Source organism: Nelumbo lutea, chromosome 4, assembly GCF_056320005.1.
Source record: "Nelumbo lutea isolate HS-2025 chromosome 4, American lotus-T2T, whole genome shotgun sequence".
Lineage (NCBI taxonomy): Eukaryota > Viridiplantae > Streptophyta > Magnoliopsida > Proteales > Nelumbonaceae > Nelumbo > Nelumbo lutea.
This window is the reverse complement of record NC_142687.1, coordinates 18,942,850-19,013,601: the sequence shown is the minus strand read 5'-3', so window position 1 is coordinate 19,013,601 and position 70,752 is coordinate 18,942,850. Positions and strand designations below refer to the sequence as shown.

General features: G+C 37.8%; 7 protein-coding genes across 13 annotated transcripts in view; 4 read left to right on the top strand and 3 right to left on the bottom strand.

Annotated features, from left to right (window-relative positions):
- The first annotated feature begins 10,844 nt into the window (after positions 1–10,844).
- On the top strand, positions 10,845–19,626 carry LOC148854360 (putative protein S-acyltransferase 22). Its single transcript, XM_088985711.1, has 9 exons — positions 10,845–11,488; positions 11,558–11,671; positions 14,308–14,718; positions 16,572–16,640; positions 16,724–16,795; positions 17,204–17,332; positions 17,550–17,630; positions 18,057–18,239; positions 18,370–19,626. Exons 1-9 carry the CDS (start codon positions 11,447–11,449, stop codon positions 19,156–19,158), a joined length of 1,890 nt encoding a protein of 629 aa, XP_088841837.1. The 5' UTR covers positions 10,845–11,446; the 3' UTR covers positions 19,159–19,626.
- Positions 19,590–21,403, bottom strand: LOC148854359 (uncharacterized). Its single transcript, XM_088985712.1, has one exon. The coding sequence runs from the start codon at positions 20,950–20,952 to the stop codon at positions 19,945–19,947; it is 1,008 nt and encodes a 335-aa protein (XP_088841838.1). The 5' UTR covers positions 20,953–21,403; the 3' UTR covers positions 19,590–19,944.
- A 13,953-nt stretch (positions 21,404–35,356) lies between these two features.
- On the bottom strand, positions 35,357–37,570 carry LOC148854358 (uncharacterized). Its single transcript, XM_088983788.1, has 2 exons — positions 37,232–37,570; positions 35,357–36,985 (listed from the first exon to the last, which is right to left on the bottom strand). The coding sequence occupies exon 2, from the start codon at positions 36,846–36,848 to the stop codon at positions 35,748–35,750; it is 1,101 nt and encodes a 366-aa protein (XP_088839914.1). The 5' UTR covers positions 36,849–36,985; positions 37,232–37,570; the 3' UTR covers positions 35,357–35,747.
- A 217-nt stretch (positions 37,571–37,787) lies between these two features.
- Positions 37,788–45,918, top strand: LOC148854357 (uncharacterized). 2 transcript variants are annotated; one of them, XR_016112782.1, is made up of 3 exons: positions 38,000–39,119; positions 45,415–45,465; positions 45,575–45,918. XR_016112782.1 is itself a non-coding variant. In XM_088983789.1 (2 exons), the coding sequence occupies exon 1, from the start codon at positions 38,141–38,143 to the stop codon at positions 39,095–39,097; it is 957 nt and encodes a 318-aa protein (XP_088839915.1). In that variant the 5' UTR covers positions 37,788–38,140; the 3' UTR covers positions 39,098–39,119; positions 45,575–45,918. The 2 variants fall into 2 exon arrangements, 1 of the variants encoding a protein (XP_088839915.1); XM_088983789.1 differs by lacking the exon at positions 45,415–45,465 and having other exon boundaries at positions 37,788–39,119.
- A 1,119-nt stretch (positions 45,919–47,037) lies between these two features.
- LOC148854356 (putative small nuclear ribonucleoprotein F) lies at positions 47,038–57,093 on the bottom strand. Its single transcript, XM_088983787.1, has 5 exons — positions 56,845–57,093; positions 51,180–51,267; positions 51,061–51,098; positions 47,799–47,863; positions 47,038–47,286 (listed from the first exon to the last, which is right to left on the bottom strand). Exons 1-5 carry the CDS (start codon positions 56,848–56,850, stop codon positions 47,217–47,219), a joined length of 267 nt encoding a protein of 88 aa, XP_088839913.1. The 5' UTR covers positions 56,851–57,093; the 3' UTR covers positions 47,038–47,216.
- A 208-nt stretch (positions 57,094–57,301) lies between these two features.
- Positions 57,302–63,266, top strand: LOC148854355 (transmembrane protein (DUF872)). 2 transcript variants are annotated; one of them, XM_088983785.1, is made up of 4 exons: positions 57,302–57,442; positions 58,054–58,163; positions 58,346–58,692; positions 62,935–63,266. In XM_088983785.1, exons 3-4 carry the CDS (start codon positions 58,422–58,424, stop codon positions 63,012–63,014), a joined length of 351 nt encoding a protein of 116 aa, XP_088839911.1. In that variant the 5' UTR covers positions 57,302–57,442; positions 58,054–58,163; positions 58,346–58,421; the 3' UTR covers positions 63,015–63,266. The 2 variants fall into 2 exon arrangements, with proteins under 2 accessions (XP_088839911.1, XP_088839912.1); XM_088983786.1 differs by having other exon boundaries at positions 57,303–57,442; positions 58,096–58,163.
- Positions 63,267–68,189: 4,923 nt separating this feature from the next.
- LOC148854354 (SNF1-related protein kinase catalytic subunit alpha KIN10-like) overlaps positions 68,190–70,752 on the top strand; it is a 14,077-nt gene continuing 11,514 nt past the window's right edge. For 3 of the 5 annotated variants that reach the window (XR_016112779.1, XR_016112780.1, XM_088983782.1), the window contains exons 1-2: positions 68,190–68,630; positions 68,850–69,007. The gene's annotated coding sequence lies outside the window, so the exon portion shown is untranslated. Of the gene's footprint in view, positions 68,690–68,849; positions 69,008–69,929; positions 69,962–70,752 lie in introns of all 5 variants that reach the window. The other 2 variants (XM_088983784.1, XM_088983783.1) reach the window with 2 other exon arrangements.

The following is a 70,752-nucleotide window of genomic DNA, read 5'->3' as shown; positions in this document are numbered from 1 at the left end:
TTCTCCAGCGCTTTTTCTAGCATTAATGGATGGCTCACATGGCGCAGGCCTAGTTTTCACAAGAGTACAAGCCGCAACTCTCTCCTTGATTTATTTATTTTTATTCTAGAACAAAGAGAAATGTAGGAAAGGGATTCTTTTATTTTGGAGATCCTCCATCAATGGAGGTTCTTCGGGGAAAACCTAACATGTCGTCATGTGGAGAATCTGCTTCGTTGGGAGAGTGAGAGTTCTTCTCTGAAAGGACCTGACAAGCAAATTGAGTTGTATCAGATTAGTATTTTCGATTGTCCAACCGTATATATCAGATTTGTCAGCTGCAGTCACTGGGTCCTGTTGAATTTTCGCTTATAATTTTTCAAATGTACAATGACTTGGTAGGATGGTTTTCGAACCGCCGTTGACCGAACGGTCGAACTGTTTGGCCCAGGAACCGTCTAGCTATCGGTTTAGTTTTATTTAAAATTCGGTCTTTGACCAAAAATCATTGAATTAGTTAATGATTGTTGATTTGGGTGGTCGAATCGTCGGTCCGTCAATCTGTTCAACGGTTTATGACAGTTTTTTTTTATATTTTTATCAAAATGGGCCATCTATTTGAATCAGACGGTCGAACTGTTGACCCAGAAACTGATGGCTAGAACAGTTATATTTCTAGGTCATTTTTTAAAACCATGCTTTATAGTTTAGATGGTTATTTGATATCCTTTCCATTGACGAGTTGTAGGACCAAATCTGCATAAACAATAAGCATGCTCTCCATTAAAACTGTGAATGGGTTGAATATGTTCCCGTTGTGAACCAATTATTAATTGATTTTATAGGATAAATATGCAAATCAAACCAATTATTAATCGGGATAATAATCAGATCTGACCTAATTATATTTGACATCTATAATTACCTTTATAATAAGGGAAATATTTTTATCAATACCCTGTACTTTGGCTCGAGTGACAATTTGGTCCCCAAACTTTAAAATGCGACAATCCAGTATCCAAACTTTCAAAATGTTACAATCTATTACCCAAACTTTCAAAATGTTACAATCCATTACTTGTCGTTAACTAATCTATTAATTAGTTGTTAAGTGACATTTGAAAAGTCAAAAATGCCCTTTGAATGACATCTAATTCTCTTTATGAACCATCCAAACATTGACAAAAAACTGAACAGTCTCAAATTTTAGCATCTTATATTCAAAAAAGTTGGTGACTATTTAAAGAATCTAGAATTTGGGACTATTTATTTTATTGTCAATGTTTGGATGCTTGATAAAGAGAATTAGATTGCATTATTAGGGCATTTTTGACTTTTCAAATGTCACTTAACGACTCATTAACAGATTGATTAATGACAGGTATTGGATTGTCACATTTTGAAAGTTTAGGTACTGGATTGTCACATTTTAAAGTTTGGCGACTAAATTGTCACTTTAGCCAAAGTATAGGGTATTGAACGGGAATTTTCCCTTATAATAACAACTTAAAACTTTAATTTTGATAATATAAACTTAAGGCCCTGTTGTTTACCGGTAAATAAGAGGGAAAAAGTTGGTCAATGGGAAAATAATACCCATTGATCAATTTTATAATTTTTTTTTTCACAATAAGTACTAAGCCCCATGGTAAAATTAATTTCATTTATTTAAATAAAACTTATATATCAAGTGGGTAATTTTCCATTATAATAACAACTTAAAACTTTAATTTTGATAATATAAACTTAAGGCCCTGTTGTTTACCGGTAAATAAGAGGGAAAAAGTTGGTCAATGGGAAAATAATACCCATTGATCAATTTTATAATTTTTTTTTTCACAATAAGTACTAAGCCCCATGGTAAAATTAATTTCATTTATTTAAATAAAACTTATATATCAAGTGGGTAATTTTCCATTGGAGTGAAAAGTTTATAAAACATAATGGAATGTGTTTGCCCATTTTAATATTGGCTTTTTTTTAGTAAAAAATTATTATATTACTTACTTATGAATCAAAAGAATATTGGTAAGTATTCCCCAATAAACATTTACCTGAGTAAGTGCATTTACCCAGTTAAGTGATCAATTTGTAAACGAACAAAGCCTAATAGTAAAATTGTGAATTGCTTATATGTCGATGAAAAGGTATATCAACTAAAAATATCTTGTATATTGTCTATAAAATTTACACTTTTAGATATAAAACATAACAGAAATTACAAGAAAACTATGAGACCTTTATATGTAATTGGTTCGAAACTGCAAGAACTAATCCCAGCTCAATTAGTATTGGGTTTTTACTGTTTAGTCCACTCATCTTAGTTCCACTGTACAGGTGGGATAAATCTTGATCGTGGATTGATGCCAACCCATGGGCAGGATGTGATTTATAGGAGGGGTTACTAATAAATTAATAGTCTAGGAGGGGGCTGTAATTTCAGATTTCTGAGGTGGGGTGGAGTCTATTTATCCCATTAGTATTTGGGAGTTGGGAGTTGGGACAAAAACCACATAACCAAGAATGATTGGGTTGGTAGGTAGACCTGACCCATTAAGAGCTCTACTCCATTGTGCAAGCCAATGGGTCTTGGCTAGACTTGGCAATTGGGTTGGGTGGGTCGGGTTTGGGTTGGGTCAAGGTACTTTGGTTTGATTTTGGGTCGGGTTGAACTTCGGGTCGGGTTATCAAATGCTAGACCCTAACCCTAAATGTTTGGGTTAGGGTTGACCCATGGGTCAATTTAGGTCATTCCAAAAAATAATTGAAATATAAAAAAATAAAGAAAAATTATATGAAAAATGTCAAAATTAAAAAAATTAACCTTAAAATTCCAAATATAAAATAAAAAGTTTGAACATTTAACAATTTAATGAGTAATCAATAAAAAGTAAAGACTAAATAGAAAAAATTAAAGAGTGGAAACATCTAACAATGCATAAATAATCTCAATTAAACTTGACAATCGGGTCAGCGGGTTGACCCATGACCCAACCCAACCCAATTTTTTTGAATTGGGTCGGGTCATAACGGGTCACTTTTAGCTAAATATGAGACCCTAACCCTGTTTTTTCAGGTTGGATTGAATCAACTTTTTATCAGGTCTAATCTGGCCTCTGGTTTCTACACTTGGATGGAACTATATGATTTGTTGCACGTTTGCAGTCGCCGTTGGCAACATTACCAAATATGATGGAGCTATATAAACGGTTTTTACTTTTTCCATGTTTGGTTTGGAGGGGAAAACCCAGTCCTCGTTTACATTAATAGGAATCGAGGACTGTTTGGTGATGACTTATTGGTTTGTACTTGATAGTTCATTGGTTTGTCTTTTAGTCAATGTATAAATACTGGAGTAATAGTTCTTTAATTGCTTAATGGTTTAATGGGGTAACCTTATTACTTCTAAATATTCTATTAAATGACTGTTAAATTCACTATAAAAAAAGTTGATTTCAGTACAACTAATCCAACGGTTCTCAAACAGCTCCTAAGAGTTTTATTCTGCCACTTATGCCAGTATTCTTTTACCCTTTCTTTCTTTCTATTCTCTCTTTTGGGGGACAGAATTATTTTGTTAAGAGGGTAAATACAAACAATTCTTGTCTCTCATCAATTATCATAGATAATTTTGGTGTAATAGCAGTAGCAAAGTGAAATACGAGTCAAATAGTAGATAATCATCCCAACTTAGAGATGTAGGTTTCCAACTAGAAAATAAGCATTTATTGGAGATAAAAGCTTAAAACTTCTTTATGTATAAACTAATAAACATATTTTTAATGCTCAAACAGGTTTGTCTTTGCTTTTGTTTTCTGTGTAGTGTTTTTGTCCCCCCCCCCCCCCCCCCTCCCTCTCCCTTAAAAAAAAATGTTTTTATACTTATTATACTAAGTATGTGTTTAGAATTGTAGATGTTTATTAACTAAATATTTTGTACTTGAATAACGCCTATCCACCGGGAAAAGTGCTAAGATGAAACTTCCCCAATAGTAAATACACACATAATTCAAATCTACTTTTACAAATTCCTATGTGGGCATTCCAAATACACGCTAAGCAATTAATAGACATCATTGTAATTAAAAGATGAAATTAGTATTTTACAAACAAAGGTAGCTCGGCCCAAAACAAGGGATGAAGGGAATTCCTGACTTTTTTTCCTTTGTTTCTCCTTTGGCTGAGAGGAGTTGTTTGGATCAAAGTCAGCACTCATCAGACCCGTGACTCAAGGTCATGATGCAAGAAACACCGTCCTACGCTCCTAAATCGACCTTCAGAGAAACCAAACAAACATCCTTGTTGGTCGTGTCAGCCTGTTGATAAGAGAATTCTTGAATGGTCCAAAGAACAAACATGGACAAAGGCAATAAATTCTTGTAGTTGTGGGCACTTTGTCCAATGCCCAGTTACCAGAGTAATTTGGCTTATGGATTTATAATCAAGTGATGAGAATTGAGAAGAACTGTACAGAGATCTTGTACTAGGTAGCTATAAATGCTTGCCCCTGTGAATCATAGACTTGGGCCTCATTATTCTCACAGGGTCCCGCTTGAGAAAAGAGCTTTGGACTTATGCGCATGCAACCAACCTTGAGAGAGCTGTACTGGGTCCTCTCATCAAGTCAGTAGCTTTTTCTTTTATAATTTTTTTGAGCACTGATCGAACCTTCTCCACTCTCCATTAATGTGTGGTTTTAGAAGTGAAAACAGAAAGCTGTAAAATTGTTAACCATTTGACCACTTCAATTCTTACTTTGTGCAATAGTTAGAGTAGGACCCATTTCTTTTTTTTTTTTTTCTTTTTTCTTCTTTTTTTTTCAACAAGAAGAACAGAGCAAGGTCAACAAAAATATGTCAGATTTGGATTTTGGAGCAAAACTATGCTGATTCTCAAAAATTACATGAAGCAATATGTGGTTGATTTATACACTGAGACACTGTCTTGGACCCTTCTGCTATGGTTGATTTCTGACACAAATTTCTATGTATTTTAATAGCTTTGGGCTTGATTTGAATAAACAATTTAGTTTGTTGGGCCTAAATTTTTTTAGGCCACATAGCTAGGACTCGTTTTGGATCTCTTTCATACATTGGACATTTGAGTCTAGCTTGGTTTTAAATGACAACTAATATAAACCAAAGCAAACTCTGACTTTGACTTTTACTTGTAATGAATTTTATAGTCGAATTGTTTTTATTTTATTGTAAAGAGACAAAAGAGGTAAATGAAATCAAGACCATAGATCTTCAAGATGAAAATGAAGCCAATGGATTTAATAAATTAAATGAATAAAAACATTTGATGTAGGGGATTGATTTTGGCATATTACCTTCTAATCATTTGGACTTGGGGCATATCCTTGGTGAAAGACAAAGAAAACCTCTCTTTGCATTAATAGAAATGAAAAAAAAAACAACGATGAAGTTGTTTTTTTATTAAAAAACTTGTACTTCTTAACTAATTATTAGGGTTTACCCCTTTATCAAAATTGGACATGACCTAATCAAAGCAACTTGTAAATTAAGAGGGTGTTTGTTAATATGTATGATTTTATTTTAAAAAACAAAAAAAAAAGTTGTTTTTATTAAGATTGAATTTTTCATTATTTCATGTTTTTCATCTATCTTTGAGAATGGAGCTGCTGAACCATAACCATTCACTCCTGGACAAGGTCTTATAACAAAAGCCATCAGTTTCAACTCTGCTACTTATTTATTTATTGATACAAGACTATGTTCTTTAATTTGATAAAAAAAGAGTGAAATGATATTAATGAAGTGTGTTTTGTTAATGCCCCATGGGAGGTGATGAAAACTAGAGTATGGGAATCTTTTTAAGATGTTAATAAAAATTAAATCTTAGTTAAGCACATGACACATATGGGTTTGGGCCCCACAATAGTCTGGCAAGATCACGGCCATCTAATTTTACTACATTTGGTTGAAGAAGGAAAGGGTGTCGTGGGGTTAATTAAAGTTAAAAGAGAGCTTGATGAATCATTTTTGGTGATGTATCAAATTTTTTGTGCTAATTATTTCGTCATTCGGTCTGCTTCCAAGTGGCCGATGATTCAGAGGCCGAAGTGAAGAATTTTGTTGGGTGAGGACCTGGATGCGAGCTGGGGGCAGGCTAGGTGCCAAGCTGGATTGATTGTTGAGTTTCGTAATTCTTTAGAGACCTGTAAGGAATCAATGTCAAAGGACCTGAGGTGGCTAATCCGGCGAGGTCACTCCGATGCTTAAGTCAGTATCTCATAGTAAACTGCGAGCCTTTATATAGGCATTGTTTGGCGTGGGCTTCACGCACCGCATTCGAGATTTTTGCGAAGTCATCTAAGTGGTCTGAGATTCCCGGAGGTAACCGCCATGCATGTTGACCACCCTCCGGATCGTTCGACACGTGGACCAACTTTCAATGATCGTGGGAGTGTTAGGATATGCATGCCGAATTCGTCGGCAAACACGTCTTGCAGGCCGCTAGGTTGGCACCTATGCCAGGCCGCCAGGTCAACGCCTGTGCCGGGCCACCAGGCCGCCAGGTCGTGCTTGGGCTAGGCCGCCAAGTGGGACACCATCAACTTGGATAAAGCAAGTTGTTGCCTAAGTGGTTTCGGGTGTCACCTAGTTGTTCCGAAGTGCCATGTGTCACTATATCATTGGAGGGCCAAATCTGCCCTCATCATTTTCCCCCCACTCCCAAGCTAAAAGTAACTCAACGGAAGGGAGTAGATTGCTCTTTTTGGCCTGAAATGATTAATTCGATGAGCTCATAAGCGTCGATTCAATTCCTTAGGCTCTGGGAGCGACTCGCAGCCACTCTCCTTACCCTTGATTTTGCCCATGCTGAAGAGGCGACTTGGTCTTGTGTGCCCATGCCGAAGAGGCGACTAAGACTTATGTAGTGCTGAGGGCTTTTATCACATCGACACCTTAGCCCTTGGGCTCTAAGAGCAACTCGTAGTCCACTCTCTTTACTTTGCCCATGCCGAAGAGACGACTGGGTTTTATGTGGTGTCGAGGTCTTTTATCAATTCGACACTTTGGAGTTACGACTGCGCTACATTAGCCTCGTTAGTGATGCTGGTCACCCGCTCCTACAAAAAGCTATTGGGAGCTCGACATACGAGGGCAACACTATTGACTTTAGGTCATCAGCTCGCACGGGAGCCCTTGAAGGCTCGACCGGCAAGGGCGTCCATGCAGTCCATTGGCTACCAACTCCTGCGAAAGCCACAAAGAGCTCATCTTGTAAAGGGTACCTTGCCAAGAGAACTGATGAGGCTTTACCCAAGTTGAAATGAAGTCGGCAGAGTTGCTTAGTCTGTTGGCCATCAACTTCCTGCTTAGTCTTTGAATTCATAAAAATGGAAATGAGAAAGTGAGAGCTTTTGTTTTTAAAAGGTGAGAACTTATCTTTCTGGAAGAAGAGGACTTAGCCTTTCAGAAGATAAGAACTTAGCTTTTTGTAGTGTTTCCCACAGACGACACCAATTGATGAATCAATTTTTGGTAACGTATCAATTTTTTGTGCTAAGTATCTCATCATTCGGTCTACTTCCAAGTGGCTGATGACTCAGAGGCTGAAGTGGAGAATTTTGTTGGGTGAGGACCTAGATGCCGAGCTGACCAGGCCAAGTTGGGAGTGGACTAGGTGCCGAGCTGGGGGCAGGCTAGGTGCTGAGCTAACTGGTGGTGAGTTGGATTGATTGTTGAGTTTCGTAATTCTTTAGAGACCTGCAAGGAATCAATGTCAGAGGAACCGGGGTGGCTAACCTGACGAGGTCGCTCCGATGCTTAAGTCAGTATCTCATAGCAGACTGCGAGCTAAAAAATCATAAAATGTGAGAGCTAGAATATGCTTACTTGCCCCCCTCATGTCATTGGGGTTGGTGCTTATATATAGGCATTGTTTGGCGTGGGCTTCATGCATCGCATCCAAGATTTTCGCAAGGAGATTCCCGGAGGTAACCGCCATGCACGTTGACCACCGTCCAGATCATTCGGTACGTGGGCCAACTTCCAAGGATCATGAGAGTGTTAGGATATGCATGCCAAATTCGTCGGTGAGCACATCTTGTAGGCTGCCAAGTCAGCGCATGTGTTAGCCCGCCAGGTCGATGCTTGTGTCGGGTCGTCACACCAGGTCGCGCCTGGGCCAGACCGCCAGGTGGGGCACCATCAACTTGGCTAAGGAAAATTGTTGCCTAAATGATTCCGGGTGTCACCAAGTTATTTCGAGGTATGATGTATCACCATATCATTGGAGGGCCAAATCCTCACTCATCAGAGCTCATTAATCAATGCCAAAATTAGAGGGTTAAACCTGATTCCTGGATACAACTATTGTTTGATTAAGGACCCATCTAATAGTGGGTCCCAATTCTCCAAACGTGGAACATATGGAAGTTATGGGGGCTCAGATCTATCTACGTTATTCTGTACCCATATAACTAAGATGTTCCCTTAAGTCTTAACAAAACATGCTTCAGCTACATCGTTTTCTCTTAGGGTGCGTTTGTTTGCATGTAAAAAGATGCCAACGATGTAAAGGAGTAAAAAATATAACTATTTTTTTACATTTAAAAATAACAAAAGGGAAATTTCTCTGTGTGAAGGGACTACCGATTTAAATTTTAAACTATAAATAGATGAGGAATGATGTGGTTTCCGAGCCACCACGTAAGCTCACAGATAAAAAAGATTCCTGATGCACCAGGTGTCTTAGCTGGAGCTCGCGTCATAAAAAGCGCGTAACGCAAGAATTATACTTTGAATTGAGAATATTCTCACGTATTCACACGTGCTACGCTCCAAATCGGCCACGCCTCTGCTTAAAAAATGGGTTTACGGGTTTACTGTTTACCCATGATTTTACTTTTTTTTGTTTGTCCAAATTGTCTCAACCATTGGATCTATTAAAGGACAGGATAAAATGATTATGATCGTTCAGATTGAGATCCTGCTTATCATTTTCTGCCACGTGTAAAGCAAAGTAGGTATATGGAAATGTAGAAAGAACCTAGGTCCGCTTGCTCGGATAAAACCATACCGAATGGAGAGGTGGTGAGACTTCACTTGGGAAGGAGCACAGAGAGATCCATAGAAAATTAATGCAGTGAGTACTGAGTAGTGACTAATGAGAGAGAGAGAGAGAGAGAGACCCAGACTGTGAAGAGTGAAGACTGTCAGAGAGAAGAGAAGTAAAGGACGTGATAAAATACAAAGACAGGTAACTAGTTTTGAATACCCACTTGCTCTTTCCTCCGTCGTCAAGTCCAATAACTGACAACTACATGCCAAACATTTCTCGCAGCCCACTAAACCCTAACCTAGCTACTGCCTAGTAGCTATTCTCTTTCTACTATCCTCTTTACAGTTTTCAGTCCTGCTCTCTCATTATTCAACCCCCCATTGATTGATCTGTTGCTCTCCTGAACAGTGCTAAACTGTTAATGGAAGGAAACCGTAAAACTTCTCATGACTCATTTGATTAAAGATTCTATCCGTTAATAGTATCTGCTTTGGGTCTTTGTGTTTTATCTTGACAATAAGCAGGGACCATTTGGGTCAGTAAAGAGTGATTGCTTATACAGAAAAAAAATGTCTTTCCTTTAACCATCATCCCCTTGGACCATCATGTGAGAGTGAGACTACTTTAGAATCAATGTTTCCTATACAAAGTATCATACATTTTGGATTTGATATGGACAACGTATGAAGCACCTTGGATCTCAATATAATATAAACTGTTCAGAGGTTTACACATGCTCACTGACAAAAGGACAGCAGAAACCACCTCGATGCCTTGTGTTTCTTCCCTAGATCTCCTATTCTATGTGAAGATCTTGGCTCAAATAAGGGTTTCATGGTTCCTTTCATCTATGGATCTATGGTGATGAGTGTGACTTGAGAGAGAGAGAGAACAATGAAAATTTGAAACCCGCCATCTAATCCATACCCAAATGTTATTATGAGAACCCAATTATTCCACTTGATAAACAAAAATGTCAAAGGAACTAAACATAAAGGATATTTAACAAATGATTTTGTTCTACCTCATAGATGTAATAGTTTCACTGGCTTTGGTGTTTGTCCAAGCAAGGGACAAGGCCACCTTTAATCATGTAATATTGCTGCCTTTTTCTCCCAAACTGGGTCCTATAATTTTCGCCATCTTATGAAACCTTTGGGCTTTGGAATGGTTAAGACCAATGACTTGGGAGTTTGTCATCTCTTGGGAACAATCCGCATTTCAAATGGTCATACAAGGAATGGATTCCAACACATATGGTTTTGGCCACTAGATCCAAATTCTTGTCTTATAGGCTCAACAACCTCCTCTGTGAGATCTAGCACAGGGGATTTTTAGCTGCAGTGCAAGTGGGTCTTCTGGTTAGAACCAGATTCATGACATCAAGATAGATATGAGGATCAAAGTATTAAGAATGAGATGTTCAAGCAAAAGAGTGACCAATCCCTCAAATCATTCGTGTAATGGGGTGGGGTTGTTTTTTTAATTGAACAACCACTTATTATGGTGCTCTTTCTTTTGCAACAGGACATTGATTAGGGTATAGCCACTTTACCAAAAACTAAAATAGAAGGAAAGAGAGAACAAATTTGGATTATAAAGTACAAACTAATGGTGTGGTGTGTTATTTATTTACTTTATAAAATTGAGACCTCTGCTCCCATGTGTACGCTTGTTGGGCCAAGAGTGAGACACAGAGATTTACTTTGTTATTTTATTTTAAAATTTTTGGAACAATCACTGATCCATCAGATTAATAAGTGATTCAAGGATAACACATGAAGAAAGAGAAATTAATAAGCTTTAATGTCTTTGTTTAGAAGCTATAAGAAGAGAATCAAATGGCAATGTGTTTTGAGTTTTGACTACTGGAAAAAGGAAACACAGTAAACAAGGAAAAATAGAAACGAAAAGGGCGTCGTAAGGGTAATTATGAGATAGAAAAGGAAAAACCAGGGCTCCCTCTTCCTTTCCCCCTTTCTTTCTCTCTCCCCCTCAGTCTCTCTCTCTCTCTCTCTGACTCTCTCTGTACATTTATTTAGAAGAACAATGCAGATCTTTGCCAGTTTAAAGAAGGGCTCACGAGGAGCAAGAAAAAAAACCCAAACCCGCATTCCTTACATCTCTCCTTTCATGACCTGGGAGATGATAAAGTGATCTGAACAAGCTTTCTCAACTGGCCATTCCCTTCTTCGGCTCAAGTTAATAGACCCCTGTTCCCACCATCTTCCCCTCCTCTCCTAGCGATAAGACCGGTGGGTAATAAACATGCAACCTTACTGGGTTGTTTTTTCAGTGAACCTCATCACTCCCTGAGAAGCTGTAAACACAAAAAAGAGCAACCCAAATCATTCTTTTATACAATCGTTTCTCAAACCAGGAATTGTAGCCATTCTTTCATATTGGAATTTTGTCTGCCAAACACAAGGAAGAAATGAGGAAGCATGGATGGCAACTTCCCTACCATCCTCTTCAGGTACTTTTTAGTTTTTATTGATACTTTCGCCTTTGTTTCTCGTTTCTGTGCTCACTTCTGTTTCTGCAGGTGGTCGCCGTGGCTGTTTTTCTAGCGTTGGGTTTTGCTTTTTATGTCTTTTTCGCCCCTTTCGTCGGAGGGAAGGTGTTTCAGTACGTTGTGATGGGGCTTTATACTCCCCTTGTAAGTCATCTCTCAATCTTTCTTCTATATCTTCCTTATAACTGTTCATAATGTTCATCATCATTTCCATTTCCATTTTCATCTTCATCATCTTATTCTTTCGACAGTGCTGAGATCTGCATGATGTGTTCTTGTTTGCTTGGTTTTTAATTCTTGTGTTGAGCTTGATCCTTCTGACCTTCGTCATGAAGGTTTCTTTTTTTATTTTCCTTTTCTTTCTATTTCATACTCCTGTTTTACTTTCCACTTTGAACCTTCTCATCTCTCCATGAACTTGTGACCTTTCCTTGTGTTGGAAGACGCGCCGTTTGTGCTCTTGCATTTTCTTTATCTTCGGGAGTCTGATGTTGTGTCCTAGTTTATGGATTTGAACTTAAACTAATCGACAAATATGCATTCTGTCACTGCTTTAGGCAAAGCCTGGGGTATTATAATTTCCTAAGTGAGCACTGAATCTTGGGTCCTTTGTATTCCTCTCCTCCCTGTTGGTCTTCGGAACTACATGATTGTCTCTGGAAATGTACGATGCTTGGAAAAGAAAGTCTTCTTGCCTTCTCGGAGAAGCTTTCGTTTAAAATTATTTTAAGTTTCAACGCAGAGCGGTAGAGGTACCGACTCTTTGTATGTTTATTTATGTCAAGGTCCTATGAGCTTTTAATGGATTTGAACAAAGATTTCTCTGTGCATCCAGTTTTAGTTTTTAACTTAATATCTTTAGTATATGCAGAACTCAATAACCAATGCATCTTATAGTGTGTAACTAGGAAGGAGGTAGAGTTCATAATGCTAATGCACAATCCCCTCCTTACCATAATATTATGTAATAGGTGGCTGTAGCATCAATTTGACTTTCTTTCTTGATGGCAATATCTTGGATTGCAATGTAAAAAGTGCATAATTTGGATCAAACCACCAAAATAACTTGCTTTCTTTTGGAGCCATAAAGAGTTGTTGACCTAAAAAGATACATTCGGTTTATTGGATAGTTAGTGTTGTCAACTTGGTGTAATATTGAATATTCTGTGCTGTGGAGGTATATCCCATTTACTAGTTGGTCTGGCACTTGGATGGTGGATTGTACTGAAATTTGGAAGTTCCATTTTTGCATAACATGGCCAACTTTTGCCTCACACTGCATGGGCGCAATATGGTACATGCGTTTCTTAGAGCAGTTTACTATGAGAGAAATTTTCATGGACCACTTGTAGTATGGATAAATGTCTTTTAGGATTTCTTCAACAAATATATGACCAGGTTTGATCTAAAATCTGGTTATATTTAAACGTGTAATATGAACATACAAAAACCAATGTACTCCACAGTTGTAAGGGCATTCAGGGTGTTATTTGTTTATTTAATACGAGTGTGGCAGATGAAGTGGGTATCAAGTTCTTCAGTATTGTGGTACCAACAACATTGCAGGTGAGGTTATATAAAATGGGTGTAAGAACTGATCTACCTCTATGGGTGAGACTGTTCAGCAATCAAGAAACAAAACATCCACGGAACGAACATGGCTGAGATGGAGTGCTGATAAAAAAAAAAACTTGGCTGAGATGGAGTAATGGATAATGGGCAATATGACGGATAAACTCAAATTGAAATCTATGGGCAGCTCTAATGAGTGACAAGATGGGGAAAAGTAAGCTAAGATGGTTTGGCCATGCATTGGCACCAGCAAGGAAAGGAATGTGACATTTTGGAGTATCTTGAAGGCTCTAAAGGTATGGGAGACAGGTGGATATGGCCTTAGACTGAGTGTAAGGCAGTGCAATATTTTATGGATGACCTTAGGTAGTTGGGATAATACCTAGTTGAATTGACTAGACATGTATGCACGACCATTTGTTTGGTGTATTTTGTACTATATATTCTGTAGGTGTTTGACAGATTTATCAGGTTCACTTTAGCTTTAAAATCCCATAAATTAGGGCGTTTTGGTGTCAGATTTTTCAGTTCAATGATATAAATCTCTTGCTGGCCAATTTTCATTTGCCTCCTGTATGCCACATGTGAAATGGGAAGGAACAAAATACAGGATGACATTCTTCCTGTTCACTGATGCATCATATATGCATTCTTCTGTGATATTATATTAGATTGCATTGTCAATCTCCTTGGGTAGTAGCAAGGCACAAGTACGCTATGCATAATTGCATATATCATGTTAAACTTTTAGAATCTTATTTAAAATTCATTTCTGGAAGTTATGCAATGTGCAAACTGATCTTGAACCTGTTGAGATGGTCCTTAGTAAATGATATGGTCATTTGAATAAGTTGTTGCATGCTATTAGGCATGTTCTTGTGATTTAAAAACACATCTTTTATTAGATGCTTTGCAAGTTTTGAGGTTGTAGTTGCATCATCTTTGTTGTTCTCCCCTTGTATTTTTTACTCTTTTGCTCATTTTGAAAATAGGCTGTACTCCAGTGATATCTCATCAGTTCCAGATGTACTGTTTTTTATATTAATAAATTTTCTTGTTATTGATTAACAAAAAAAGTTTTGAGGTTGCAGTCTTTTAAATTGTTTATCTAACTAACTAGCTGAGCTTAGTGAATGATGCATACATTTTGAACTACCATGTTCTTTGTTCTCACTTTATTCTGACTAACATGTTACTTATCTTGCCAGATTACATTTGTATTCGGCCTGTACATTTGGTGTGCAGCAGCAGATCCTGCAGATCCAGGAGTCTTCAAGTCCAAGAAGTATGCTAACACTGTCATTGATGGAATGCATTGTCTGCCCAAGGAATCCAAATTAGGAGGGGAATCAAGTTCCTCAAAACACGATGTCAATGCTGCAATTGTTGGAGATAAGCCCATGGATGAATGCAAGGTGGACAATGATGCCACCACTGAGGTGGGCCCCACTAGTGAAATTGAAAAGAATACATCCTCTCACAGTCCATCTTGTTGTATATATTTGTTGGGGTTTTGTCCATGTGTGGTCATGTATAACTGCTTGAGTCCACATGAACAATCTTCCGAGTTACAAACAAGTGAGGATGGCATGTTCTATTGCAGTTTGTGTGAAGTGGAGGTATGTAAAGGCATTTACCACCATATAATGTTTGTATACCCTTTCTAATTTAGGAGTCATGCATTGTGTTCTTTGCTACAAGAAAATCTGATGTCTGTGTTGGGCACTTTCTGAATTGCTTATAAGGATTCGTGTGCATGCTGGGGACTAGATCGACATATATGGGTGCCAATATGTAGATCTCCTAATTCGTAGCCAACATGATTACATAGCCCTTCTATTCTATGGATTGGATGATTAGTGATAAATTTACCATCCATTGCATGACTGTTACAATAAGAAGATTGCCATTTCACTTGCTCTAGATCCTCTGCTTTGCCCCCAATTTGCCCATGTACATGTGCTGTAAATCTATAATGGTAAACTGTTAATATAGTCTGTCTCATCATCATGATCATCATCGAAGCTTTGTCCCAACTTTATGGGGTCAGCTACATGAATTCTGTTAATATAGTTTGTACTCTTCCGTTTAAATTCTGGCCTTATTCCTTTATTGATAATCTGGAAATGGATGTCAATTGGATTAATGAGGAAGTTTTGAAGACCCACAATCTAATGGAAGATCTGGTCCTCAATAGAGCAGAATGCTGGAACAGTATTTGTAATTGTATAAATGTATAGTTTCATAGTTTGTATTAGCTTGCCTCGCTTAATTGTAAATGTCTTTTGTTGAGTATGAATTAGAGTTTTTGACGGTTTATGATTGCAAGTGCTTCAAGTCATAGTTAAAACAAGCAGAAGAATGAAAAGGCCAGCAGAATAAAAGGTTTCATGCAACTGCAAGAGCTCTTCCTTGAAATCTTTTATATATGCATTTTTTTCAACTTTAAATATTCCTTCTTTTCATATTTCTCCGTTCTTAGCTAGAAGAACATCAAATTCAATACACCAAATGAATGGTCAAGGGTAAAACAGTGATTTAAAAGGCATGCCTAGACACACAGGCGAGGCACATTAGTATGTGCCTTGCCTAGGTCCTAGGTGCAGCCCTTTCAAAAGGTGCACACCTGGTGCACCTAGGTGTGCGCCTTTTGAAAATTTGATGCTTTTTTGCTTTATTTTGAACCTAGCGGCTGGGTTGGGGTCTCCGCCTCCGGACTCCCATGCGACGCCCCTCGCTCACCGAAGCCCCGAGAACTCCCTATTTGGTAATGTTGTTCATTCATTCATCCTAATAAAATATCTTCTTAAAAAGCAATTAAAATTATAAAATCATTATTTTTTGTGTGAGAATTAAGAACTTAAGACCCTAACATGGACTTGTTTGGGCTTGCCTTGAGGGGTGTGGCACAACGGCGGCTTGTAGAATCATGAATGTAATATGTTTTACATCACATTAGCTACTTGAAGTAATGCAATTGAGAAAAAAAAAGAGATTGTGGCTTTTACATGCTTGAAAATGTTTTATACATTCAATTTTATTTTAAAATTCTCATTTGAATATGCTTTACATGCTATGTTTATGTATTTTAATTTTAGATAATAGGTTTTTTACTTTTTTAAACATCTATTTTAAAATTTAAGTTTATATTTTTTATTAATATATATATATATATTTTGAATTTTTTGCTCTTTTTCTTAATTTTCTGACTTTTATTTTTATTTTTATTTTTATTTTTTCACCTCGCTTCAAAAAGGTTCATGCCTTGCCCTGTGCCTTGAGTGCAAATTGACCCTTGTGCCTTTTTTGCACCTTGTGCTTTTAAAACACTGGGGTAAAGGGATTATGCCAATGTAGGTAGCCAGTAGCCTGCACATCCAGTGAATAGATTTTGCTAAGTCTGGCACTGGAGTTTTAATTTATGATTTTGTTCATTTGAGAGCTATTCTGATTCTGTAGATTTGTAGTGCAGGTTTGCAAGTATAGCAAGCATTGTAGAGTTTGTGATAAGTGTGTTGACCGCTTCGATCATCATTGCAGGGTATATGAACTCTTGGTTTAGTGAGATTTCATAGATTCTTGACAACACCTCTAATGTCTTTTTTTTTTTCTTTGTTTTTGTAGTGGCTCAATAATTGTGTTGGGAAAAAGAACTACCGTCAGTTTTTCACCCTAATGGTTTCTGCCCTTTTCTTGGTAAGCACGAGCCTGCCTCATTTTACTTTGTTTAAAAGCTTAACAGTATCAGACCTGAAACATTCAGAATATTTTGGCTCCCATCATGAAACCCTAAATGCCTAAACTTCTTGCTCTCTCCACAACCTTGAGATTTGTTCCTCTCTCAGCTTACCTAGCCCATTTCCCCATCTTATACAATCTTTTTTGCTTATTAATCATCTCACCTGGAGTCCTGAAGTAACATGTGACATCCTCCAATCTTTTTCCCTTGAGGAATCATCTCACCTGAAGTTCTGAAGTAACACGTGGCATACCAATGACCACCTCAGTTGAAGAGTAAGCCTTTTCTTTTCATGTCTCTTTTCATTTTTCTTGATTATTGACAGGTGTATACGTGGTTTGTGCACCTTGGGCTTGAGATTGCAGCTTATTCTACAATGGTCGATTGGAATCCTTGTAATCATCTGCTGTTTTCTTGAGAGGAAGCGGTTCTCTGTGGAGATCACCTCCAAACTGGGGAGTAGTTTCTCGTTGGTGCCCTTTGTTGTTGTGGTGGTGAGTACTTGGATTTCATCCTTTTGTTTTCTCATTGAACTCAAGTAAATGCTTTTCTTGAACATTATTTTTATCAATTGGACTCTTTAGAACTGCGTCATAGCTTGACTTTTCTGAAATTGGTATGTTTTTTGTGCTCAACTTGGTTTGGGAAATGAAGTATCGATTCCTTACTTTGGTCCTATTACTAATGAATTGTATCATATGCATTTAACAGGCTTCATGTACCATTTTGGCTATGATTGCAACCCTACCCCTTGCCCAGCTTTTCTTCTTTCACGTTCTCCTCATTAAAAAGGTAAATCCAATAGTTGCCTGATACTTTATATTGTGTTTTTGACTGATGCTGTTATCCTAGTGGTATGGTGTAAGGATGATTCTTCATCCCTTGCAGTACAGGAGGCAGCACTCTTTCTGGGTCACCTCCTTGGGTGGGCAATAACTCTTCTTGTTCTTCCCTCCCAACCCAAAAAAAAAGGAAAGAGAGGGGAAAAAGGAAATGCACCATATATATATATTTTTTTTTCTGTAAGGTCAGGGGTGGGGATATAGCAGGATGCACATGAGGCCCACTTGCAGAGAGCCTGCAAGTTCTTCATGTTTGATCTTGCACGTCCTATTTTGGAGGATTGCAGACTGACCATGTCAACTATTGGGTCATAGGTACCTGCCATAAAACTTAAGCAGTCAATAATGTGCTCAATACATGTTTTATGTGTGACAGGGAATCAGCACATATGATTACATAATTGCTTTGAGAGAGCAGGATCAACAAGGAGTGGGAGGTCAGCTGAGTCCGCAGATGTCACCTGCAAGCTCCCTTACTGGGTTAAGTAGTGCAAGCTCCTTCAATACCTTCCACAGAGGTGCATGGTGTACTCCTCCACGATTGTTTCTTGAGGATCAGGTAATATCAGACCATTCTATTTTATTCTGTTTTCTGGGACGCTTCAGCAAATCTGTGGGGACAATGGTCTTTTTTTTTTTCCTTGGGGTTTTGGGTTGTTTCATGTCTATAATTTCTGCTTTTCTTCCAGTTTGATGTGGTTCCTCCAGAGACTGGAATGCCTATTAGCTTGTCGGGGAAGAGGATGGTGGGTGAGGAACAAGTCAGGAGAAAGAACCCTGGAGCTGTGAAAATCAGTCCTTGGACATTGGCACGCATGAATGCTGAAGAAGTCTCAAAAGTTGCTCTACAGGCAAGGAAGAAATCCAGAATCCTTCAGCCTGTGGTGAGGCGGCAGACACCATTAGGGCTAGAAACAGACAGCAGCTTTGGCAGTAACAGTGGTCGGATGGTTCCAAGGACTGAAAATCGGAGGCGAGGTAACAAGCGGGTCCGAATCCCAGTAGACCTCCCACTTGAACCATTGGCTAAGACATCAACCAAGGCTGCCAATAGCAACGACAATGACCTAATTGTGGGAACATCATCCAGTTTGGCTCCTCTGCAACTTGAAGCACGCAGTGCTTTTCGCACAAGCCGAGCAATGTCAGCATTAACTGGGATGGTTGCTTCTTCTCCTGAGAGTAGTCTAGAGTCTCCTGATCTCCACCCATTCCATGTCTCATCAGGGGCAGAGGAGAGCAGAGGTCTAACAGCTCTTTCTACTGCTGGTACTGCTTCTCAGAATGGCATACCCCTCTCAAGGTCTACTAGCGATGGTTATGAGGCATCCGGAGGGGAAGATAGTGACCAAGTTCCTCCTAGAATAGTTCATAGGTCAACAAACTGGAGCGAACTCTTCAGCTCTGCGCTTGAAGATAGGGCACTTAAATCCAAGGCATCATCTTCGTCAAGCCAAACTAACCATATAAAGCTATGACTGACTAGAATAGATATGGGGTTTGGTGTTTTTCTGATCTCCCCGAGTCCAAGGTGAAAAGTTGAATATTCTTTTATTTGTGATCTCAATGGGACTTAGTGATGGCCCATTTCTCCTTTCCCTTGGAGCTGTAAGTTTGGGGTTGAGGTCCACTCTGAGAAGATGGAAGAGGGACTAAATGAATGGAGTATGTTTTTTTGCAGTGAAAACATGCCTTTATATTCCTTGAATTTCATAGTGATTTCCTGTTCGTGGTTCTTTCCATCAAGACAGGATGAAGGGCCACAGTTATGACCTATTTTTCCAACCTTTTCTGTTCAAAATGAAGATTTCCCACATTGGTTAACCTGTAATTTTGGATATTTGATTTTTTTTTTGGATATTTGAATGAGGTTATTGTAAAGTTCATCTTGCTAGAACAACTTGTTCAATTACTTTAATGTTTCATATTTATTGATCTTGTAGTAATCTTTACAATGATGTTTTATACATGTCGAATACGAAGACAGAGTGAGAGAAACAAGAGAGAATGCCAAAATGTATGTAACTAGTATATATTGAAAAAGTACAAAGAAATGGAACAATATGGCCTCATCTTCTTTGAGCCGATCCATTTTCTTTATGACTTGGTAGCTGCTCGGTTTTTTTCATGAGCAACCAGAACTATTCCTACGAGGTTTTCCATTTTTTTATCTGCTTTAATGTGAATGTGATCCTCAAAACTATAGCTAAGAGAGCCAAGTAAATGTAAGAACAAGATGTAAAGCTGACCCTCGTAAGACTGTTTCAGGGAATTTCTAGCAGGGCCTTGGAGTATGTGAAAATGCTGTTGTTTTCCTCGGCAATCCCCATCTGGTAATTGTATCTACCTTGCGAATGCATTTGTGAGGCTGACTTAGAGCTCTTGAAGAATATGCAGCTTACAATGGTGTCAAGGAGAACGAGTAGGGAGTAAAGGTAAGCAATCAAGATACCCTCCAAGGCCACAGAGGGGCCGTATCTATCATAAAGATGATGGCCTCTTACCACCCGGTACTGGAACAAGGCTTCAATAGCTGCCAGACCCAAATTGATGGGAAGAGCGAGTGAAAGAGCTTTAGAAGCCCTGCCCTTAATCAGGACACAAGCTTCGAGGATGGGCAGATACCCGCTGCAGTTCTCCATACCTGCTACAATCAAAGCTAAGTTGCAGATGACAAGGGTATTAGCAAGTACAACAGAGTAGAGGACGGCCCCGGCTGCTGAGAGCAAGAGAAGGAAGTTGGAAGAGGAGAAGCCAAAGGCATCGAAGGAATTAAAGGTGAGGAAGAGGATAGAGAAAGCAGCAGCGTTGGCAGCTAGGATAACAAATGAGTTGCAGAGGTAGGTGAGGAGGAGGCGACTGTAAAGGAATGCAAAATACGACAAAGAAGGTGGAAGGGACAGTTTGGGGTGATGAAGAATTTGGATAACGCATGCTTTTCCAATCAGGAGGAAGGAGAGGGTGAAAGGAACGGTAAGAATAGAGGAAGAAATGGTCTGAGAGAGCTTGAGACTGAGTAGGGAGAAGAATGGCAAGGAAGGTGGGAACCCTGCAGCATGGAAAAGAGATTGAAGACGAGCATGAATGATTTGGAGGGGAGGGGAGAAAGAAGGCAGGACAACTTGAGAGAGGAGAACGGAAACAGAGACAGGAAATACGAAGAGTGCGGCAATGGAGGTGAAGTGCTGGTAGTGTTTGAGAAAGGTGAAGATTGATCTCCTGACAATCTTGCTGCTGCTGCTCTCCATTGGGATTGATGGTGGGAGGGCCATGAGAAGTGAGCTGCTTATATGTGGATTTCTATACGAAAGCACATGTATAGAGGGAGCTGCTGTGCAAGTGTAACAAAGATGGAAAATGAAATCTTTAGAAGGATTAATCTCTGTCGTCCTTCTCTTTCTTTAGTTTAGGTGTGGTTAGTTTAGAATTTAGAGGGATTTGGTGTGTGGATGAAAAGATAGGCCAACTGCTAAACTAAAGGAAAGAGCAAAAGGGTGGGATCTGGGTTTTTAACGATGGATTTGTTTGTGGGCTTGGGGTAAGTCATGAGAGATGCTTGTGACTGAGAAAAACTCAGTTTGGTTGTTAGAAGAAATACTATTCATAGAAAGATCACCATACGCTTGGTTCTCAGTCTCTTTTGCTGATGGCCGATGCAAACACACACCCGACTCCTGTCTCTGGAGAGTGGATATCCATCTTCTCGTTTACTCCAAATTTCAAACTCCCGATAGTCTTGTTGTACCAATCTTTATATCCTTTAATGGAATTGGAGGTAGTGGGTGATACGTAGCTTCCACGGAAATTATTAAAAAAAAAAAATCCTCCAAGTGGCAGAATGCTGAAATGGAGCCAACCCAAAAGTGGCTTTATCTACCGCTTGATTGGTATCAGGTTAACAGAACCACTGTTGGGCCTCACCCTCACCCCGCCTTCTCTCTGAACGAACGGACCGTTGACGGTTGAATCCTGACCGTCCAATTGATACGTTGCATCATTGGTCTCAAAAGTTAATCAAGCAGGAAAAGGAATGGAGCTTCTTGCGATTTCGTGTACATGATACCGGTGATGGTAGTCCACCAATCGGGCGGTCAGGAAACAATCTCACCAACATCTTGTATCACGTGCAGTTAACCTCTACTAAGCCAAGTCAAAGAACGGATGCACGGAGCTGCTGCAGTTGGAGTTGGAGGGCTAATTTAGTCGTCTGGGCCTGGCGCTTCTGGACAGAGATCTTCTACCAATAAAACGGAAATGTTGTCAATCTACGGCTGTAATGGCTGTTGGCATAGTGTGTTTGTTGGTAGCTGATCCCAACTCGGAGCTTCTAATATGAGTGGCAGTGGGTGGTTCCGGTTTGAAATTAGTGTATTGGACTGTTGTGGTTTGGTGGATTGTCGCTTCTTCTAATGGGAATTGGGCACCCACTCACGGTTAATAACTCCACAAAATTGCTTGTTAACTGTTTGATGTGTTGATTTTTCTTATACTTTCTAACATCATTAAGTGACTAAAGTAGTGCACCCATTACCCATCAGGCCATCAGATTCAGAAGTGATTCTACATCAAGCACTATCATCTTTGAAAGCAAGCAATTAAGAATTATGGGAGAGGATTGGTGTCCCAACTCCTACATCAAATGATCAATGAATTGGTTAGCAATTAAAATTTGAAGTGGTTAAAACCTGACACGCCTAACAGCAAGGTAGTGACTAGTGAGTGCTATGTATGAACTAAAATTTATGGTTTTATAATAATAAAAAAAAGTAGTGCCACGTAATCATTTCCCTCTATTGTCTAACATAGTTATTTAGAGTAAGGTAAAAGTGTGTTATCTATACAATGGATGTTTGCTCCTGATTGGGTTTGGTAGTTCATTGTACGTCTTGTTTTTAACAGTTCTAGAGTCGATTAAAACCACCCTAAGCATCGCACATTTTTCACATCCCTACCCACAAGATATAACAGCTGCGCATTGGGGATATTTCTTAACGAGATGTTCCCAATACACTCTAGTGGTGTTTCTGAATAGGTAAAATGTGGAAACATTTTGTAAATAGTAAATCCGAAATAAAGATGACAATTTTCCCTATTCACAGTGATCTTCTTCAGGGGATGATTTTTTCTCGTGGGGATGGGGATGGAAAAATTTTTCATCCTTATTGGTGAGGACAGGGAAAACATTTTCCGCCTCATAGAATCTCTACTAATATATATATATATATATATATATATATATATATCCAAGGTTCAAAATATCAACACGTATTAGTCCAAATCATTGAATAAAAAAAATATTTATATATATACACATTCATAATTGGTTGGACTTTCCAACGATTCTCACTTTTGCGAGTCTAATGAATAAAAAAATCTGCTCCTCATTCATCTCTCATGAATATAATAATATACAAGTATTGGTATATGGTTAAAACCACCCCTGTCAATTTTGATGCATTATCATGAAGTCTAGAACAAGGGTTTAACCCGTACCCTAATTTTTCAGTATCAATATCACAAAGCAACAATGTCATTCAAGGTTTTATTACGTAACTGAAACAAGTCAACAACTATATTAATAATAATATAATATTATAGTTAGGAATAATAATAATGGATAATGCGATAATGATGTTTAGGTCGGAAACGAATGGTAACAGTTCTTTGTGTCGGTGGCTGCATGACATCACCGTTTTAAGGTCTAGCAAGAGTCGTTCGGACTCAGTTACCATCTACAAAGTTCCTCCCCCAGTCTCTGAATTCTGATCCATATGTAGTGACGTTTGGAATCCATACAAACTAATTATTTTTTTCTGGCACTAGTATGAAGATTAATTCTCTTAAGCCAATATCAGTATTACACTTGATGATTTAGTGATGTAACTTGGTTGGGTTAGGGTTGAGATGGGATCATTGGACCGGGCTCACTTATGGTAGTGTTCTCAAATTATTATTGATTCGACCGGTTGAATCATTTGAACCATTAACTGATCAAGATTTTGGGTTTAGTTTTAGTAAAATTTGGAGGATGGTTGAAAATTGTACCATTGGTCCAACCAATTGAACCGTTACAGTCATTCAATTAAGATTCTGAATCTAGTTTTAGTAAACTTTAAGGACAATAAAAAATCATTAACTTGGTAAAAAATCATATGCCCCAGACAGTTGGACATTGACCCATTTGACCCTGTGATTGAATCATAAGTTGCACATTCAATGTGTATGCAAACTTAGGGAGGCCATAACTTTGCACTATGATTTCCAATTGAGGTTTTTTCTTCATTTTTGGTAATTTTTCTAGATCTATGCATCCCAAAGTGTTGTACCCACTATTTTTGCCAAAATATCCCTTTTTTTTTGCCTCAAAATACAGTTTTTAATATTTTTTATAAATCAAAATTAAAAAACATAAATTAAATATAAAATAATACACATATTACATTTAGAACATAATTATACATTATTTATTGATAAAATACATGTTTATACGTACTTTCATAGACACACATATATAAACACCTCATCCAAGTATCATCGAATGTAAGATTCAAATAGATGGAATTGAATAGGGTAAAAAGTAGTAGTTCAATTTACAAATTAAACCTTACAAATAAATAGGGACTAAATTCGAATATGAGTATTTTAGTTAATGTTCTAAAAACCAGACCAAACTGGATGGTCGAATCGTTTGACTTGGGAATCGGTCATGTCACTAATTCCATTTTGGCCCTAAATTGCTATTTTACAAAAAAAAAAAAAATCGTTGAAATGGTTAGAGAACTACTAACTTGGATGGTTTAACCGGTAAAATGTTCAACCCGACTAACGGTTCTCGAGTTGCTTTTAAACTAATTCCAAATTTTTTATTTATTTTAAAATAAAAATTGAAAAAAGAAATTTTCATGTCATAATCTTGTTTGGTTATTCCCAATGGTCAAAATTAGCTAGGGTTTTTAGTTTTTCCATTTTGATTTGAGTTTTCTCATTTTTATGATTCTTTTTAAGTTGTAACATAAAAAATATTGCAAATCCAATGAAGAAATCAAAAAATCAATGCAAGAGATGAGAGGCTAAACATCAATGTTATATTAAAAGTTGAGATACACCAATAAAGCAAGCGATCTGGAATTTGAGAGAGATTTAGAGAGACGAGAGAGATGTAAGAAGAGGGAAAATGGTGTTGTAGTGGTGGTGATGATGAATATGGAGATAGCTTCTAGCGGCGTTTCTTTTTTCTTCTCAAGGCAAAATGTTTCTGCAACAACCGGTGAACATGACAACCACCTTAGACAATGCTTCTTCTTCTTCACTTCTTAGCTTTAACTATCCACCTCCTTCTCAAAGTCTCACACTCCCCTCTCATAATAATGTATATATGTGGTGGACTTTAAGCTAATCCTAATCTAACGGTCAAAATAAAAAGTTGCATTATATTTTACATCTTATCGGTTTGACCCGCTCAAATTGAACGGTTGAACCATTGACTTGAAAACCAAAAGCCAAAGCAATTTAGTTTCTAGGTCTGTTTTTAGAACTTTGATTTTAGTCAAAAGAAAGTTCTACAATATTATTCATAGTTTTAATAGTAGTGTAAATATAGAATTATAGATGTGTTCAATTTTTTTATATATATATATTTTTTATTTTTGTGTGTAAAAATAATTGTGATATGTCATACTTACTTTTAGTTTAATATGATAAGTACATGATATTATACATATGTCTAAATATTTTTTTGCAAAATTTATATATATTTTTCATTTTTGTATTTTTATATTTTATTAATTTTTATTATTTATTTATGGTATTAAATATTAACATATCTAACCCAAAAGTTGAACTATTTTTTAGTCCAAAAAAAGTTTCACACTTCATTCATATATATATATATATATATATATATATATATATATATATATATATATATATATATATATATATATATATATAATGTATATGTGTGTGTGTGTGTGTGTATTGTGTTGCTAATGTGGCACAATCTGATTCATTCAACTTGGACAGTCAAACTAGTGACTCGTAACTTGAAGACAAAAACAATTTGGCCTCTAAGTCAGCTCTTAAAACATTGGCTTATAGCCTTTTCGATTGCTTTCTTTATTGTACTTATGAGTAGACTTGTTCATGGGCTTCAGGCTAGTCCATTAGAATTTTGGCAAAAGTCAAAACCAAGCCCGGGTCATGAACAAGTTTACTTATAAACTGATACAAATGCAAATATTTGGAGGGGATAAGTGGTAAAATTAGAAAGGACTTGGTTAAAAATGAAATTATACAAAGGAATCTAATAGTAGTCATAACAAGTGATAAAACAAGAAAAAGTAGATTGAGAAGGTTTGTTTACATGCATAAAAATCCATGTATAACACTTATTAGAAAAGTGATCAATTACAAATTGGAAGGGCTAGAAGAATTCAAGGCATGTTGAAAATGACTTGGGTGGAAGTAATAGGAAATCCGTAATTTAATGATGGATGTGGCACTAGACATTAGGGGTGGCAAATGGGTGCATTGGGTAGAATACCAATCCACCCATATTGACCCATCAACCCACTATGACCCATCATCAATTCTTGTTAAAAGTGTTATAACCCACCCATATTGACCCACTTGATCCATCCATATTGACTCTTAACCACCCTCACCCATATTGACCCACTTATCCTTACCTATAAATACAAAAATGGGTTGGGACGACTTGTATACCCGAAATAATAGTTTTTAAGAGAAACATCTCTCTATCTCTCTCTCAAGGTTGTCATGTGGCAAAAACAGATTGGGTCGACCCATATACCCTATAATAACACATTTTTAAGAGTAACATCTCTCATGATTGCTACGTGGCAGAAATGGGTCGGGCAATCCATATACCCAAAAATAATAATTTTTGAGAGAATAATCTCTCTTACGGATGCCATGTGAAAGAACCGGGCTGGGCCTACTTGTATACCCGAAAAAAAAACACATTTTTGAGAAAATCATCTCTCTTAAAACTGCCATGTGATAGAAGCGGGTTGGGTTAACTTGTATATCTAAAAAAATATTCTTGAGAGAATCATCACTCTCAAGACTACCACGTAACAAAAACGTGTTAGGTCAACTCATATACTTAAAAATGAAAAAATTGTAAATAAATGCAGAAAATAGCAAAAAATTGTAGAAAATGCAAAAAAATACCCAAAAGTTGCAAAAAAAAAATCAGAAAAAATACATAAACAATCAGAAAATTACGAAAAATGCATAAAAATATCAGAAAATTTACAAAAATTGCAGAACTTTTGCAAAAAAATCATAAAAAATGAAAAAAAAAACATAACTTTTATAAAAGTGATTTCATAAAGTAATTTTACAAAAGTACTTTCGTAATAGTACTTTATAAAAGCGCCTTTATGCTTTCATAAAGGTACTTTTATAAAAGTGCTTTCATGTAAAAGTACTTTTGTAAAATTGCTTTTATGCTTTCATAAAATTACTTTTATAAAAGTGCTTGTGTAAAAGTACTTTTGTAAAAGTTCTTCGTAAAAGTGTTTTTACGCTTTCATAAGAGTGTTTTCATAAAAGTACTTTCATAAAGTGCTTTTGTAAAAATGTTTTTATAAAAGTGTTTTTGTGTAAAAGTACTTTTGTAAAACCACTTTCATAAAAGTATTTTTCATTAAATTATTTTATAAATTTGCTTTTGTAAAAGTGCTTTCATGTAAAATTGCATGCGGATATGAAAGTTAATAAAATATATTTTATTTTTTAATCAAAAAAATGAAGTGACATGGTGGTTTGGATTTGTAATGAGATGTGGACATGCCAAGAGGATTGAGTTCAAGTCACATTAAGTGTTATTTTTTGAGATTTGGCGAGTATAGATAGAGCAAACTTTGACCCAACCATCCTGATTCCTGACCCTAATGGGTACTTTTAATGACCCTTTTCCACTGACCCTAATGGGTTACTCAACTCATATTGACCCGTCAATAGAATGAGAGGGTATGGATGGGTTTCAAGGTGGGTGGGTTGGGGTCAAAATTGCCAACCTTACTAAACAGGTTGGAGTGACAAAAGAGATTCATGTAGCTGAGTTGATATGGTTGAAACAAGGCTTTGATGATGATGTTGATGCTGATGCACAAGCTTCTATAATTTAAATATTTCCTTGATATAAATTATCTTAGGGTTGAAATTAATCTTTTTTTCCTTTACGACATGAAATACTAAGCAATTATTTTTACCCATTTTACAAGGAAATATTTGTATATCACCCATTCTAATTTGTTTTTATATAGATGGCAAGAAATATAAATGGAAAATTCCACTTTAGTACATTAAACTTTGGGGGTAGTATCAAGTTAGTACTTGAACTTTCAAATGTATTACTACAGTATTTAAATTTTCAAAAAGTGTCAAGTTGGTCCCTACCGTTAATCCACTGTTAATTATCTGTTGAAAACGTAATAAATGCATTTTAAAAGAAGACATTGTTCATTATCTTCTACTTTGAGACCAAACTGGTTGAGTTGTACCCAGTCCAGACTGAGTACAACTCATGAGATTAACCTTGAAAGGAAATCCCGATTTATTGCTTTTTCCTATTCTTCAAGTGTCTCGAGATTAAAGAAACTATCGAGTTTTTCAATTGGTTTGATAAGCTCAAGCCTCTCTCTTACTATTATGATGTTCAACGAAACAAAGGTTTTCTTAATCTGCAGACTAGAAAAGTACTTGTCCTACTACCAAGGTCCCAGATAGCCAAACGATAAGTATTTCATGCTAGAAAACCTAAATTTCTTGCCATTTTCCCCTTTTTTCTGAATTTTCTATTTTTTTACTCCATGTCAATTTTTAAAAGAATCAATTCAACAATCTCCTCTCCTAAAAGTTATACTAAATTATTTCCCTCACTTTCTCCTAAATCATCTCTAATTCCTACTTATTTCTAATTTACTAGAGAATTTCTCTCCAAATTATCACTAATTCCTATTTATCCTCTTTGCCACTTTTTATCTATATCTATCTAAAGAAAGTTTAAATTATCACTAATTCCTATTATATAGATATTTGAACAAATTATATAATAACTTTAAAATATTTATTAAAAACACAAAAACAATTATAATAGATTTAATAATATTCATATTATTAATAGTTTTATATTTTTGCAAAACTCATCACGAAATTATGTACTAACAATATAAATTATTATTTTCCATATTATTCAAATTAAATTTTATTCAAATAATAGAAATTTAACATTAAAAAATAAAATATTATTTCAATATTTCAATAATTAAATATCTTAAATGATAAAATACTAAAAATAGCTAAATAATTACATAAAAAAATATTTAATTATTTAAATATTTCAATAAATAAATATCTTAAATTCAAATAATGAGTATTTTTAATTATTTTATATATTATTTAAATAACGAAATATTTAACATAACTATATTTTAAATAGTTAAAATAACGAAATTATGCAATAAAATAAAAATATAATAATATTTAAATTAATATTTTTATAAAATTAATAATGAAATTATGTAATAACAGTATAAAATTTAAAGTATTTATTAAAAACACAAAAAAAATATTTATAATAGGTTTAATAATATTCATTTTATCAATAGTTTTATATTTTTACAAAATTCATCACGAAATTTTGTACTAACAATATAAGTTATGATTTTTTAGATTATTCAAATTAAATGTTATTAAAATAATAGAAATTTAACATTAAAAAATATTATTTCAATATTTCAATAACAAAATATCTTAAATAATGAAATACTAAAGTAGCTAAATAATTACATAGAAAAATATTTAATTATTTTAACATTTCAATAACTGAATATTTTAAATTCAAATAATGAGTATTTTTAAATATTTTATATACTATTTAAATATTTAAATAATAAACATTTAACATAACTATATTTTAAATAGTTAAAATAGCGAAATTATGCAATGAAATTATGTAATAATAGAATAAATTATAATTTTATAGATTATTAAATTCAATTAATAATTAAAATTATAAAATTTAAACAAGGATATTTATTAAATAACTAAATAATATTTTAAATAACCAATTCCACGTATATCAATTAATAATTCTAGAAAAATAACTTTCAAAAATATTTAATTCATTAATAATGATTTTAAAATCTTAATCTATATTTATTATATATTTAATATACTAAAATTAAAATTTATTGTATTTTCCGCAATTATTTATAGTTTTTTATAAATATATTTTCTGTAATTATGTATAAATCTATATTTGTTTTGTTATTTAACAAAAAAAAATTAATAATTATTGGACATTAAACTACTATTATTTAACTTTTTAAGTTTAATTTATTATACTTATTGTATTTTTGTTGTACTTTATTCATTGATATTTATTAGAGATTAAACTATTATTTGAGATTACAATATTTATTGACTAACTTAGTATATTTTTTAGTATTTTTTGTAATTATTGTAATTATTTTTTTTATTAGTTATTTATTTTATTTTCATTATCAATATATGTTCAACCATTGTGCATTTCTGCTATAAATTTTTAATTATTTTTGGAGATTAAACTACTTTTATTTTTTAGAGATTAAAATATTAATTTAGATGAAACTAGAAGTGTTGATCACTGCTTGGTTTAGTTCAATTCTAGGCTATTTGGCCAATCGAATTGACATGGTCAAGTTGGGGAGTTGGTTACCCGAAATCTACTAACCATTAGTGAATACCAAATAAATCGGGTTGTATTGGTTTGGGTTGATTTTCAGTTTGCTCAATTGGTTTAAAAGATTATGTTGAAAACTTAATTTTAAATTTTAAAAATTACATTAGCATTACTAAAAACTATATTTATAATATAAAATATTTGAGACTAAGAAATGTGGGAATTTCCCCGCTTTTCCTTATTAAAATTTATATTAAAAAATATATATATATATATATGTTTGTGATTGGGTCAATTTACAAATGGCCACTGCGAAACTGATCCTATTTTCAATCGAAAATATTAGAAACTGAGCAATTTGGGTCAAATTGGTCGGGTTGGTTGGTTTCACTGATTCGATGAACAAGCTTACCTGAAATAAATTATTGTTATTTTTGTATTATAAAAAGTTATTAAAAGTATTATAAAATATAAACAATTAATCATTATTTAAAAAGATAGAAATATAAAACAATTGTATACTCTTATGTGTTTTATTGTTTATCTTTCCTTAACAAATCCTGTGCATCGCACGGGTCCCCGCTAGTAAATATATAAAATATAATATCTATCCAATACAAACTTGCAATGTTCAATTTAGGTTTGACATCTGACATGTGACAAAATACACTAGGCATCTGTAATGATTAGACAATCTATGCAAGCTTGTTGACTGTCTTTGTTTCTGATCCAAGCATAAATCTTACGGAAAAGTACAGATAGGCCTAATGCAGATTTCTGAATTTCCTTGCAAATCTATAAACATTGAAAAGGTAAAAAACCGACACTCTATGCACCTATACCTACCCATGAACTGACATCAACTCCGAGCTAGCACCTACCCCAAGTGTACTTTGGGCCTATGAATTCTGATCATAGGCTGAATTGTCATTCTCCCTAAATCTTATTTTCATTTTGAATAGGGTAGATGAGTAAAAAGATTTCTTTGCAAAGTTTGGAGAGATCAAGGAGCATCAAATCAGGAGGGACCATGCTAGTAGCCGTTCTCATGGTTTTGGATTTATTACATTTGAGATTGAGAAAGCTGTTGATGATTTCTTGGCCAAGGGCAACAAGTTAGAGTTTGCTAGAGCTTAGGTGAGTACAAAACCTATTAGAAGTATAATTCTGCAAGGTTTTTAAATCGACCTGGAGAACAAATCGGTTAGGGGTCCGATTCTGACAAAAAAATAAAAAACAAATAAAAAAACGGTGAAAACCATTCAAACAGTTAACCGTCCGGGTCAGCGGTTTGCTGACTAAAATCAATTGTTTTCGACAAAAATCCGGTTTTGGGGAAAAACAAAAACGGTCACCTGACCGGTTCTCAATTTTTCCGGTCTAGTCTGGTTTTGAAAACCATATAATTCTGTTAAGTTGTATCAATGTTCCTGCTAAAGTTGCTTTTGAGGAAGGTATTAGGTTTTTCCTCAGATGATATTGGATTCAGATGACAAGAAAGGTATTAGGACTTTCAAGGTTAATCTCATGAGTTGTATCCAATCCAGAATCTCAAACACTTCAACCAGTTCAGTCTCAAGGTAGAAGACAATGAACAATGCCTTCTTTTGAAGGGCAATTTTAATATTTTCAACAGATAACTGACGATTGGTTAACGACAAAGATCAATTGGACACTTTTTGAAAGTTTAGGTGCTACAGTGACACGTTTGAAAGTTCAGATACTAACTTGACACTAGCCCCAAAATTTAGGGTACTAAAGTGAAATTTTCCCAAATATAAAATATCTCAACCTGAGAAGGTTTCTTCTCTCATTGTACTTTGGGCTTAGTCTCACTTTAATCACCAAACTTCAAAACGTGCCAACCCAATATCTAAACTTCCAAATCATACCAACTTAATACCTGCCATTAACCAGTCGTTAAATGGCATGCGAAAAGACACAAATGCCGGTGTCATCTATTTTTTTCATCAACCATCTAAATGGCTAAAAGAGATGAGCAATAGACCAGTAGAAACAGTTGAACGTGTTGAAGCATATCAAATTTTAAAGGCGTTTGTCGCCCAACTATGTCACAAAGACGGAAAACCATAGGCGTATTTCATCTACACCAGCGACAAAAGACTTGCATGAGAATTACTATGAAAGAAAACCCCAATAGAGAACCAAGCATTGGAGACCTACTCTCAGAAGCATCTCTCGTGCTGCAGATAACAACTGCATTGACCCACCTGCTTTGGGAAGTTCTCAGTATTTTCAGCAAATCCCATTTAGTTGTGATTCATTTGATGCTGCAATTTCTGCTCATATAGCTGGTCACCAAGAAAAGATAAACTTAAAATCAGCTCAGGTTTCCCATGCAACATCCCTCTCACCCTCTGGGATGCTGAAGAAACCCGTGATGCCTTCTCATTTCAAAAGGCGCCCACTCTTGATCAGGAGTCCATCCCAAAGTGCATCGTTTGGGACTTGCAAACAGATTTCCAGTATTAGTTCTCTGAGTCTCAGGGCCTTGACCGAGGTTGTATTTCCGTATTCCCTTTCAGGTGTTCTCTTACTGCTTGGTTGAAGCGAGAATTTCTCTCACAAGGTGAAAATGATATGGTTTCTGTAGGAGCTGCATGAGGTACGGCCAATAGATGATTCTGCCTGTGAGGGAGACTGGCGGTTAATTGTCAGTCTGATATGCCTACCGTTCAGACAACTCTCCAAAGGGACTCAGTCCAGAGAATTCTTCTAAGGACCTCAGTCCAAAGAATTCTACTAAGGATTTCAGTGAACTTACAGATATATATTGGGTACATGGACTAAATCTTAAAAATCTATCCACACTCTCTGGTTGGATTCCCACAGATAATCTTACTTTGTGGTCTTTCTTGGTATGTTACAAATTGCAGCCTGACTCTTTGGGACCTTTAGATTTGAATGTACCTTCAATAGATGCTACAAATAAGATCCGATTTTCGGGGACAGTATTAGCTTCAGTGGATTGAACCGTTTTTTAGCAAGCAGCCCTGAACCAAATCCACTAAGCTTTAAGAATTAAGATGACAATAACCTTGTATTGGAGTTTTCAAGAATAAGAGCTGGTTATGTTTTCAAGATGAGATTAGGGGTGCAACTTGGGTGGGCTTGGGTTGGGATTTTGTTAAATTTTGAATAGGCCCAGCCTGGAAACGTGGCCTTGATGCAGTGTAAAATCTTCAAATCAGGTATCCGATTTGCACCCCTAGATGAGGTCATGGATAAGATTTCCTTGATAAAGAACTGCAGAACATCAAATTGAACTTGCAAAAATAATAAGAAATACAGAAGCTTCTAAAGGGAATATCTCCATAGAAACAATATTGTCTAAGGCTGTGTCTGGTTTGAAGGAAAAAGTAGGGAAAGGAAGAGAAAGGTAAGGAAACCTTTACAAACCTTGTATAGATTTCCCTACCTTTCCTTTCCTTTCCCTACCTTTTCCTTCAAACCAAACATAGCCTAAGGGTTCACAAATGGAAATCAAAGCTCAGTAGTATCCTTAAGGAAAGGCTCCTCTTCTACTTCAGCATGCCATTTGAACATAGAAAGATGACCTGATGGTGAACTTTACAATATTCACAGGAAAGAATGTGGGCAGGAATACCCCCAGAATGTTGTTATTGCTGAGTAGTATATTATACCAGCTGACCCAGTCTGAATCTGCTGAATAGCATCCACCATTCATACCTAATCACATACAAGTTGCAAAAGACTAACTGTATTGCCTATGTAACAACTCCAAATCACCTGGGAAAGAAAGTGGACAATCTAATCCTGGAAAAAAGCGATATCATAATCATTTGAGCCCTGCCACTGCCAGAAACATTCTGGCATTGGTTGTGATGTAGGCGCATAGGCAGGGCTTAGGATGGCACCACGTGGCATCGGATGGATGCAATCCTAGTCGTCCGCTGTCAACCACCTCCAACCACTCCCAGGGCAAAGTCGAGTATAAATAGAGATCCCCCTCTCTAGGTAAACCACCTTGCTCGCTCTTGCTCTTTAGCTCGTCGTCCAAGCCCTCTTATGTGCTTGACTAACTTGACCGTCAAAGTCCCCGTCCCTGGGATAACACCTAGGGCCTCTGACGTGTATTCTCTTTCTCTCAAGATCGAACACATCGACTTCAAGCCGAGCCAAGCCAAATAGTACCAAGCTCGAGCTCGGCTCGAGCCTATTCTACAAGGCTCGAGCAAGAACCTTGAGCTCGAGCTCGACTCGACTCAAGAGTTCATAAGCTCGAGCTCGACTCGGCTTGTTTTATATTTTATAAAAATAAAAATTATATATAATTTTTTTTATTTTATATTTAAAAAAATTAAGAATTATAATTAATAATTATAATATTTTTATTATATATTATATTATATATATATTAAATATTTTATATATATATATATTCGAGCCAGCTTGCGAGCCTCACGAGCTGATCTCTAGTAGGCTCGAGCTCGAGCTTGAGCTCGATTGAAATCAAACCGAGACGAGTCGAGCTCGAGCAGCTCGTGAAAAGCTTGACTCGTTGCCACCCCTAGCAATAGGTTGCATAAATCATGTTTGATTGTTCCAACCATCCAAGAGTACATCCACTTTTTCAAAGCCGAGACCTTCAAATCATTTCTTTCATAAGAGAAGCAAAATCAATACAAGCATTTGCAAGTAGGCCTTTGTTTCTGATAGACATTAGCAGACAATGTGGTCCAACATACAAGCCATCAAAAACTGCCGGTGTGCATTATCAACTTAAACCCAATTTAATCATTGTTATACAAAAATAATGAAAATAATCAGAGATTTCAAAAGGAACAAGTTGCTCATGTGTTTCCATGACCATTATCCATACTTCAGAATTAATAAAATGATGGTGCATTTTGACAAGATTCCATCCATAAAATTTATTGGACATAGAAGTACTATGCCAAATTGGTGAAAGAAAAGAAGATATACACCTCACAAAAAGATAATTCCAATGGAAATTTTGATGTATTATTTTGAAAGATGTTGAACTATGGTTGCAATGTACTTGTACAGAAACAAAACAGAAGAATGAACCTTTACGAAACAATTTGAAGTAACCTTGTATTTTTTGATAGCTGGCAAGAAAAGAAATACATTGTATACAAAAAAGTGATATTAATTGTGTCCAAAATTCCTTCCATATGATCAACGCCATTGCAGTAATAAGGCCTTTGGATGTTTCTGTTTTCAGAAAACTGAAGCAACAGCATTAAAAATACATGCCAACAAGTAATTGAATGATAATCTAAGAGCCTCTGATGACTAATAGTAAAAAATCCACCTTTCTCATTAAGAAAAAAGAGGTTGAGATAGAATTAATTGTGTATGGATCTGTCATTGAATATCAGCTGATCCAGAGGGAACATCCATAACTTCCAATGGGGTGTGATGCTCTCCCTCCAAGGCTTCAATACTAGAAGATCTACAAGTGAAGTAGAACACTGCATTCATCATAGAATCCATAAGCACCACAAATGAATACATAATCACCAGAAGAGGACCTTCCCATATCCTGGAAGATCCATCTCCATAACTTAGGGTCTTCACTCGATGCTCAAACAACCCCTCCACAAAGGCCATTCCCATTGTTGATCCAAGAAAGATCATAAGACCGACTTGGGTCTGGCCCTGAATTAGGACACTTGATCTAAGCAAAGCCTGTGGGCCTGACACATCCTCCAAAACAGAAATTACGATTGCAAGATTGCAGATGATAATAGCATTGGCAAAAAGAATGGAGAATACTAATCCCACCATAATAGCTGGATAGATAAGTAAGGTAGATGGAAATCCTGCCATAAAGAACATGTTGCAAATAGCAACCATAAGAAGAAGAAACATGGCTAGACAACCCACAATAACCATGCATGCCCATACATATGTTGAAACCGGACGTTTCCAGATCTTGACAATGAATGCAAAGAACTTGGATATATTGAATTTCTTTCTGGAGTATGTGCAATCTACAGAGTACACAATGGCAGATTTGGATAATAGCAAGAGCGTGATGTAGAAAGGGAAGCAGAAAGCGGCAGAGAGAGCTATATTTGATAAACGTTGGCATGACTGTTTAATAGAGGGGTCCAACGGCAGTCCACTTGACTTCGCAACTAACAAAAGTCTAGTACTCAGTCTCTTTAAAATAGAATGATCAACTAAAACATTAGAGAGGACTACAGCAGAGACGGGGCAAATGAGCACTGCTGCAATCATCATGAAACCTGGGGAATTGTAACGAAGGATCCTAACAGTTTCCCTCAAGATCTCCAGTGCACCCATGGAATGAAACTGTTGATCTGAGCCAAGGCTCCTACGGATACCAGTATCCGTTGATTCCAGCTCAATGCTCTGCAAATGTGATACTTCAGAGCTTCCATCATTCAACAACTCTGAATCAATTTTACAAGAATGCTCACCAGAGACCTCCATCTTCATCAATATCTTCAGAAATTCAATAGTTCTAGTTATATGATTAAAACGGTAATAGGAGACCAAATAGTCTGTCGGACTCGCAACAACGAATTTCCATTCCAAAATTCAAGTATAACCATCTTTACTCTTTGAGTTCGGAACTGAATTTCAGCAAACAAGAACAAAAAATGAATGAGCTTTTCTCCATTAAAAATCCTTGACTGTAGCACGAAAAGAACTACAAACAAGGCCAACAAGACAAAGTATCCCAACAGCAGAACGTATACGAAACCAAATTCTACAGTTTCCTCTGTAAATCAAGGGGAAAAATGGTTTGATCTACATAGTCTTTAACACTAACAAAGGCAAACGAGCATGCGAGATCTAGATCTGGAAAAGTGAAGAACCTGATCATTTCACGAAATCGATGCATTCGGTGGCCGTAGAAGTGAACTCGACCTTATTAACGGCGTGGCTGCAATGCAGAACACACGATTTCAGATTTCGGAAGTAGTGGAAAAAGAGCGGGAGAGCGACGCCATGGTCGGTTTTCAGTCGTATTCACGTGTATCAGTTCACTCGCAGGGACTCGGACGTATTGAAGAGACCTTCCATGGCGGAAATCCGTCCGGAGTCGCAACTATAAACAATGAGAGGAAGAACTGAGAATACACCGAATCTTCGCTCTGCAATCAATCCAGCTCTGACGGGATGGACTGACGACTTTGGTCGTTCGGCGTTGGTGGGGCTTCTTCTCTTTGAATGGTTAATTTTATACGTAACGGAGCTTCTGTCGGAAACGGGCTTCGTTTTCCAAAGTTCCGTTATACTTGACGGTTACAAGTGTGAATAACAAGGAATCAAGGAATTGATCCTTAACCGTCCGATCTGTCATCTGTGCCTATGAGCGTTCACATGGATTGCCCAAAACCACTGCGGAGTGACGAAATCAAAGCCTTCGATGGTATTACCGTGGGCCCATCTTGAATTAGACTGCTTTCGTTTATCCGGTGAGAATGCGTTGTGCGCCCCGGCGCTTCCCAGAAACTGTTATTCCACGAGAATGTTGAAGAATCACATCGTTAGATCCCCATAGAGATTGTTCTGTTAAATATTGTGAAAAATCTAATGGTGTATAACTAGTAAGGACTATTTATTCAGGTAGGATAAGAAACATCGTATCGTCCAGTCGACCTTTCCCGGACGTTTTCTCCTTCACCTCTCTGCATCACTGCAAGTTTCTTCTTCCTCTTTTCCTCGTGAACTGTGATTCTTCTCTTTGGTTTTCTTCCTCCGGCATCGATTCGTTATCGGTGATGGCGACACTGATGGACGTGTTGTCGGAATCAAATAAGATCGTGAACGCTCATTCCCGCCATTTCCTGGCCCTCTCGGTGCTATTCCTTCTCCCTCTCTCCTTCTCTCTCATCTTCTATCCGACGTTCCAACAGACCGTCACCGCGCCCGATACGAGCCCAACCGAAACCCTCCTCCGTTACACTCCGGAACAGCGATTCCTCATAAAAACCGTCGTTCTGTGTCTCCTTTTCACCTTCGGAACCTTCATCCTCTCTCTCTGCGCGACAGGAACTGTCACGTACAGCGTGTTCCACGGATTCTTTGGGCGACCAGTAAAACTGATATCTGCGATCAAATCGCTGTCGAATTCTTTCATTCGCCTGTTTGTAACGATTCTCTTCGCTCAAGTTATCGTCTTGTCAATAGCTGTTGTTCTGGGCCTCGTCATGTTTTTTCTGATTAAGGGGATTGGATTTCTAGGATTCGATGTCTCGCAATCTTCGACTTGCGTTACAGTTGTTTACACGATCGGCTTGGTGGTTTTAGTTTTAGTGGCCGTGTATTTACAGGTGAATTGGACTTTAGCTTGTGTGGTCGTGGTGGTGGAGTCGAGTTGGGGAGTGGAACCTTTGAGGCGGAGTTCGTACCTGATAAAGGGGATGAGAGGTGTTGCAGCTTATCTGTTGCTATTTTTTGGTTTAATTTCTGGGTTGATGTTGTGGGGCAACTGGGAACCGATGAATGTGGGTGATTTGAAGGATTGGATGTCTGTAGTGGGGACTGTTGTTGGTTCGGCATTTATTATGTTAATTCTGCTTCATAGCATATCAGCGAGCACTGTGTTGTATATGCACTGTAAGGCGTTACATGGAGAGCTTGCAGGGGAGATTGCAGAGGAGTTTGCGCAAGAGTACGTAAGCTTGCCATTTGATGATAAGAAGGTTCCCCATGTCGTGTTTGTTATCCAACCATGAGATGCATGGAGCCGGTGGATTGGTATCCTCTTTCTCTTCTTCTATCGCTCTTTTTTCTCACTCGGTATCTTCTCTATTTATGTAAAGTTGGTTTGATTGGGATTCATATATGTCATTAGATTTTCTCGTGTTACTTGGTATTATCTGGCTATCAATGTCTATAAGGGGAGTGCTAGTTTCAGTAAATGTTTACTAATGACTTTACAGACACACACACACACACACAATAATACAAATTCCACGAGTTCGAACTTCGAATTTTCTTTGTATTGTCTTTTTTTTACTGTTGTTCTAACATGTTTAATCTAAGGATAGGGAATCTTTTGAATTTTTTGTATGCACTAATCAGCATGGGGAATTGTGATATTTTGCACTTCGAAATGGAAATTAATGAATCCAAGTTCTCTTACCTAGTTCATACTTCATAGAACCATAAACAGACTGCAAAAAATTAGTCTGAATTGTAGGTTTAAATGGTATTTAATTCCAAATCGGTTTAATATCATCGTCTTTTCTTTTTCCCAAGTTAAGTATTTGTATGGAGAACTGTTCAACACTGGAACAGGACTTCAGTTGCATGGTTGGATAGCCACCTACATGACACATCAAATTCAAAGAAGCTGTGATTTCCTTGATTTCGTTGAGGAAGAAGTCAAATCTCTGCAGGCCTCCCTCCTCACCACTCATCCAGCTTATCACAGATCTAGAATCCTGTTCCACCATGGTTGAGGAGATGTTGTGGAGAGCTGCAAATCTGAGACCCACTATAAGAGTTCTCATTTCAGCTTCTGCAGCATCAACCTCCCCCAGAGGCTCACTAAAAGCCCAGACCACGTTACCGTGAGATCTGAGAATAACCCTCTAATACCTCCCCTTCTCTAATGGCCCTCACTGCTTCTGCAATTGTCTTCAATTTGAAGAATGAACTCAGAATGAGATTTATGGGAGGAGAAATCAACCTGACTGGGAGAACCGGAGAAGATCTCAGATTTTTCATACTTGCTGATGTCCAAGAGGTGATCATCACCAAGATCCTTCCTTTTAGGCCTTCAAGAGAGGTCCTTAAGTTTTCAAAAATTCTTTTGTTGCTTTCTTCCCAGATACTCGTATTGCATGGATGATGGGCTTTCAATAGAAATTGCCCCTGAAACCCAACTTGCATTCATTCCTTTTGCTTGATAACTCTTCCACTAAGTTCCATGGGGGAGGGGAGGCAATTGAACCTGTTATATCTAGTGAGATCAAGAAAGAACTGCTACAATCTATGAGCAACCTCACAGTTGATGAGAAGATGGCCAATGGGTTCCCCATCCTTCATACACATAATACAGACATGGGAAGAGATATAGAGTTACCCTTTTCACATCCTAAGGTTTTTGTCATAAGTATTTATACCTTCACAAGCCACCTTGGTGCCTCCCAGTTGAAAAAAGACACTCTAGGAGGAACCACACAGAGCCAAGTCCTTTTGTTAGGGAAAGAGGAGAATGAGGAATCCTCCACTAGTCTCTGAAAATAGGATTTTACAGGAAAGGTGCCACAGGTGGAGGGAGAGTAGTTGTGTTTGTCAGGGATAGAAGGGGCTACAAAGATATTAGAGAGAGAAGAGAGCAAGGAGGAAATATCAAGGGATTTGGAATCAGTCAAGCTGTCAAGGGCCAAGGCTCTTCAGAAACTGAAGTTGTAAGAGATACCATGGTATCTTCTAAGGACTACTGAGGAGACCAAGCTCCCTTTATCCATTATTATCTGGAAGAGGTTAGGATAGGTGATAAAAAGGGGTTGCGGGCCTAACTGAAGGTCATTCCAAAACTTAATCTGATGACCATTGCCAAGGCTATATCTCAGATTCTCAAGAAAGGGCTAAAGAAAACAGAGAGTTGAGTTATATCTTTCCAAGGGTTAGATGAGAACCTATTGAGGAGGAGGTTGCTGTCCCAACCATTCTTGTTCTTCCTATATTTGCTTTTGATACTGAAACCCAGAGAATGCTATATTCCTTTCAGACAAACACCCCAGCCCCAAGCCTCTCTCCCTTGGCCTACAAACCTTCTTCTAGTGTATCAAGTGATCCCTTCTTTCATCACCACCTTCTCAAAGAAAATCTCTCTGAAGTTTTTCAATATGATTTCTTACCCTTGCAGGAGCCCTAAAAATAGAGAAGTATTATGAAGGGAGGCTTGAAAAAGTTGCTTTGATGAGGGTAAGTCTGCTGCCTTTAGAAAGGTAGTTTCTTTTCCAAGAGTCAAGTCTCTTCTCTCAATTTTCAACAACTGGATCCCAAAAGTTGCTGGCATTAGGATTCCCCCTAGTGGCATCCTAAATATTTTGTTAGGACAAGTCTCTATCCTGCATCCCAAAATAAGACCGAGTTCATTCATTTCAGCTTGAGAAATATTGATCTTTAATTAAGTGTATATAGGTACTATATTTTGTCAATAGTCTGGTTTGGTCTCATGCAAAGTATAGGACTGAAAATCCTTGTAGGGCATGCTAGAATAGCATGTACAAGATGTACAAGAACATTTTTCTTAAGTCTTAAAAAAACAACAGTAGAGTATTAACTGAAAGCTATTATTGTGTACAAAAATCAAGATGCAAGTGGTTGAAGGAAGGAGATGGTAATATAAGATTTTTCCATAGTTTGGTAAGTGGAAAAAGGAGGAAGAACATAGTTGAAAGTTTGGAATGGAATGGGGCAGTGCTAATAAGAGATGAAGAGATTGCAAAAGCTTTTGTGGAGCATTTTAAATCCATTTATGACAGCCCCAGTAGATTAAGAGAGACTCTAACCGACTTTGAGTGGCATGTTGGAGAAAGGGAATTGTTGGAACCCCTGGAAAGACCGTTTGAGGTTCAAGAAATAAAGGAGGTAGTTTTCTCTATGGAAAGATCAAAAGCCCTGGGCCCGGATGGATTCACTATGGCTTCTTATCAAGACTGTTGGGATTTCTTAGGTGATGACCTAGTGGAGGTTTTCTTGGAATTCTTTGAAAGAGGAAAAATAAACACGGGTGCAAATGCTACTTTCATAGCTTTGATCCCTAAGAAAGTTCCTACAGTTCAGCCCAAGGACTTTAAGACCTATCGATTTGATTGGGAGTCTGTATAAGATAATTTCTAAAGTTCTTGCACTAAGACTCAAGAAAGCCCTCCCTTCCTTAATCTCACTGAATCAAGGGGCCTTTGTGAAAGGGAGACAAATTATCAATCAGATTTTAATAGCCAATAAGTGTGTGGATTACAAAGAAAGAAAAGGAGAAAAGGGTATGATCTGTAAACTTGACCTAGAAAAGGCTTATGATTTGGTGGATTGAGATTTCTTGCTAGAAGTGTTGAGGAATAGAGACTTTGGGGAGAGATGGTGTAAGTGGATGAAGGGTCGTATTACCTCTTGTCACTTCTCAATCTTAGTGAATGGAGTAGCTAGGGACTTCTTTCCTGCAACGAGGGGCCTTAGACAAGGAGACCCTTTGTCACCTTTCCTCTTCATAGTTCACCTTAGTAGTGGATGTCCTAATTCTAGGGCTGATTCAAGAAATACACTACAAGGTTGGAGAGTTGGGAGGCAACAAGTGATTGTCACTCACCTACAATTTGCGGATGATATCATTTGGAAGGGGAAATTGAGGAGATGGATAATTTGAGATTGGTGGTGATGCATTTTGAGAGAGTCTCCAATCTAAAGATCATTTGGAACAAGAGTTATGTAGCGGGGGTGAAGTTACAAGTGCATTTGGTGGCTAGGGATTTAGGTTGTGAGGTAAGTGGTTGGCCTCTAGTATATTTAGGTCTGCCCCTGGGGGGGAAATCCTAGAACAAAAAATTTTTGGTACCCAATTTTGGAAAGATTCACTAAGAAACTAGCAGGGTGGAAGAGAAATTATATCTCACTAGGGGGTAGAATCACTTTAATCAAGTCCACTCTAGCCAACCTTTCGGTGTATTTTCTGTCTACCTTTAAGCTTCCTACCAAGGTTGCCAATAAGTTAGAAAAGCTAATGAAAGACTTTCTGTGGGAACCAGGTGACTCAAAAAAGGATCATTTAGTGAAGTGGGAAGTAGTTTCTAGAATAAAGGAAGGGGGGGGGGGGTGTCTAGGCATTGGCAATATCAGATTCAGAAATGTAGCTTTGTTAGAAAAGTGGTTGTGGAGATTTCCTTTGGAGCAGGACACAGTTTGTGGCACTTGGTGGTGGAAAGTTTTCACAGGATGGCAGCTAATGGATGAGATGTTGGTGTCAACCCTAGGGCTTCTCATTTCTCCCCTTGGAAAGAAATTATTGGAGTATTGCCTTCCTTTCAGCCTTTCATCAAATTTGATGTGCGCTTAGGTAATAAAATTCTGTTTTGGAAGGACCTTTGGTTTGGGAACACCCCCTTAAGGATAGATTCCTGGTAATGTATTCTCTTTCCCTAAATAAATTCAACACCATCTCCTCACTTGGTGTGTCTAAGGGGACTCGGGATTTGGGTTTGAGAAGAGGGTTGAGGGATTCAGAATTGGCTTCTACAGATGAGTTGTTCACTGTGTTGAGTTCGATTTTTCCTGCCCAAATACTAGAATTTGGAAAGAGTCTTCTTCATGGACTTTCTCTTGTTCATCCTTTTTCAATGCCTTAGCTCAGTCTTCTATTGTATCTGTCTCTTTTCCTGCTAAAGAAGTTTGGCATTCTCCTGTGCCGCCAAAGAGTAGGGTTTTTTTTTCTGGGAAGTGGCTTTTCAAAAGATCAATACTATAGATGTACTTCAAAGAAAAAGGCCAGACTAGTACCTTTCCCCACATGACTATTACCTTTGCTTAAGAAATGGTGAGACGGCGACTCATCTTTTGATTTCTTGTCCTTTTGCTTCTTATTTGTGGGATTGGTTCTCTTCTTTGTTTGGTTGTAGATGGAATCCCCCCTTGGGTGTGCTGAACCTTTTTTACTCTACTTTCTTCTGACAACCAAGGAAAAGCAGGGTAATGTGGAGAATAACAAGAGCAGCCATCCTATGGCCAATTTGGGAAGAGAGAAACAATAGGATTTTCCTAGGGCAAGGAAAATCTAAGGAAGCACTTGTTGAGGTTGTCACCATCAAGGTTATGCATTGGCTGAAAGTACATCATCTCTTCAAGAACTTCTCCTCAGCTGACTTAATTAGAAATTGGAGTGCTATAGCTGTATCCTCCCCTTCCTCCCCTCTGGTACAAGAAAGTTGGGTACCACCACCTCAGTTCAGGGTGAAGCTAAACTTTGATGGAAGCTCCTTGGGTAATCCAAGTCAGTCGGGAGTTGGGGGTGTATTCAGAAATGAGGAATGTAAAGTCTTGGCCCTTTACTCGGGCCCAATTGGGGTGGGAGATTCAGTAAGGGCAGAAGTAATGGCCTTACTTCAAGGTTTGAGACTGGCGAAACAATGGGGAATGCAGCAATTAGAAGTAGAAGGAGACTCCAAGCTGGTAATAGGGTGGATGCAATCTGGAAACTTGGGAGTTTGGTCTCTTAGACAGCCTCTAAGAGAGATTATTAGCTTAGCAAGGGAGATTGGGATGCATTATAAATGGGCAAGAAGGTCAGCAAATGGAATGGCTGACACTTTAGCTAAGCAAGGAGTTACTAGGGAGGCTTTGTTTGTAAGTTTTGTCTTTTTCCATCCATTGTTTAGGTGGTAAGTCTGTAATTTTTTCATTTCTCTAATGAAAGTTACTGTTTCCCATAAAAAAAGGCTATTATTGTGTAGATAAAATAGTATGAGGGTCCTCCTATTTGATGAGGTTACCAAAACAATTCCCATTCCCAATGTCTTTTCTGGAAAATCTTCTCAAAGAACTTTAGTGTCCATCTCTTTTGTTTTTGGAAGCCTCTACTTTGGTTGCAGAAGACTTTGGTCAGTAGATTTTTAGGGTCTACTCTGCAATCTTACTGTTTGTTACAGTGCAAGGTCGTCTTCTACTGCATCAGTTCTCTGCAGTTTTATGTGAGTACTGAATTTACTAGTATTGGTTAGTGAACTTTTCATCCAAATGTCAAGTTAAGGGGAAAAAATTGTATGGGTTTCATGGTATTAAGTCCTTGCTAAGATATAAAATAGTGATTTCTTGAGGTGAGGTTGCTTACTTGGGACTCCTTTCTCATATGCATGAATGATTCTCCACCCAATCTGATGTTCAAATATTAATATTGTTATGGAAAATCATGCCATGATACAAGCACTGGTGACACAACAAGTGAACCATATAATCTGGCCTCTGGCAAATAACTGAACTGCTAATAGTATATATTCTGATAGTAATTAACAGAACTACCAATATCATGGAAGGCGTTCTTTTGCAGATCTTTATGGAGTCTTAATCCATGATTGCCGATTTGAATGAAAGTAGCATGGTACTTGTTGCTTTTTTTAATTATTATTGAGCATGTTCATTGAAAGTTTGCTGTTTTTTTAACTGGATTTTGGTGATAGTAACAAGATGATACATTCCATTCATTGCAGGTATTTGGGAACTCAACAAAGTAGTTAATGATGTTAACTGAACGATAATCACCTTCCAGATTGTATATCTGGCGCTGTCTCCTGAATTTTGCATATATTTGTCTGAAGCCTTTTCTGATTGGTGAAGGCTATATATACCCTGGTATAAGGCCTAAGCTCATTTAAGGTCCAGAAGCTTATGACAATGTGACTTTTAATTTTGGGTTATATCGTTGAATTTGTCATATATAGGGAACCAAGATAAGATTCTCAGGACCAGAAGTGTGAAGACTCAAAATAACCTGGTACTATGGATGTATATAGCTTTATTAATTTGCTTGCGTAATGAAGTTCTCTTTACCAAATTAGAAATGGCTCAGTTTGGAGAGTACAAATGCAAATATGTACACTGCAAACAAAGTCCCCCGGATTTTGATTGCAACTGTTCATAAATTAGAACCATGACATCAGCATATCAGTTTCCATAAGTGCGTTATGCCCTGTGTGGCTGTGTAACCGGTCCTTCTTTGTTCTTGCCATAGCCCATCTTCGGACTTGGGGCGCCTTGTGTTTGGTTTCTTGAACTTGAAAGTTAAAAGAAGTGAGGCGCAAACCATCCTGTTTCTGACCATTTTCACTAACAAATTTTAGTTGCATGCCGGGACTGTTTTGCACCATTTATCTTTGACGACATTCTCAGCCATGTGATTTGGATCAATGTTTTAAAAACAGACCTGGAGGCTGGATCATTTTTGCCTCTGGGTTATCGGTTCAAGTTCAACTTTCAATTAAATGGGTCTCACACTCACACACACATAATGTAAAATTATTTTTAGATGTAATAAATGCATATATAAATATTATTTTATATTTAATTTATAATTTATAATTCTGTTTTTTTACAATTTGAGGCTAAAAATGACTTTTTTGGGAAAAAATAGCAGGACAAGATACCTTTGGCTTCTTGAAATGCATAGCTCTCGAAAAAATTACTTAAAATTAAAAAAAAATAATCACCCCAATTGGTAATCTGACCACAAAGTTATGACCTTTAAAATTTTGTATTGAATATGCAACCTATGACCCAGTGACCAGGTCAAATAAGTCAACAATTCAACCACCCAAGTAAGATGATTTTTTACCAAATCAATCATTTTTTATCAAAGATTAGGTTTTTGGAGAAACAGACCCAAAACCATGGCCAAATGGCAATTAGAACAGTTCAACAGGCTGGACGATGGGTTGAAAATACTAACTTAGATGTGCCAAAATCAATTTACAATAGAATCTATAAAAGATCAATAAATTAAACTAAAAATGATCAAAATAAATAAAATGAACCAAAAATACTTTTGATATTGTATAACATGAACCAAATGAATTGAAAGTAACTTGTTTGAAACCTTAACCTAACGACTCATTACGACATTAGTAAATTGATTTTACTAAGTACATCTAGGCCTCCCAAAAAAAACAATTAAGAATTAGTAAATCATGATATTCCATTTTTACTGATAAAAAGCGCTTTACACTTCTCATTTTCAAAGCTGAACGTCGGTTTAATTAGATAATAGTAGGATCTCATCATCTGACTAGTACTAAGAAATATATCATGATCTTCAAGCAGGATCCGGACGCCATTGAAGAAGCTATTATGCTACTCCTAATCTCGTTCAGCATCTTCAATTTCTTCATCCTCCGGTACACCTCGAAGATAGAGAACATTATTACATCTGATGCAATACAAACAAAGAAAAAGGGTTATAACTTATCAACAGATCAAAAATTATACCACGGTCTAGCCAACAAAATTGTGTCGTCCATGAACCCACATGGATGACTGAATTGATACCTATTACCGTTTCCAATTGGTAATCTACCACATGGAGTGGCTATGAAGCAGTTGCTATCCATGGCCACAGCATTTTAAGTTTTAATCACCAACCCTGATCCTTCTGAAGCTGATGCGTGAGGCCTTTTTTTCCCGGAGGGGGGTAAAACCAAAAGAATGGTTAAAGATGTGACTGACACTCATAAATGGAGACAGCCTACTTATTGGCATGCCTATTTATGCAAATAATCTCGTCTAGGGCAGGAGGTGAAGGCAGGGATATCATTTCCGGTGCTTAACACCACATCATGTTAATCATTCAGCAGTGACATTTACTAATTCAGGAAATATTTCATCTTCATACGGTTCAGTCAAGGAGACACACTACAGAACTATAATTTTGGTAGTTATTACCTGATGAGAATCTCTCCAAGATTTCCTGTGAATTGTCCATCAATATATTCTTCAGTGTTGGCCAGCTGCAGAAAGGAAAAATGATGTTTGAATTATAGCCAGTAACAGAATTCAGTGTTGTCAGACCTGGATCACTTAAACACCACAAAAATTATTGGTCAAGGGTCAAACGGTCCAACCACTGGGTGGATTGACCCAATCATCTAAGATGCTATATGATGATGCACTATCTGGTGCTCCCTGCTGGAGGACAGATTGGACATCAAGCTAGTGAGGTCACCTGATCAAGCTGCAAGGAGACATGTCAAAATGTCTGGGGTGCTTTACCTGGTGTGGGCACTCCGATGCTTAGGTTAGCAAATTGGAGGTTTTAGAGAGAATTGAAATCAAGATTGCTAGTATTTGAGAACTAAATCGTGCGTACCTTTTCTATCATAGAGAAGATGAGACATTTATATAGGCAGTTTGGTGTGTGTTTCATGCATCGCATCCGAGATCTCCAGGAAGACGTGCCCGACCGATCCGAAGTCCTCGGAGGTAGTTGTGCACATAGACCACGCTTTGAGGCTTACTCGGTTTCCTCTGGAACATTCGGTTCGAGAGTCGACTTCCGAGAAACCCGGGAGTGACATGATGCATGCAGTGGTCGACGAGCACATCTCGCAGGTCGCCACCTGGACCCAGTCAGGTCGATAAGTCCTCAAGGGAGGTCGCTCCTCACACCGAGGTCACCTCGACCTGAGTTGTGTATGAGGTGCTCCAACTAGTTCCGAGGTGTGCCTCCTTGACTTAGTGGGATCCACACTTGTTTGTGTAGTGTTGAGGTGTCATGCAGTTGTCTTGTCGTGCCATGTGTTGCCAAGTCAGCAGAGGGCCAAATCTGCCCTCATCAATTGCCCCCCACACTCGAGTCAAGGTCAATTCGGCAAAGGGCGTAGCTTGTTTGAAGATAAGGCCCGGGGTGACCTGCTCTCTATTTCGCTGGTTGTATGAAATCCTCTCTGAAGTCATCCTTTCCTCTACTTCTTTTCTTTCTTTGCTTTTTTATCAGGTCAGCAGTGAGACACCTTCGTCCTTTGAGATCGATGTAGTGTAGTAGTGGTAAAGTCAAAAACGCTACCAAGCTAGATATGAGGGCCGACTTGCATAGGTCGACCTACTTGTCGACGTGTTTAGATGTCAACCTAGGGGGCCTCAATGTTGAAAGCGATTTGACTTCCCCTTAGAATTCAATTGGGTCAGGTTGCCAAAGTGGTTATAGGTCAGTGGGCTTAAATTCAGGCCAAAAAGCCTAGCCCGCAATAAATTCGAGCTGGGCTCGGGTTTTGTCAAAATAGCCCAACCCGACCTAATATTAGACTTAAAGTGAGTAATGTGATTATGTCCATTTGAATAATTTTTTTTAATTTAAGAATGTAAAACAGTGTTTTAAAATATAAAAGAAAGGGGAAAAAAACCATCTTGTAGGCCCATTGTTCATTTAAATAGGAGAAAAAAAACTATCTAAATTTTTAATTCTAATTTGAATAGGAAAAATTGTTTTTTTTTATTAGGTCGGGCTTCGGGCTCGGGCTCGGGCTCGGGCTTGGGCCTAGCATATTTCCCTTAATGACAAGTGAAAGCTCAACCTGGCCTAACCCATGAACAGGCTATTCGCAAACAAAGCTGACGAGTCTTGTCCAGGCTAATTACGTGTCGTGAGTCGGCTCATCTAGGTCACCAAAACAAGTCTCAATCAGATCGCCAAAATTTTAACATGCCAGTTCGCTCTCAACACCTCCGCCTACATACACCTTGTCACCTTTGCAGTGCTGATCTACAAGGATGGCTCCACAGTCTATTGGCCATCAATTCCCACGGAAACCATGGAGGGCTCGACCTACAGCTGCGGGGCGACCACAATCACAGTCTGTTGGCCATTAACTCCCACGGGAACCATAGAGGGCTCGACCTGCAAGGGTGGCCTCAAAGTCTGTTGGTCGTCGACTCTCGCAGAGAGCATGTAGGGCTCAGCATTCAAGAGTGGTTTCACAGTCAAGGCTGGGAGATTTTGTCTGGGCAAGGCTGCTGGAACTTGTATGGATCGATCATTCTAATTCTGCCCCTCTAGGGGGGTTCCTTTGAGCCAAGAGTTGTTGCTTGAGGATGCAATTATTTGAGGCTTAGAGAACGGGTGAGAACTTAGCTTTTGTGTAACGGTTCCCACAGATGGTGCCAATTGATGATGTGTGATCTGATTATCCCTGTTGGAGGACGACTTGGATGTCGAGCTAGTGATGTCGCATGGTTGAGCTGCAAGAAGATATGCTAGTGTCTGGGGTGCTTTACCCGGTGTGAGCACTCAGATGCTTAAGTTAACGAATTGGAGATTTCAGAGAGAGCTAAAAGCAAGATTGCTAGTATTTGAGAGCTAAACCGCGCATACGTTCTCTTAGGGAGGAGATGACACCTTTATATAGGCATTGTTTGGCGTGGACTTCCTGCACTGCATCCAAGATCTCCGAGAAAACATGTCTGACCGATTCGAAGTCCTCGGAGGTATTCACGCACGTAGACCAGGCTTTGTGCCTTATTTGGTTTCCTCCGAAACATTTTGTGTGGGAGCCAACTTCCGAGAGGCCTGAGAGTGACATGATGCATGTAGAGGAGGTCGGCGAGCACATCCCGCAAGTTGCCATCTAGACCTCAGTTAGGTTGGCAAGTCCTAGAAGGAGGTCGCTCCTCACACCGAGGTCACTTCGACTGGTACTGACGAGGTACCACAGGTGGACAAGTCCTCGAGGAGGTCGCTCCTCACGTCGAGGTCCATTGGACCAGTAACGACGAGGTACCACAGGTCGGCCCTGGACAAGGTGTTGCTAGCCACCCTGCCGAGGTGCCCGAGTTGTGTACAAGGTGCTCAAACTGGTTCCGATGTGTGCCTCCTTGACTTAGTGGGATCCAGAGCTGTTCGTGTGGCGTTGAGGTGTCACACGAGTTGCTAGGTCAGCGGAGGGCCAAATCTGCCCTAATCACTATACAATTTTAATATGTTAATGCTGGTTGGTCTTGGTTAGTGGCTATTTTTATTGATTCCAAGAGTCAAGAATCTGATTCAGCTCCTAGTCTGAATGATCCAATCATCTAATCTGATCTGATCCAGATCTGACAACACCCACAGAGTTGATCATTCTATTAGCTGAAGCTAGGTTTATAGCAACAACCTAGAAATACGTGTGTGAGTATTAATTTATTGAATGAACTTAAGGAACTTAAGCAATACCTGCAAGTTCATGTAGGCATCAACTGAAACAAGATATCCTGAGAAGGAAAACAGGACAAAACAAACATAAATACATCTCATGTAACAGATTATAATATATTGCACCAAGAAGAAAGTACCTTTGTATTCCATTCCCCATTTAAGCTTTACAATTACAGGTTTTCCAGTCAGATTGTTCAAGAATGGTTTGGGGTTAACTGGAACAGTCTGCAATATCAAACAACATTTTCCAATAAGATGCAAAAGTATTAAAAGTTTGTAAAGTTGAAGTTCAATTATATACATGCATAAATTAAATGGTGCATGAGCATAACCATGAAAAGTGTCTTAAACCAGATAAAGACCGTAAGAAAAAATTTGAATATTTGCATTTAAATGGTATAAACTTTTTAGAGTAGGTATTATTTTTAGTCTTCCATTGGTTGCAGAGGTGATGATTCTATTCCATAGGCCATAGATCATGCTATTATATGACACATTGATACAAACTAGAAATAGTTGTGTGCTCCAAGAAAATGGAGTAATTGCATGGCCTTCAAAATATTTTATAAGCACATCAAGTTTGTGGCAAAATTCTTGAAGACCTTGTTGTGACTGTAGGAACTTGTTTGCAAATTCTAGGATTTATAATCGACAAAATGATGGCCAAGAACAACCAATAAGCAATCAAAAAAATGACAGCCAACAACCATGCATGATGTTTTTTTATTACAGTTTGATTTATTTATTTATTTTATCAGCAATTGGTAACTTGAAATTTCATTAAGTGAGAAGTGTATTGAATATTACAACTGACGCAGCTGCAAACCAGTGGGCTTGGGTCACTAAACCTTTCCCACTATTTACAGTAGACAAATTACAAACCCTCTTTTCCTTTATGTGTACAAAATCATAAGACCCCCCAAAAGATCCAACTCCTATTAACCCTTCCCATTTGCTGCTGATCTGAGTCCAAGTATGTGATATCAAGCCCCAAATCTCTTGTTAAAGTTTTAACTTCCCTCATGATACTTCTGTGATGCAAGGTTCCCTTGCCATCATTTTTCCTCCAACCCATTACAACATTCAATTTTCATCTACAGTCGAAGCTGAAATGTTTAGTTGACCAGCCTCATTTTTCTCCCTGTAAAATTTCCAATAAAACTCTGCTATTGTAGAATTTCCATAGCCTACTCTGGTGGCCTCGGTCACCAACCATGTCATGATGCTTGGTTGGAGACTACAACAATTTTCTTGTAAAATTTTCCCATAATAGAGTGATTAGCATGAAACCAAGTTCTATACCTACACATTGCTAGTGCACAAGAACTTCAGTGATATGTCAATGCTTTTGCCAACCATGGCACAGAACAAAAACCAAATCTGCAAAAATATACACAAATACATAATGTTACGAAGTATGCAATCCCCCCACCCCCACCCCTAATATTAATGTTCTACCATCCCTCAACTAGTTAATGTCATCTTAGCATTCATACTAAAGTCTAACTACCAATGTTCCAAGTTCTAGTTTAAGTTTGCACCAGCTCAAGCCTGGCCTAAGGCTTGACATATAAGTTTGGACTGGGTGCCTTGGGCTGAGTTTGGGCCCTGATTTGGCCTTGACCTGAGCCTAAAGTTTGAGTTCAAGACATGGGCTTGGCCAAGCTCAACTCAGAAGGGCTCAGCCTGAATACTGACCCTACTTTTCAAACCAAGATTTACCAGCACACCAAGCAATGGCTCCTATTTTTTGTAAGGGGTTTATTAAAGAAAAAATAATTTCCTGTGAAAACCTAATAAATAATTGGTAAAGGAAGACTGAGATAAGCTGTGCAGTGGGAATTAGGAAATGGTTGTACAGTTGAGCAATATGGCAATCTTTACATTTCCAATTCTTTGATTTTACCAACTTATTTGAGTAGACATAACATAATATAGTTGAGAAACTTTTCAGTGACGTCATGAAATTAGCACATAATGTAGGGTAAATCTCTTAAACTATCCTTACTATTTGCGAAATTGACTAACTGTACCCTTACTGTTTACATATTGTGTAACGCTACCCCTACTGTTTCTGATAATTGACTAGTTCTACCCCACTGCTAACATCCGTTAATGCTCTGTCATGATCTGTGCACATGTGACCCCACATGACCTATAAATTTTTTTAAAAACTCAATATTACCATCGTCCTAAGCCCTCACTATCTCTCTCTCTCTCTCTCTGACCTCCCCTTTCAAACCTTTTTGATATTCTTTCCTCTTTTCAAATGATCTTGGTCGCCTCACCGGATATTCAAGAAGGGAGTATGACTTACGGTCAAACAGTGGCAGACCTATACTCCTTTATCCCCTACCTGAGGTCGATCAACAGGAATTTCAACAGATACAGAGGATTGCTTCTACACTTTGATTGCCTAGGCTTACCCAGATATCAATGAACAACCAGCCAAATCAAGAGGAGGAGATAGAACACATGTCCAACTTTTGCCCTCCTCGGATTGAGAGATGAAGGATGAGCGACCAACCGAGTCGATTCCTCTATCATTAAATTAACAAAAGCCTCCGATGAGTACTCCATCGAACAAGCCTTCTTCCTATCTCTAATCCACATGAAAAACAACTCTAATCTCTTATCCTTCTCGACTTCATTTGTTTTCTCCATACTCCCTCCAGTCAGCCCAAGCCCTGGTTAAGGTCTTGCTTTTTCCCTCTCTAAATCTAACCTTTCTGACATCAGCAATAACACTTAGCACCAATACTTCCATACTCAGAAGTATTGGTGTCAACCTATAGCCCTGGATGGGAACCGCATTGGATTCAACCTCAACAGCATGAACACTTCCGGTACTCAGAAGGTCGGATTCTATAAGGACAAAGATGAATTCGTTCCCATTGATATGCGGAATGGTGAAAACATACGTGCTTGGATCGATTTCGACAGGACCAGTCCCAAGATCAAGGTCACAATTGCTCCTGCAAGTGTTTCTCAACCTTCTAGAACTTTGTTCAATTATTATGTCAATAAAATGTGGGTACATATCCAATGAGATGTTTGTTGGGTTCTCTTCATCAAAGGAAACTTCAGGAGAAGCGAGAGGATCTAAGCTTGGAGCTCTACTAATAAAGGATTTGACTCTTAGCTTGACATAAACACAACGAAATTTCCAAGTTTTACACCGCATCTTCCACATTCGCAGTCGTCATATTCTATGGGAGCTATATTAGGAATAATTATTTCTTCTTTTGTTGTTATAATTTTAACCTTATCTAGAAGGATTCTGTTTACTCTTGCTCGGGCTTCTTACCTAGCATATTGGAAAAAATCACTTGCCTCACAACCAACGGAACCAGGAATTTGGGCCATAGATATTGAATCGAAACACTTTCGTGAGAAGAGATGGTAGGCTTGATACAGATACAGGTGCTTATCACCCACCTTAGAATCAACCAGTTCAGTTCAACCATACCCGCCTTAATTCCCTCATTCAAAACAGATGGAACCAGGTTATGGATTTTGAGAGGGCGGAATGGGTTAGCGGGAGCCTTACGGCAATAAAAAGGGAGAAGGAAGGTGTTGTAAATTCATTGAGGGAAGCTGAAGCGGATTTCGACTTGGTGCAGTTGAAGATGCAGGAGATGCATCACAGGTGAAGAAGGCGTGTCATTGTTGGAACGATTTGCGGAGGTGAACTGCTACAACTGGGGAAGAACTGTCTCAAAACCAAACAGAACACTTCAACTTCAACTAGGGAAGAACCAAAGGGTCTGCTCTTGTTGTCATTGGAAGAAATTAGTTTTGGCGACGAGGAAAGTTGAGCCTCCGAACATCAGGATCTTTCCATGGTTGATTGCCCATCGGTTGGGTTTTATTTTGAAATTTGAGGAGTAGTGGATTGTCACGGTCTGACACAGGCTTAGCCTTGCCTACGCTTGGCGGGCTTACGTTAAGGGACACCATCATCATTTTCGCCTATAAGATTTTTGGGAAAAGTGATGTTATCTTCAGGCAAATCACCAAAAGCTTAATGTACTCTTTGAAGAGGGGTGGTCGACCTCCTTGGGTGCCTGACCTTGGCACTCCTAGACCATCATCCCCCTTGCGGGGTGGCCCTGGTTAATGGCTAGCATGGCTACCAGGGTTCCTCATGGATGCACACATGCTCATGGGGACAGTGCATGGACCGGCACTGCGCCACCGGCACTCAAGGGAGGCTTGGCATGAGGCCTGGCCTAAGCATGACCTTCACCACGCCAGCCCCATGCCTAAGCTAAATGAATTATCCCGTTGCCCATAGCGCACGGGTTTGTTCCGGCCCAGCAGCTGCCTAGCATCATCGGCATACAGGAGTCCCTCTCATCGGCGCCAAGTGGCCTCTCATCATGGTCGTCCCCCTTTAGCACGTATCTGGTGCCTCCCATGGACCTAAAGGAACCAACACAGTGCCCCGACCATGCGAACTGAGGTCATGATACTGTGCTACTGAACTTGGTGGAGCCATCACATCGGGTAACTCCTACCCCTAAGCACACAAAAGGCTTTTCCTGGCCTGCCTTGGCCCGGACGCCACACGGGTTTCTTCCACTGCAGAACTACCCCCGTGACAGGATGGCAAATTCAGCATTTAATTTCTTTCCATTAGCACCTAACAACAATGTCAATTTTTAGAAACAGTAAGGGTACTTTAAGACAATATGTAAACAGTGAGGGTACAATTAGTCAATTTCGCAAACAGTAGGGGGTAGTTTAAGAGATTTACCCCATAATGTATCAAAAACATTTTGATTGAATCCCACTTAACAGACTTGGTTAAGAGTAAGGATACCCACGCATAGATGAATCCCAAATTAAACTTCTTGAGAGTCTACCAAACTTGAATTCTCTTCTACTAGTTTTCATTTTTTTGGTCCTTTTTTTTGTGGGGACGGGGAGTTAACCTATTCCAAGGCTTAATCATTAAGAAACAAGCATATGGAGTAAGGCATCTGACAGGCAGCAGGAATAAAAATAGTTGAGAAGGTACCAACAGTCACTCTAATGCCAACTTGAAAATCACCACATAATTTTGAATGGGAATAAACATTCTCTAGTAATGGTTTGAAGGACAAAAGCAGTGCCATTTTTTTCTAAGGAATTAATTGGGCTCATATAACTAATCAAGAAGATCCTCCCAAAATTATTAGAAAAAGAGGGTGGGTTCGCTTCAACATAAAAAAATTTCAGGTTGAAATACTCGAGTAATTTTACCATGAAATTTTGATTTCTTTGCCATTTACATCGAAACAAGTTAGAAGGGAAGGAAAACAAAGTTTTCGCTATAAAAGGTATGGAAAAAATAGCTGAAACATTTCACTCTGAAGAAATTTACGTCAATTTTACGGACAAGCAAAAGCAGCTTCAAGAAAATCTCTCTTGTTATCCCTATTTTATGTTTACGAGGTTGAAACTACAGTACATGCGAATAGAATATAATGCAGGTTTCTAGCGGCTTCCAGCTAATGCTGATAACCAATGAAACAGAAGATTCAATCATACAACCACAAGCATCATGTTTTCCAACGCCGTAGCAAAATAGCAAAGGACTCAAAAGAAAAGAGAACAAATACTGAAAAGTGAAAACCCTGGTAACATTGCGAAACCTACCAAATTAAAATTTTGAGCTCAATGGATTTCATGTATCATTGTTTTACAAAATTGCTAACAAAACACGCAACAAAAACAAGAAATCTCCATACGAAGTCATCGACGTGATTCAAAATAAAAGAAAATGTAAAAGAAAGAAACAACCCTTGAAGAACTCACCGCCATAACTTCTGCTAAGAAAACCCAAAAAATCCCTCGACCGACAAGTTGAGAAGAAGGGGAGCTGCTCACTGCTCTTCTTGTTAATTCCCGCTTACGAAGATTTTAGGGTTTAGCGGGCGGGCATACGACGACAGTCAAAACGCAAGACCATTGTCGTCATAAACTCTTCATTGACCCGGATGTCGAACCGTTAGCGGTCTACCCATGAGGTTCGTCCTTCTTGTGGGTGGACCAAACGGGAGGCTGGGAGTTATAGAGCCCGTCTGGGGCCCAACTTGGAAGGCCATAAGCCGATGCTTTGACGAGATCGGCTACCCACTTAACGCGCCCTACAGCCCATTCACTCCGTGCATTTGTAATATCTCCCATGACAAGCACGGGAGATGTTCCTATTGCACGGAGGGGATGTGCTATAGGGTGCGGGTAGGGTGCGGATGGGGAGGGAGTGGGCAGCCGATCCGATCACATATTGAAGATCGAATCTATCTTTATTTAGTATGAGGTCCCTCAGCCCCGTTCTGAAGTGACGACGTTCTTTTGGCTCGGGAACTGACTGCTTTCTCCGACGAAGTTCTGATCTCCAGTCGACTTTGAGGTGTTTATTTTTCAATTTTACTGAATTTTCTTATTTTCTGGTTTCACAGGTTGATTTACCTCTTAGTTCATGGTTTAGAATCTTTAGTTGTCTAATTCAAGCATGCGTTAGATTCCGCTGTTGCGTGCTTTCGCATGTGCTTTTAGGACGTAGGCTATAGAATAAGTCGATTAAGGGTACTAGAGCAGCACTTCGCAAATCTTTTGTTTCTTAATCCCCCAAAGAAATCTTCCGCGGTGTTGAACTACTCTTTTTTTTTTTTTGATAGATTGATTTTGAGTTCTTCGTTTCTCTTTCTCAAGATTCTTCTTCTTCATTTCTCTCTTTATAGGTGTGTTTATTGAACCCTCGAATTTTATATGTAGAAGTTTTGTTGTTCTTGAATCTTTTCCCTTTTTTACCATGATTTGGTTCTAGCTTGTGTTCTATTAAGTTCCAAGATGTGCCGGATATTTTTTTTTGTTATAGGTATTTAGGTGTTCTACGATTTATGCTTTATTTAATGGAGAACCAAATACTTTTTCTTGATTTCATATTTCTTTGACATAAATAAAATTGAAGTTTTGTTTATTTTCTGGTACCTTCTTCAATTTCGATTTGTTGTTGACCAGATCCCCTCCCTAAAGACACACCCTGTTCCTTCACTTCCACAGAAACAAACTTTCCTTTAACTTCTCCAAAGATTGGAACATCGCTGGTCATCTGTTGGTGGTTGTATATGGTACGATCAGATTCTGTTTCCTTTCTCCTTTTCTTTGGAGATTCCAGCTGTGCTTTTTAATGAATTTTTGTTTATTTCTTCTTAGCTTCTTTCTTCTTCACCCTCCAGTTAGTTTCATTTGTTTTCTGATTCATATTTTGTTTCTGCGGTGCATCTTCTTGTTCATTTGATCTTTGGAGCAGCTCAATTTGATTTGAACTTGGAAGCTCCATGTGTCTGGATATACATTTGTGAATTGAAGAGTTGGGATTTATTGATATGGCATCTCGGCGCCATGTTCGTTACAGCCCTCTCCCTGGAGATGACGAGGGGGAATACGATGGTGATAGGGAATACGATCCTCGGTTCATGTACACTCCCAGGTCCTTTGATAGGGTTCCATGGAAGTCTATTGCCCTTGCACTCTTCCTCCTCTTTCTTGGATCCATACTGTTATTTCTTTCTTTCTTCATCTTCACAGGCCACATGGGTGGTGAGCGGTCCCAGGCTTATGGCCTCTTAATGCTTGGAATCCTCACCTTCCTTCCAGGTATGCGAATACTGTCTCTTTCCTTCCTTCTCTTTGTTTATGAAGCTTGATGTGATTAACTTAGAATTGTAGAGGCTTTGATGAATGCTAAACATTGTGGATGGAGTACACCCCTTTTATAATCTCTTTTAAAGCTGTGTTTTAAATTGGAACCTGCAATCTTGTTGGTATAAGCAAAGTTTGGTGAAAATTGTTTGCCAATTTTGACATCTTGAAGGGTTGTGAATTGTTTGAGGAACTGGATGGCAAGTTAAGTGTTTGATAGAAGGATTGAAGAGGTCAGTTGGGTAAGGAATGAAGCTAATAACAGCCAAGGTTCTCTTAGTTCCATGATCGATGGATTAGTTCCACTAGGGAATATTAATCCAGAAATTGATGTCCACTGAAATTTATCATTGAGTATCTTTCCTGATTATATTGTGCTTAGAAAGGATAGGAGAGAAGGTGGAGGGCTTTACATGACTACATGCAACCGTCCCTATGTTGACTAGATGCAATACATGATAAGAATTTGTGAGGATGATGAAAGAAATATTTTTTAAGACAATTAAAGTAAAAAAAAAGGAAATATAACTATTTGTAACCTAGTAAAATAGTATTCAGAATGATATATCTGGAGATGGGTTTCCATTATCCCCAATCATCAAAGGAGTGGTCTTCCACCTGAACCATGAATGTCCACTAGTGGTCTGCATTGTTTTTTCATCTCATCTTATGAGATATCCTTGCTATGATCAACTGAGCAGTGAAAACATATACCAGAATGCTGCCTCTGTAACATGTAAGGCATAGATACAGAGAGCTTACTTCTCCCTTCCATTTTCTATAATTATTCTCTTATGCTTTGAATTGTTTACATTTTGTCCAAACTTTTTGCTTCTACTGGACACTATGGTCCTGCCCAGATTTTGGAGATCACCTACTGGGCAATTGCAATTAGAGTTGCAATTAGACTAACTAGGTTATCAATTACAGTGAGCACATGGTTGGCTCTATTAAGTCTGACTCCTCCAATATATTCCTCATATTATTTTGAGTTTGGACCTGCATTTTTTAATAAGCTGCTGCTGCCCTTCAGCTCAGGAGAAAAAGTGGGCTTGTATAAGGTGGATTGGACTATATTGGACTTTTTTAAAATAAGTGGCAGTTTCATTAATTAGTACACGTATAACATGCTGGTCATACATATTTATCACTATGGATGACTAAGCCCACGAGTGACATTCTTTTCTCCAGTGATGTTAATATCCAAAGTCTTATCAGAATAGAATTTAGAGAGGCCTGAGTACTTTGAAGTCATACTCAAATTTCCAGTTTGAGGCATGTGGATTTGTCTGTATGTTTGTTTGTAAGAATGCTGGGCAACTTGAAGATGCTTAGGATGGGCCTTGAAATATTTCATGAACTTATTCTACATCATGTTTTGGGTGGTGTAGATGCTTAGGATGGGCCTTGAAAATGGTCTACAGGAACTGTGCTAGCCATTGCACTGTAATTTCTTCTTAGAATCATAAAATGCTTTCTTCTATTGGAATAGGAGTGTTCTTAGAATTAGTATTTACTTGAGTGTTAAGATTATAAATAGAAATAGGAATGGGTTGGTTTGTTTATTTCAGTAGTTCATTGAATTAATGACTTGTTAGACAATTGTGACAATTTTGTTTTATTTGTCATGATTTTCTTATTGTTGTTTTTACGAATCATTACTTTTTTGAACTCACCAATTTTCTCGATCGACTTGCCCCACATCACTGCCCCCCCGCACAAGGACTTCATAGTTCATTCTGTGCTCAAAATTACTTGTGCTTTCTTAATTGTCATCATAATATATACTTTATTTCATAGGGAGGTTTTATTGTAGTTGATTGAATTAACTTAGTTGTTTTGCACATAGAAGAGTCTGCTGCAAATTTTGCTAAGGCTCATTTTGGAAAGCGTACAAAACAAATATGTACAGTGCAAATACACATAAAGTAATACAAAATAGAAGGTTTTGCACTCTACATCTTTGTATTTGTACACTTTCCAAACTGAGCCTAAATGTTTACATAGATTCATAAATCCCGTTGATTCTATTGATTAATCAACTCCATGCTTTAGTGAAATTTAAAATAATATGGGCTGTTGTTTATTTCATTTATGTAGAATTGACACGAGATGAATTCAAATCCAATCCCACTCCTGCAATCTAAATGCAGCTTCTTTTGTTGGTATTACATGCTACACATTAGAATCCAAACGCAGCCTTATTTTCTTCTAATTCCTTTAAAAATTGAGCCTTGGAAGTGCAAATTTGCAAATTTATGATAGTGTTCTGCACATGTAATTGAACTAGTTCATAAGAAAACATATTCAAAATTATTGGATAATATTTTTGATAAGTAGTTAAGGGATTGTATTTATATATGAAAAAAGGAGAAACCATAAAAGCAACTCTACATGGATACATGCATATATGGCTCCTCATCAAAAGAAGAACCAAAAAGATTACTATCCCGTTGTCTTTCAAAATGCTTGAATTCTTGCCCAGCATAAGTCCTTCATGACCAATGAGCATCTAATTGAAGTCCTTTCATTCCTACCAATAAAAGCCTCAATAGGAGATTATTGTGTCAAAGATGCAAACTATTCCAGTCTTTCTAAATGCACCAATGTACAAAAGGTAAAAGATTCCAAAGAATAGAACCCCATCTACAAAACCCCTTACTGGCCAAAAGTAGATGAGGAATGTCCTTAGGGGTGAGCCAAGATGGTTTGAACAACCTAAGTGAGCCCAGGTGTCAAAGTGTAAAACTACAATATAAAAGCAAGTGGGGGACTGTCTACTCCTCCAGTCCACAAAGGCTACAGCAGTTATCTAGAACCCTTCCTCTAGAAAAGAAATGATTAATTGTCAAACTTTTGTCCACTGTACAGGTTACATGAAAAAGGAGATCATGGAGGGGATGTGAGAACACATCCAAGGAAGGAGTCTTCTGTTGGATGCAGAAGAGAATCGTAAAAGGATTTCACTGTAAACGCACCAGTTCAATCAGCCAACCAGATTCTGGAGTCTTTTCCACCCAATGAAATAATAGAATATTAGAATGGTTGAGATGAGCTAGTGAGGACACCAGAACATCAGCTTCCCAATCATTTACAGCAGAATATGAAACCACACCACTTGATCCCTGATTATCTCGTAGCAGTCACTAATGGTGGCATCTTAAGTCATGTCAGGGAGTGACAAGGCCAGATAATTGATCCGACCCAAGAGGAAAGGGGGCTAATGGAAGAGGTTTAATGAACACTCTAGAAGCTTTCAGAAGTTTCAAGAGCATTACGGAAGATTCAAGAATACCCTTGGACATTGTATATACATGTACATTATTCTGGATATGTTCTAGAGCATACTTGTAGAGTATTCTAGAAGAAGTCTGAAAGGATCCAACTGTTGGATGTATAACACATGTCCATATCTGGAACACTTATTGTAAAGCCCAAGGGCAGGTTGACCCTCATTTGGTGGAGGCATCCAAGAGTTGCAATCTCCCTCTCTTGAGCAATACGAAGAATTCTTTTCTCTTTGCTCGTGTGTGCTTTGTGCCTAAGTTGTTTAAGTATGCGACAAAGTATGTGGTAGAGGTCAGTAAGTTACTTGCTCCTAAGAGCCAAGAGGGTGTTCTAAGCAGGGAAGGCCGACTTGTGGTGCAACAAACTGCTTCCCAAGTGCCATACAAGATGCTAGAGGAGTCTAGGTTCATGATAAGAGAGTGTTCATTAAACCCCTGCCATTTTCCCCCCTTTCCTCTTGGGTTGGGTCACAATGATCTGGCCTTGTCACTGCATAATTTTCCCCAGGTAAGTTTTTTGGTAACTTACCTGAGAAAGTCTTACCCATCTCCCAGGTGGGTAAGTTACCTCTGGAAGGGGAAAATTGGCCAAACAATGTAGGACTAAAATGCCCTTACCAGCACATAGAAATTAGCAGTCTTTTAGGAAATTCTCTTGCTCACCCAACTAACATTACACACGCGTAAATGTACTACTTACCTGGGTAATTGCATTTACCCTATAGATAAGTTTCTTGTAAATACCGGATCTGGTGATCCGGTACTATCTCAAGTTGGATGCAATCATTGGAATATGCCTTCATTTTTATACAGTTATCATTTATTGATTATGATTTTTTTCTTTTTTGTTTATAGCTTTTACAACTATTTTTATTAGAAAGATGTGGGCTAATTTGATGTATGTCTGCAGGCTTTTATGAGACGCGAATTGCTTATTATTCATGGAGGGGTGCAGATGGCTATCGGTTTTCCTCTATTCCCGGTTACTGAGTGGGTGTTTCACCACATTCTATATGTAGAGATGTGATTCTGGCTTCTTCTAATGTGACTGCAATATCATGAACAAGAAACTCATCTTGATCACGGAGAGCATACGTCTGTGTGCTATTTTTATCATGAGTGCAGGATGCTTGTCATGGATGTTTACATGTTTCAAGGCAGTTTTTGTGAGGGTGATGGTGTTTTTATACAACGTTGATTGAGATTATAGAAATAGATGGAGCTTTGTGGTTGGAGAATAAATGTCAGTTTCCCATGACACATGCAGAAGTTCCATGATTCCATCTAACTGCTGCTCCATTCCATTTTATTTTCTGACAATTGTCAGGTCATGGCATGTGGTTAGGGTTTTGGGAGTTGCAATGCTGCAAAGGATCCAAGCCTTTGGCTCAATTCTATGGTTTGAAACTTTGAATGCATGTTACACTAAGCTTGAGCATTTATTGGTGCCCTCTCCCTCGGCAGTAAGCATGATATTGGTAAGAGGGAGTGGTGTAAAGTAATGAGCTATTACAAGAACTTGAAAATCAACTTCCATTTCCATTCACTTTTTCCTTGTCACAGCTTTTCCCCAAATATATGAGACAGCACAACTCAGAAAAAAATTCTAAATTAAATTATCTGCCCATTCGGCCATTGCATTCTCAAGTCAACCTTGACATGTCAAGTTTGACCATGGAACCCGGTCAGTTCAAACTTGAGTTCCTAGCTTTGAAAATAAGTGGATTTTCTTTTATTTTGTGAGGTGGTGTTTAATTTTGGAAGAAAGAATTGAATCGAATATTGACAGATAAATGACAATGGTCATGGTGGCCAAGATGGTGAATCATGACATGAAAAGGTTTGGACTTTTTATTTTATTTACTAGGTTCTATTTACAATAAAAAACACAGTTTAGATCTAAAGTGGGGCAGAGAAAATGTTATTTTTAATATTTTGTTTGGGCTTTATGCATAGTGCTTCACTTTAACTTCATTGGAATCAAATGACCATGGTCGTAAGAATGGCCCAGTCCATGTACAAATAAAAGATATCCGATGGTGGACCCAATGCTTGAATTATGGAACGGGCCGCAAGTTTTGGAAGCCCTGCTCCATCTATGCATCCTATGTTCAATGTTTCAAAGGACTTATTACCCTGAATGGGATGGGTTTTCCCTGATATTAAATGGGAACAAGAAAAATATTTTTACCCTAAATCAAGGATAGGGTGGGGACGGGGTTTTTGAACTCAATGGTAAAGTAGTAAAATATCTCTAGTTTTAACATTAATTTCCAAAATACTTCTAGTTTTTTCTCAAATTTTTAAAATCCTAAAATCCCATAATTTCATTTTTATAATACCCTCAAATTGTCATAATTCAATTCCTAAAATACCTCAATTTTTCATACTCCTATTTCTAAAATACTTATAAATTAGATGTATTTTTAGGTGGTTGTGCTGTGGCAAGGAAATTTTGGGGATTCCTCGTCTTTGATGGGAGTGGGTTTGTCCTGCCCCACCACTAGGGATGGGGTAGGGTATTTTGGCTATAGGGTGGAGATAGGGAGGGGGTGTCTCGCCCTGCTACCACTCCTAGGACCTAAGATTGTTCACCAAAAACTATATTTGGCCCTTTTTTGTTTATTCATTTAACTTTGAAGTTCTTTTCTGCATTTTTGTATTGTAATATTTTTCATTCATAATTGTATATTTCTAAGAAATATACTACTAATACAAGGGTTGATCAATCTAATCATGGTTATAGAATTTTTCAATAAAATTGGGCTCAACATACAAACAATTTCCTTAAATTTTCTTTTTTTTTTTCTTTTTGTGTGTGTTTTATTTTTTTCATTATTAATATATTATACACTATATGGAGATTAAGGGGTGGGACAGAGCACAGTCCATTGACCTTACCACAGAGAATCTGCAGTTATGCAGGTTATATCCCATGCCTCAATAATTGGAGGGATGCCAAGTGATACCCCATGGTGGTCTTACTCCGAAGTGTGAAGAATTACCTAGGTGGTTGATTGGAAAAGGGAAAAGAAGTGGAGGCGGAGAAAGTGATTGGACCCTTAGAGGGACTACTTACATACCCTCTGGAAAGGGATCAGACCATTTGTAGTTCGCTTGAGTTGGAATTCTGGCAATGAAGGAGGAGGATGGTGGGCGAGTGCATAGGAGAAGAATGATAGGGATCATCTATTTATAGACTTTGGGTGCACATTCAAAAGGTTTCCTAAATTGTGTTTTTTTTCCATTTTACCCTGGTTCTCTTTACACATTTAAAACATGTGACTTATTAATAACAAAATGGACCGGTTTGACATGAGTTTAGTCTTGAGTCAATTGGATCTATGTGCTTTGTTGATGCCATGCCCTTATACACCCCAACTTACAAGGTCATTGCCACTATTTTTTCTAAATTTTCATAATCATTTTTGAATATGGATTTTATCCTCTTCCATTCATATCTTGCAATACTCAAAATTCTCAACTGTTCACTCTTGTTTTATTTTTTGGCAATACACTCTTGTTTTCCAGGTCTTGTGAAAACTAAGAAAATGATAAATACCATACATTTTCCCGTGGAATACAATTTCCTAATGATATGTTTGGTTGTTGCGGTGAGAAAGGGGAAATGGGAATATTCCCATAAGACTCCGATTTTTCAGCATTTGTTCGAAGGGATGGGAAGGGAAATGTGTGGTGTGCAGGTTCCCAAAATGGATGAAACGGGGTCATGTTGATTTGGAGTGGACCCAGTGCAAAAGGAAACTTCTGAGATAAAAAGATCGGGCTCTTCTTCTTGCTCTCTTTCTAGACAACCCTCACCATGAACCTGCGTCAACAACGGTCTTCTCGTTGATGTCGTTATCGTTGATCTCTGGACAAGGTACGACCACGAACATGACCACCAATGACCAATGAGTATTTTTTATACTATTTTTGTAGCCATCGAACTCCTCTTGTTAATGGGAAGAGATGGCTACTCTACAGCCAGAATCCATTCTTTCCAACATGTAACCTTGATTTTTTTTCTACAGATCTACACTTCTATCTTATAGATCTAACATTTTTTGTTGTTTTGTTTTCTAACTTGTAGGGTCCAAATCTCCGTGCTCACTTACACAAAGATAAGATATCCTAACTATTTTTAGATCCAAAATGATGAATGACTTTTAAAGATCTACAGTCCAAATCTCCTTGTTTTCTCAATAAACAAACGTAGGAAATTGATTATTTAGCATATCGTTTCTTGGGAAACAAACACGGGATACAAATCTAAGAAAAAAAATATTTTCTCTTCCCATCCCATCCCTTCTAGTCTCATCCTTTCTCGGCAACCAAATGTACCATAAAATAATTGTTAGGGTTAGGGTTGCGTTTGGTGCTATTGGTACTTCAACCTGCAATGTTCTAAGTTGAAACACTTGTATACCTGAAATAAAATGCAAGCACCATTGTTTCTACTTGAATTCTATAATCTATTGGTGAGAAATATGTGCTTTTTATCCATGTCAACATATTAGTCAAAGGTGTTGAGACATTGCTTTCTCAAAGTAGGAAAATTTGTATTTGAAACATCTCCAACTAAACACAAAAGATTGATTGTTAAACACAAGATGCCTATGATGTGTTGATGTGGCAATGTTTATACTTGCAACCAATGTTTTAAAAACTGACCCACAGGTCGAACCATATTTTCCTCTTGGGTCACAGGTCAAACTGTGCCCATGTTAGTGATATATATTTCGTTTCACCCTTAACCCGTTCTTGGGCAAAAAAGGTTGGCTTGGTCAACCATTGACTTGAGTGGTTGAACCACCGACTTGTTCAACTTGGACAGTGGTTCACATTTCAAGAAGTTGCAAAGGAGACTGAGATCACTAATATCCCAACGAGAGAGAGAGAGAGAGAGAGAGAGAGAGAGAAGCAAGATTGCAGGGAACTCAGATTTGAGATCACTAGTATCCCAACAAGTGATAGATAGATAGATAGAGAGAGAGAGAGAGAGTTGCGGATCAGATCAGATCAGAGATCTGCAGAGAGATTTTGCCTCTAAGTTTTCTATTGCTGCTATTGCCATCATCATCGCTGATGAATGTCGGATGCTTATGCTCCTCTTCATTCTTCTTCTCTCCTCTTCCTCTTCCTTTTCCTCCCTCCCTCCTTCCTTCTTTCTTTTCCTTTCCTCTCTTTCTTTCTTTCTCAATTTTTGTGTTTTTTCTTACAAAAGACTAAAATGAATATTATTTGCCCAAATATTCTAAACCACCTGAATGGTTAAACTTGGACGGTCGAACTATTGACTCGAAAATTGGTGGCTAGAGCTGTTCCATTTCTGGATTGGCTTTTAAAACATTGGTTTTAATGGAATTGGACTCAAGTGTATATTTCTAGAAGTTCAATGTACTAAAATGTCGCACTTGAAAGTTCAGGCCCTAAGTGTTACTACCCCCAAAGTACAAGGTACTTATCTATAATTTACCCTTATAATTTTTAATTCAGTTTTTAGTTTAGTTTATTTATTTTTTAATGCTAAAGATTGCAATTAGAGGCACAAAAAAGTGTTTTTTTTTGACAAAAATAGTAGTACAAGGCACATTTGACCCAAAATCAAAGAAAAAATCACCCCAATCAAATATCAAAGTGCAAAGTTAAGACTTTCATAAGTTTGTACATGTATAATCTGTAATGTGATGACTAGATTGAAAAGGCTCAATGATTGAACCAACTAAGTCAAACATTTTTTTTACCAAAGCAATATTTTGACCAAAATGATGAGTTTCACTATAACTGGACCTGAAATCAAGGCCAGTTGATGGTTGAACGGCTGCTGTTGAAAACACTACTTGCAATATCAATGGTACCAAACGGTGAAATAGCGACAATAACATAATTTTGCTGATGTGGCAATAAACCAAGGGCATGGCGTGCTTTTCTTGGGGGCTGTTTGGCACCATAGATGCTTCAAGTATAATTATGTATAAATGCTGCCATATTAGCGCCCTAACTGATGTGGCGCTGACATTATTGATATGGATGAAAAATACTTTAATACGACATTTCTCACAAAATAGGATTCAAGTACAAATACTAGTATCAACCTTAAAAAAAAAAAAGTACAAATACTAGTATCTGTGTTTTAACAACAGCGTTTCAACTCAAAACATTGCGAGAACATTGCAGGTTAAAACGCCTATTGTATCAAACACGACTTTATTTTGTCTGACTCTGAAAGCAGTGCTTTCTGCTTAGGGCTTTCCAATTTCCATGCTGAAAAGACGTTGAATTGAACCCCGGCCTGATTAGATTCGGTTAGGCTCTGGCTCCAGAGTTCAGACCAGAGGCCGAGTACGTAAGCCGGTCATCGTCCCGCAGCTGTGTTTCTTTTGTTTGGCCCATCTCCGGTCCATGTGTTCCCTTAATGAATTTGATCTTATATTCTCCGGTTCGACGCTGAATCGAAAGTCAGCATCTCATACTCTCCGGCGTTTCACAGAACAGCTGTGACGTTGACAGCTTCCAAAAACAAGTCTTCCCCCATTTTTTTAGCTTGATTTTTTCAAGATTAAATCGAGAATTTTGATTTATCCACGGCAGGCGATTGGCACAGTATGCTACTTTTGCGAACTTTCATAGTTTTTTTTTTTTGGAAATTCTTGAATTTCGAAGTGAGTTTCTTCAAAAAGATGCAGCAGGCACATGATTCAGAAAAAAAAAGTTTTTTTTTTTTTCAACTTGAATTTCGGCCTTGTTTTTTTGCATAATCTTACCTTTCTCGTTTAGAGAATATTTTCCTAGATTTGATTCCACGAAGTTGCTATTTTGTAGGTCCTCCAAGCTCAAATTAGCCATAATTCCTGTTTCGGAAGATCGAATCTGTCTAAGTATGAAGTCTCTCAGCTCCGTTCTGAACTGACGACGTTCTTTTGGCTCGGGAACTAACAGTGCTCTCCCGGACGAAGTTCTGATCTCCAATCGACTTTGAGGTGTTTCTTTTATTTTGCTATTTCCTGAATTTTCTTATCGTCTGGTTCAATAGGTTGATTTACTTTTTAGTTCATGGTTTTGAATCATTAGTTGTCTAATTTCAAGCATGTGTCAGATTCCGCTGTTTCGTGCTTTCTCATGTGCTTCTAAGACCTGTAGGCTATATTAGAAGTCGATTAAGGGTACGAGAGTAGCACTTAGCAAATCTTTTGTTTCTCAAGCCCCCCCCCCCCCCCCCCCCCCCCCAAAGAAATCATCCGCGTTGTTGAACTACTCTTTTTTTGATAGATTGATTTTGAGTTCTTCGCTTCGTTTTCTCAAGATTCTTCTTCTTCATTTCTCTCTCTATAGGTGTGTTTATTGAATCCTTTAGAAGTTTTATTGTTGTTCTTGTATCTTTCCCCCCTTTTTTTCTCTATGGTTTGGTTCTAGCTTGGGTTCTATTGTGTTCCAAGTGCTGTTGAATATTTTGTTTTTGTTATAGTATTTAGGTGTTCTACGATTTATGCTTTATTTAATAGAGAATCAAATACTTTTTCTTGGATTCATGTTTCTTTGACATAAGTAAAATTGAAGTGTTGTTTCTTTTTCTTTTCTTCTTTTTTTTTTTTTTTTTATCAATAAGTGTTGTTTCTTTTCTGGTACCCTCAATTTTGATTTGTTGGTGACCAGCTGTTTGTTAAATGAAATAAGAGATGGGCTTCTTGATAAGTTAATATCTTATTACTGTTTTGTTTCCCTCTCTTTTATACTAAGTTGTAGGATATGTAAACGGCCTTTGATTTGCTGGATCCATGTAATTAAATGATAAGATGAGCAACAAAAGAAAATTTAATCAATGTATATTAATTGTAGGGTATAGGGTTTTCATAGTTATCAAATGATGATTTGTTTTACTTGCTTTCTTGATTATATTGTTAGGTATTTCAGTGGTCTCTGTTTCATCCCTCACTGTAAGTCTATAATTGCTTAGATGGTTGATATTGATTGATGAAATTGGTTACTAAAATTATTTGCGTAGTGTACTTTGCATCAATTTGTAAAGACTTAGACATAACACTTTGAATGTTGAAAATCGAGTTCAAGGAAGCATGAAACCAAGCCTATCAAGTAGATGGCACACATTTAGGTTCTCTAATAAGTAATAACCACTTTGGAGCATTAGAATTAGTTTTTCCATAATTCCTTGAACAAGTTATTCCTGGTGCATTTATTTTTTCTTTAATTTCTGCACTATAAAATTTTCTTCAAAGTTTATTGGTCAGTCTGGAGGATATTTGATACACAAATTGAATGATAGAACTATGCACATTAATTAAGGAAACTTCTAAGTTTTGTTTTGAAGCTTTGGAGATTGGATGCAATTAATTCTTCTAAAGTTGCTAACAGTTATTTACATAACACTTGGGATATCAAAATTAAAAACAAATTAACATTCCTGGCATTTTTGGTATCAAGAACAAGTTTTAAGTAAGAAGCTTCTTAATTTCTTCTCCAAGATAAAGTGCAAATAAGGACATGTGTCATCACCATTTTCCCTATCCTATATAGGGACAACTATTCCCAAATTAACCATTAAATTGTGTTCAGTGATCCTCATTTACCAGGCTTTACCATATTTTCATAAATGTAAGGTTTTCCCCCTCTTGAATTGCATAACACAAAATCAAGAAAAACCATTAAAATGTTCAATATTATGGTTATGCCAAAGTTAAAAAAGCATGTCCTTTCCTCATCATATCTG

What these genes read in the sequence shown, in the direction of transcription:
- LOC148854359 (XM_088985712.1), bottom strand. Translation starts at nt 20,952, where the DNA reads ATGGCCCTCCCACCATCAATCCCAATGGAGAGCAGCAGCAGCAAGATT.
- LOC148854357 (XM_088983789.1), top strand. Translation starts at nt 38,141, where the DNA reads ATGGCGACACTGATGGACGTGTTGTCGGAATCAAATAAGATCGTGAAC.
- LOC148854358 (XM_088983788.1), bottom strand. Translation starts at nt 36,848, where the DNA reads ATGAAGATGGAGGTCTCTGGTGAGCATTCTTGTAAAATTGATTCAGAG.
- LOC148854355 (XM_088983785.1), top strand. Translation starts at nt 58,422, where the DNA reads ATGGCATCTCGGCGCCATGTTCGTTACAGCCCTCTCCCTGGAGATGAC. An exon ending in AATCCTCACCTTCCTTCCAG is followed by an intron (nt 58,693 to 62,934) that starts GTATGCGAATAC and finishes GTATGTCTGCAG; the next exon opens with GCTTTTATGAGACGCGAATT.
- LOC148854360 (XM_088985711.1), top strand. Translation starts at nt 11,447, where the DNA reads ATGAGGAAGCATGGATGGCAACTTCCCTACCATCCTCTTCAG. An exon ending in TGGGGCTTTATACTCCCCTT is followed by an intron (nt 11,672 to 14,307) that starts GTAAGTCATCTC and finishes TTATCTTGCCAG; the next exon opens with ATTACATTTGTATTCGGCCT. An exon ending in GCAGTTTGTGTGAAGTGGAG is followed by an intron (nt 14,719 to 16,571) that starts GTATGTAAAGGC and finishes TTTGTAGTGCAG; the next exon opens with GTTTGCAAGTATAGCAAGCA.
- LOC148854356 (XM_088983787.1), bottom strand. An exon ending in ATGGGGAATGGAATACAAAG is followed by an intron (nt 51,099 to 51,179) that starts GTACTTTCTTCT and finishes TTTCCTTCTCAG; the next exon opens with GATATCTTGTTTCAGTTGAT. An exon ending in ATGCCTACATGAACTTGCAG is followed by an intron (nt 47,864 to 51,060) that starts GTATTGCTTAAG and finishes TCCTTTCTGCAG; the next exon opens with CTGGCCAACACTGAAGAATA.